The sequence below is a fragment of the Panicum hallii genome, chromosome 2 (genome assembly GCF_002211085.1).
Source record: "Panicum hallii strain FIL2 chromosome 2, PHallii_v3.1, whole genome shotgun sequence".
In the NCBI taxonomy this organism is placed as follows: domain Eukaryota; kingdom Viridiplantae; phylum Streptophyta; class Magnoliopsida; order Poales; family Poaceae; genus Panicum; species Panicum hallii.
The window spans coordinates 37834510-37904991 of NC_038043.1; the positions used below are offsets into that span (position 1 = coordinate 37834510).

Genomic DNA, 70482 nt, shown 5'->3' on the forward strand with positions numbered 1-70482 from the left:
AGATGCAGCTTAATCTTCCTATCGTCACAGCTTATCAACGGTGCTACAAATTTCAAACCTGATGAGAGACTGCAATGAACAATCAGCTTTTTGAATTGGACTCGCCTTAAAGAATTCAATAGAATGAGGCGAGTCCAATTCAAAATGCTGAAAGCTGATTGTTCATTGCAGTCTTTCATCGTGTACAGCATCGGAACATTTGCATCCTTCCAAGCTCATAGCAATCTGGTGGCATCAACAAGGTGCATCAAACAATCAATTAATTTGCTGAGGCAGGAGTCAATTGATCCTGCAAAATATTTGGTGAGACAAACATAGTATGCACACCATGATAAAACCTTTTCTATTGAGAAAAAGATAGATAAGGTCCCCCCTCTGTATTGACATTGGGACCCTACACTTTGCTTTCTCAGGTGATAGGCAAGTATAATGCTGAGTATGCTTGACTGATTGAACTATACACCCTTTTCAGCTAATTTTTTCATGTGAGGATTCTCATTTCCGTACCTATTCTCACGATGTTTTGGAGCTTGTTTGATAAAGACATGTCTCTCTCCACCATTCTCGACATAAACATGCACAAATGGAACATGATATGTAACCGAAAGCTCAAACCTTTCTCAAACCTTGTCAATCACTCATTACATCAAAAGCTAGACCAAGTCAAATGTCAACTTTTGGTCTCTCGGACCATGAAAAATAATAATCAATTGGAAAAATTACAAGCAGATAATTACAGAAGTAAAATAAATCAAACTACAAGCACTTCCAACAAGAGAAACATTATAATGTAATTTGCAGAAATGTTAAAAAAATGCAAATTTATTTACACAATTCTTCATGCCTTGGAAGCCAATTGATATTTCTTCATAGCTGGCTGAGAAACTATTTACATTAAAAATGCTTCGAAACATTTCAATCTCTGCAACAATGTTTGTTAAGTGGGTATGCATCTGACTAGCCTCAGTGTTTAGACTTTGTAGCTGGAGAATAAGAAATATAGATGGCCATAATGCTTTTCCCCTGGTTTGCATGATGCTTGCCTTGAGTCAAGCCATCATCACTTGCGAAAATTGCATCTCTATTATCTCTTTGCTATTATCAAAAGGATTGAATAAATGCCTCTTGGATGGCAACAATTTTTGCACAAACATCTTGCATTGTTGGTCTATCTTTTGGTGATTCCATGGAACACAGGAGGCCAATTTCGACCAATGGTATGATATAGTTGTGCATGTGTAGATTACAAAGAATTTCATCCTCCTTGTTTTGCATTTGGGGGTCTAAAATCTCACTGATTTTATCAGGGAATGCTAGGTCCACATACTTATGAAGGCTGAGGTCATTGCCAAATAGTTTGTCAGTCGGTCGCTTTGCCATGAGCATTTCTAGTAGCAGCACCCCAAAACTATAAACATCACCACCGGTTGAGATTTTGCATCCCATCGCATACTCTGTGAAATAGACGCAATGCACATAAACTGAGCAACTAATAACAAAATAAGAGATAAACTTATAGTCCTTCTAATGGAGGAGATGTGCAACTTACCAGGTGCAATATATCCAATTGTTCCTGAGGCACCAACCAAGCCTTCTGGACTGCTACTAAGACTTGAAGATAGAAACATGGCTGACCCAAAGTCACCAATGCGTGAAGTCATGTCATAGTCCAAAAGAACATTGCTAGGCTTCAAATCACAGTGTATCATTGGCGGTATCAATTGGTTATGCAGATAATGAAGAGCAGAAGCCACATCTGCCACAATACTAATCCTTTGACCTAAACTTAACACCCTCCTTGGGCTACCTTGGTGTTTCCTTGGGTGTATCCACATGTCTAGACTACCATTTGCCATGAACTCATATACAAGAGCTTTGAATTCATTGTTCTCAAAATCTACTGTCGAGCACAAGGTGATTGCTTGAATGAGATTGCGGTGGCGGGTATGTTTTAGCACTTCGCACTCAGTGAAAAAGCTATTGAGTGAACCTTGCTCATCAAGATGAAATACCTTGATGGCAACAAGGTCTGTATCAAACTCAAACCGACCAATGTAGACTGATGCCGTATGACTTGAGCTGATCTTGTTAACTGGAGAGAACCAATTGGTGGCTTTAAGAATGTCTCCATATGACACCTTCTTCATTGTCTCTCTATAGCTTTCAGATGGTTGGTTTGTTCTTCCCTTCATAACAGTAGCACCAACACATAGCAATGATAAAAAAGCGATAGTAACCGGCGGTGCTATTATCAGCAGCATGCGTGCATTGATTTTTCTTTTTGTTGATGATGTGTTGGGGCAGGTCGGCAATGAAAATATGGCAATTCTCTGACATAATGCCATGTTACCTTCCAACATGACTGCATTTGGATTATTTGTGAAGATTCCACTGGTTGGAATTGGTCCTTCTAGTTTGTTGTATGATAGATTAAGATATAAGAGGAAGTGCCCGAAGAATTCTGGAATTTGACCAGATAAGTTATTTCCAGAGAGATCCATCCGTTGTATGAACAACAGGTTTTTGAGAGACTCAGGAATAATCCCACTGAGCATATTTCCTTCCATCTGAAGGGATGACAAGGATAAACACATGCCAAGTGCAAGTGGTATTTCACCATATAACTTGTTGCTTGAAACATTCAATATGACAAGATGGTCCAGTATTCCTATTTCTGGTGGTATCATTCCTGTAAGGTTGTTGTTTGACAAGTCCAACCCCAAAGAAAGTGAATAAATGCTGAGGATTTCACTTGGTATGGATCCATCAAGGTTGTTGACTGATAGATTTAACATAATCAACCTTTGGCACCGTCCTAAACTTGCCGGTATGTTTCCAGACAATAAGTTATCATCCAGGGAGAGCTGGATCAATTGAGGGAGATCACCAATCGTGGATGGGATTTCCCCAGACAACCTGTTCTTAGACAATGACAGGACAACCAAGTTTCCTAATTTCCCAATAGTTGAGGGAATGATTCCTGAAAGCATGTTCTGCTCCATGTTAAGCAGAGTAAGATTCACAAGATTGCCTATCGAAGCTGGTATTGTTCCTGAAATTTGGTTGCCTCTAAAGTTTAGCAGTTCCAAGTTTGTGGAAAGATTGCCGACTGATTTTGGAAGACTTCCGTTCAGGGAATTCCCATCCAGTGCTAAAGTTAACAATCGACTGCAATTTGTCAGGGAGGTTAGAAACGTCCAGTTTTCAGCTTGTAGCATGTTACTTCCTAGAATCAGTCGACTCAAGTTGCTCAAGGATCCTAGAGATGGAATCGAGCCACTTAGCAAATTACTTGAGAGATCAATCACTTGGAGCTTCGACATGTTGGCCAGTGAAGCCGGAACAATTCCGCTTAATGCGTTGCTACTCAAGATCAATGATTCGAGGTTTGGGAGTGAGTGGCCAGTGTTAAGAAGTATTTGTCCCTCAAGCCTATTGGTGCTTAATCGAAGGTATCTGAGTGATGAGATATTGTATATCATGGCTGGGACATTCCCCGAGAATCGGTTGTAACCAAGATCTAGGACGGTTAAGTTCAGGATATGACCCAAGGCTTCTGGAATCGATCCTTCCAAGTTGTTCTCTGCTAGCAGAATGTAATTTAAGGATGAAACGTTTCCTAAAGATGCTGGTATGCTTCCGAAAAGAAAATTTCCAGTAAGATCAAGAAATTGCAGAGTTGTCCTTCTATGGAAATGTGGGATTACCCCAGAAAGAGAATTCAGTCGGAGGTCCACTGTAACAAGATTGGATGAATTATTGAATAGGGTACCTGGGATCTCCCCAGATAGGTTGTTCATTGAGAGTGTCAGCATACGGAGCGATGAAACTTTGGATAAAGAATCAGGAATACCTCCGCTAAGAGCATTTCTTGAAAGATTAACATATCTAAGAGAAGCAGCAGTACCCAATGACAGAGGGATGTTACCTGTAAGCCTGTTATCAGCAAGAATTAGAGTTTGGAGACCCGGCATCGCACCTATCTCCTCAGGTATGCTTCCAGAAAGATCATTGTTTGAAAGGTCTATCCACACTAGAGAGGTAAGGGTCCCCATGCAGCTGGGTAGTTCTCCTTTGAGCTTATCATACCGTAGTTCTAGGGACACCACACGGATTGGGAGGGTGGTGCTGCAGGTGACCCCTCTCCAGCTGCAAAAGTCGAGCGAGTCGCTGCGCCATGATCTGAGGACAAGGCCAGGGTCTGCAGAGATGCTGGATTTGAAGCAAAGGAGGGCTTGCCGGTCAGCCTCGGAACTGTTGCTGGTTTGTGCTGATGAGAAGGTTGCACTGTTGGAGGGCAGAGAAACGAGGACGCCATACAGAAAAAAGAGCAGGTGGCGGGGAGATGGAGATTTGGGTTTAGGATCCATGTGTCTGTTATTCTAATCTCGGGTGCTCTTGCTGTGTGATTCTTTATCAGAGTGTTTTGAGACGTGTGCTCGCGATGCAGAGGAGGAGGAGAAGCTTAATCAGTTGTGCTTGACTCCATCGTGTGCGGTCTCCTTACGGCGATCCAGTCAGTGCCATGCCCCGCGTCAACTACGGGTCATTATTGGTGGGAGAGAGGTCGAAGTCGAAAAAGTGTCGTGTATTTAATTTGGCTTTGGCTGCAACGGTGATACTGGCACTCGCCACGGTACTACAAGCACTTTTGTGTGCTGCCGTTGATAAAACACAAGAATCCTATTTATACGAGGTTAATTGAAACGAGAAAATTGTGAATTTGGAACTCGAATCATTGCGCTTTGTAGTTTTGCCATTCTTAACATTGAGATTGTAAAATTGAAACTCTAGACATGTGCAACTTGATTATACTGCCATTAGATGTATTTTCTCTCTTTTCTATTCTTCTTTTCATGTATTTAGGGTATGAATTGTCCATTTTACCCTTCCTCAATTTTTTTTCACCACCTGACCTTATCCAATCGGTCTCTCTCTCCCTAGCCTCTCTCGCTCGTCCCCATCTGTCTCTTCCCGTTCTTCTCAATCGCCGGTATGCGATGGTTTGGCGGGAGCTTCCGGTTGCAATTGGAGACGTTGAAGCGCTCCCCGCCCGGGCACACGCTGGTCCACCGCACGGGCACCAGCAGCATCCCGCGTTCGTCGAAGCTCGGGCTCTCCAGCCACACGCCGGTGTCGAGCATCCCGGCGATGGTGCCGTGGCCGTACCCGGAACGCACCCACGCGCTGGCGGGGCAGAAGTTGAGCCCCAGGAACCTGTACAAGTAGCAGGATCCAAGGCACCAGCAGCACTCCCACTGTTACAAGTAGCAGGCGCCAAGGCACTCACACGAGAAGCCAAGGTGAGTCCGGCGACCACGTGTCCGTGAGGAGGCATGGTTCTGGTGATGTTGCCAGCACCAGCACCACTCAAGGTGCCACGAGAAGCAGGCGCCAAGGTACTCACAAGACGAGTCGACGCGGAGTCCGGTGACCTCATGTCAGCGAGGAACCATGTTTCTGAGCAAGCAGCACTGATGGAGAAGAGGGGACATGATCGGAGTGCTGCCAATCAGGAGGTGTCTGACAATTCTGAAGGTCGCAGACAAGGAGATGCTTGTAGCGCCGATCGCAGTGCTACTTCTCCCAAAGAAAACAAAAATGCTACTTCGAATTGAAGGATGAGAGGAAGGGTAAAATGGACCATTCACATCCCAAATACATGAAAAGAAAATTAGAAAAGAGAGGAATTACATCTAATGGCAGTATAATCAAGTTGCACATGTTTGGAATCCCAATTTTACGATGTCAATGTTAGGAATGGTAAAACTGGGAAGAGCGATGTTTGGAGTCCCAAATTTGCAATTCTCTCTCTTCTAACGGTATGGGAGCACAAAATCGATCCACTCGGTGGCGCAATTGTGCCTCGTTTCAAGGATTCAGATTGTGGGTAGTGCTGCCTGCAAGGTTTTGTTTGCGGTGCAAGGGTCCCTTCTGCTTCATGTAACCAGGGCTGTAGTTACATGAGTGATTTTAGTTTTGTATGTTTTAGATATGCATCATCAAACCCTCTGATTATTATTACCTTTGTTGACAACCAGGGAAGAACCCTGTGGAGGGTGTCCAGGTCGAGTTTGAAGCCAAGTCAGCTCGAGATGGCACATGGTATGCAGATACTCATACCTCATATACTTCTTCTTGTTCTATGGTCATGTGCTGGTATGTATTTAGGTTGTCATGAAGATGTATTTGATTGCTGATTGATGGCCCAAGTTACTCCATTAACCTATTATCATTGTCTAACATGAGGCCATCCAGATAAAAAGGAAGTAACTAAGGGATCCTTTTTGTTGGAGTTGTAACAAGTGGCACTCAAGTGATATTTTGAATGATGATGTCCCTCATGCAATCTTCTTTTTTTTAAAAAAAACTGTTAGAGTGGAATACGGATAATAGTAAGGAGTACCACCATGGGTCGACAAGTCATCGAGATTATCAACAAACTCGTCGAGCTCGCTATGAAAACTTGCTGCAAGAGACTTCGGCTTCATGACGTCGATGGTGAATTGACAAAAATCGCCTACGCCGTCTGCGACGTAGACCCACGAGCTGAAAACGAACGTCGTGCTCTAGGGGGCATGACACTGGTGAACTTGAACGATGCCATCGAGTTCCCCGGAAGATCTTCGATGCGCATCCCTACCTGGCGCGCCAGCTGTCGGTATTTTACCGCCTGCCCACCGAGGGGTATACCCGAGGTGGTAAGTTTAGGTAGGGTGACGCCGAGATCAGGAACTCGGAGGTGCAAGCAACACAAGGTTTAGACAGATTCGGGCCGCGATGTGCGTAATACCCTACGTCCTGTGTGGTGGTTTGTATTTCCTTGGGTGTTGATGTGTTTTGAGGGGGTCCCTGCCCGCCCTTATATATCCGGGAGGACAGGGTTACATGAATCTTAGTCCGACACTAGCCTAGGAATCGTACTCGAGTACAACTCGAGTAGCTTCCTTCTGTATCGTCTAGTTCTACTTCGCCTGCGAGTAGAGTACAATATAGATAAGGTATAGGACATGTCATATCCCCTATTCCTGTATGAACTATGTTACGTACACAGTCCCGTAGTCCCGGGTCTGACAAGGAGTGCTTGTCTAAATTTTTTGTTACATATGACCTGTTAGTGGCAGCAATGAGGGAACCATAAGGGCATCTCTTGATTTGTTCATTATAAGTTTATGTGTTCTTTCTTTGACTATGAAGTTATTTCTGCTCTGTATCATTGAGATTGTTTAATCTGTTCCAAAAAAAAATGTCTCTAATAAAGACTTGTATTCTTGCATGTGTGACACTCTTTTATGTTGCAGGTATGATGTTGCCGCGTTTCTGTCTCATAGGTTGTTTGAATCAGGGGAACCGGTAAGGATGTCAGTATTTTGTTTGTATATCATTGAAATTTATAGATGGCAAAGGGTCAGACATTTCTATTAGTATTTTTTTCAAAGCTGTATTCTAACACTGGAGCTATATGTGCTTCCATTGTTTTCTTTTTGTCTAAATAGATGATATGCAATAAATTATTTTGTGATAGCATGCTTTAGCATCTTTACTGTCAAAACATTATGATATTGTGGTCTCCTAGATTGCACAAATGAATTTTAAGATATTCTAGTTAAGTTAGGAATTAGTATAGGTGTCTGTAGGCTAATTAGAAGGCGACCTGTGGCAAGCTAACAGTAGTGAGATGGATTCAATCCATACAAAGGATAGGATTATTGCCTTATTGGAAGTTTATAAGAGTCCTGTCCGAGGGATTAGTCAAGTTAGTATTATATCATGGAGTCACTTAGTCAGTACTCAGTAGTAGTAGTTTCTCCTGCTTTCCAATTCGTTAGCAAAAATTCAAAAAATAGGCTTTTGATATGGATGGAGGCGTGCATATGCAGCTTTTCTAAACTATTGTATTGTGTATATTGTTGGACAGTTATACATTGGTGGTATTGCTCACATGCATATTTAGCTTCACTTAATTTTTTGTGCATGTGTTTCAGGAAGTACGGGTTCGTTTTTCTGGATTTGGAGCAGAGGAAGATGAATGGATCAATGTTCGTGAATGTGTGCGACAGCGTTCTCTCCCATGTGAGGCCACTGAATGTGTTGCTGTGCTTCCTGGGGACCTCATTCTTTGCTTTCAGGTGCTGCCATTTTAAACTTTTCTGTTGACATATCACCTATCTGAGCATGTGACAATTTGAAAATTTCTGTGTAGCTAAGTTTCAGTTTTCATTATCAAAGTTCTTGTTCTATAAAGGATTGTGCATTTGGTCTCCTATGTTTGGCGAGCTTTTTGAAAAGAGTTCCTTAGTTGATCTTGTTCTATAAAGGATTGTTGGATTCTTATTCTTCATATAGGCTGATGAGTAATTCTTTTTCTCTTTTGATTTTTTCTTCCAAAACTGTTGATTCTTACTAGGGTTCTGTTTGTAACTGTGTCAAGGGCGTCGAGCCCCCGACTGGCCGGACCACGGCTACGCAGCTCGTAGCCGTCGGCCGTCTTCTCCGGTGAGGGTATTCTCCTCAACCGCAGGCTTAACAGAGAGAGAGAGAGAGATTGGAGATATAATTCTTGCTTAATTGATTGCCAAGCGATTACCAGTATATATGGCCAATGGCCCAACCGAAAAGGGGAAAGCTCACCTTGATTCTAGGAGTTCCCAAATCAACTAACTAATCTAAGTTTCCATCCTTAGCCACTAGAAGCTGACCCGTGCAGCACCTGCCCAGCGCGCTCAGCCGCGCGGCGCACGTCGTGGGCGCGTCCACGCCTGGCATATGTGCGTCCGCACATGACATCTCTCCCCGCCTCGAAGTCCAGCTCGTCCTCGAGCTGAAAGGAAGGGAACCGAGCACGGAGGTCGTCCAGATCCTCCCATGTAGCCGAAGCAGGTGGTTCTCCCTGCCATTCAACGAGCACCTGGCGGACTCCCCGGGCCAGCCGAGCTCGAGTCACCCGGGCAGGCGCAGGCACCACAGCACCGTGCAGGAGCAGAGGCAGCAGCGGTGGAACGGTCGGCGGGGTACCGACAAACTTCTTGAGGACGCCAACATGGAACACATCATGAAGGCGAGCGCCGGGCGGAAGCCGTAGCCGCACAGCCACCTCGTTGATGAGCTCCGCCACCTGGTACGGCCCGACGTATCGGGGCTTGAGCTTCCCTGTTGCCGAGCATGGAAGGGATGCTGCTGCCCGCTGCCGAAGGCGAAGAAGAGCCCAATCGCCAACCTGGAAGGACACCGACCTGTGGTGCTGGTCGTAGACGCGCTTCTGGACTGCCTGTGCCTGTTCAAGTCGATAGCGGATGTCGTCGAGGAAGGCAGCGCGCTCCTCCATCTCCTGGGCGACTGCTGCGATGCGGGTCTCTCCGGGCTCATAGGAGCGGATGGTCGGGGGATCCCGGCCATAGACCACACGAAACGGAGTGTCGCGGAGCGATGACTGATAGGCTGTGTTGTAAGTGTATTCCGCCCATGGCAACCAATGGAGCCACTGCCGGGGGCGGTCGCCGGTGAAACAGCGCGCAAATACATGACGATGACCCGGTTGGCGGCCTCGATCTGACCGTCCGTCTGCGGATGAAAGGCGAACGACATGTAGAGCTTCGTCCCAGTGAGCTGCATGAGCTCTTGCCAGAATGCCGAGGTGAACACTGGATCACGGTCCGAGACAATGGACTGCGGCACGCCATGGAGGGGAACGATGTTGGCGAAGAAGGCGTGAGCGATGGCTTTGGCGGTGTAGGGGTGCGCCAGGGGGATGAAATGGCAGTACTTGCTGAAGCGATCCACGATGGAGAGGATGACCGTCTTGCCTTGCACCTTGGGCAACGCCTCGATGAAGTCGATGCCGATGTCAGCCCACACAGCAGACGGAACCGGCAGTGGCTGCAGCAGACCGGCCGGCCTGAGGTGGTCGGTCTTGTACTGCTGACAGGTGACGCAGGCCTTCATGAAATCCTGCACCAAGCGACGCATGTTGGGAAAATGAAAATCCCGCCGGAGCCTGTGGAGGGTGCGGTGGATGCCCTCGTGGCCGTTGTTGTGGACTGCGGCTAGGATCTCCTGCAGCAGCAGCGACGCCGAGGGAATGTATAGGCAGCCATCAAAGGCGACCATGTCGTCCACCAGCGCCCAGGGAGCGGAGTGGGTGCCCGCCCGGACCTCAGCGTGGACAGCGACCAGGGCCGGATCAGTGGCCTGGGCATGGCGGAGGCGTTCGATGAAGTCAAAGCGGGGCGCCGAAATAGCCATCACCTTCCCTTCGTCAGTGTCGCCATGGGAGAGGGCGTTGCAACGACGTTCGTGGCGCCCGACCTGTACTCCACCGAGAAATCGAAGCCCAGGAGCTTGCCGAACCAATGGTGCTGAGGGATCGTGGCGAGGCGCTGATTGAGGAGGTACTTCAGGCTGTAGTGGTTGGTCTTGATGATGAAGCGCCGCCCCCAGAGATACGGGCGCTAGTGCCATACCGCCTGGACGAGGCCGATGTGCTCGCACTTGTAGGCGGCTAGCGAGCGGTGGCGAGGCGCCACAGGCCTGCTGAAGAAGGAGACCGGATGGCCCTCCTGGACCAGGACCGCGCCGAAGCCGAACGTCGACGCGTCGCACTCGACGGTGAACAGCTTGGCGAAATCGGGCATGGCGAGGACGGGGGCGGACGTGACAGCGGTTTTGAGCGCTGTGAATGCCGCGGTCGCCGCGTCGTCCCAGGAGTAACCCTCCTTCTTGAGTAGGGCCGTCAGTGGTGCAGCGATCACCCCGTAGTTGTGGACGAACTTGCGGTAGTACCCGGCGAGGCCGAGGAAACCGCGCACAGCCCGGGGCAAATGAGGAGCCGGCCAGTCACGGATCGCCTGCACTTTGGTCGGGTCCACGGCCACACCCGCCGTGGATATGACATGGTCGAGGTAGACGACGGAGGAAGCACCAAAAGAGCACTTGGTGCGCTTGACGAAGAGTTGGTGGCGGCGTAGTTCGTCGAGGATGGCACGAAGGTGGCGAAGATGATCAGCCCATGTCGTGCTGTAAATGAAAATATCGTCAAAAAATACCAGGACGAAGCGGCGCAGAAACAGCCGGAGCACGTCGTTCATCAAGGCCTAGAATGTCGCCGGGGTGTTGCACAGCCGGAATGCCATCACCAAGAACTCGTACAGGCCATCATGGGTGCGGAACGCCGTCTTGTGCACGTCCTCCGGGCGCATGCGCACCTGGTGGTACCCGGACCGGAGGTCCAGCTTGGTGAAGAACTTGGCGCCATGGAGCTCATCGAGGAGCTCGTCAACCACCGGGATCGGGAACACATCCTTGACGTTGAGCGCGTTCAGCGCCCGGTAGTCGACGCAGAAGCGCCACGAACCATCGGGCTTCTTGACGAGGAGGACGGGCAATGAGAACGGCGAGTCGCTGCGGCGTACGATTCCTTGATCAATCATGGCGGCACACTGCCACTCCAACTCATCCTTGTGCGCCACGGGGTACCGGTAAGGGCGGATGGCGACCGGCTGGGCGTCGGGCTTGAGAATAATGCGGTGGTAGTGCGCACGCTTGGGGGGCAGACCGACGGGATCTGCGAAGAGCCCCCCAAACGAGAGCAGCAGCGCCTCCAATAGGGGACCGGCCTCTGATGTTGCGCCTAGGGTCGGCACGGAGGGGCTGGCCATGCCGGTCCGGGAGACGGGGCGCCCCTGGCGCTGGAAGGACATGCGCCTGCGACCGAGGTCCCAAACAATGGGCCCCAACTCGTCGAGCCACCGGGTGCTGAGGACAACGTCGTACCCGGCCAGTGGCATGATGAAGAGGTCGGCCGGGAACGAGTCACCGTCGATGAGCAGGGGCGCATCGCGTATGACGTCGGCGCAGGTGACCCACTCGCCATTGGCGACCAAGGCTGTGAGGCGGGTGCGTTGGCGGAGGGGTAGACCGGAGTGCCGCACCGCCTCCTCTGAGATGAAGTTGTGCGTGCTGCTGGAGTCGAGGAGAGCGACGAGGGACGCGGCGCCGAGAGCCACGGCGATCTACATGGTGCTCGCCATGGGAACCCCAGCCACGGCCTGCAGGGAAAAATAGGGCGCCTTGGCGTCATGCTCTGCATCGCCCGCGGCGTCCGCGTCGTCCTCAATCTCCACGCCGTCAAGGAAGAAAATGCGCCGGCAAAACTTGTTATGGCCACGGGTATATTTTTCATTGCAATTAAAACAGAGGCCCAGACGGCGTCGTTCCGCCATCTCAGCCGGGGTGAGGCGCCTTCTGGTTGCCCTCGCCGCGACCCTGCTGGGCGGCCACCAGAGGGGAGGCCCTGCTCCGCGACCCTGCTCCATCAACTCCACTTGGCGCGCCACGCTCATGGCGGCCGCGAGCGTCTCTGGGTTGTGGATGCAGACGGCGTGGCTGAGCGGCGGCAAGAGTCCGCCGGTGAAGAGCTGGACGTGCTGAGCCTCATCAAGACGACCCGCGCGAGGCAGGAGGGCTTGGAAGCGATTGGAGTACTCCTCCACAGTCCCTGTACGCCGGCACTTGGCGAGCTCAAACAGCGGAGCCGAACGGAGGGGAGGCCCAAATCGCAAGGTCAGGAGCTCCTTGAATCGCCCCCACGGCAGCGTGCCCTCGTCCTCCTGGAGTTGGATGTACCAGAGCTGCGCGACGTCCTCCAAATTGTATGAGGCCATCCACACGCGCTCCTCCGCCATGGTGCGCTGTTGGCGAAAGTACGATTCGCACTTGTTGATGAAGAGCATCGGATCGGTCTTTGATAAGACTTGGATTCCCGATCTTCCAAAAGGTTCAGATAACTATCGATTTGGGCAGATTCGAGACACACCGATCCGGCTTCAAATCCAAAGAAATGAACCCTGCAATCTTAGCACCACGAATCCTCTGGTTATCAACCTAGCTGCTGCTTGATTGACCTCGCCAAGAAGGCTTACTCTTGCCTGCGAATTGAAGAACACAAGCAAGTGCACGGAGAAGCAACCAAATCACGGAAAGCAATTGATTCAACTCACGAGTGGGGTTCCACAACCGAAGAACGGCGTCCTGTTCTTGACAGAAATGAACTAAGCAAAACCCAACCCTAGAGGAGGGGGGTGGCGGCTGGATAAGAGGAGTTTGGGGCGGCCAAGACCCCCTGTTCGCAACCCTAGTGGGCCAAGACAAGATACACGGCCCAAAGGACCAAAGACAGTGGCGCAACACTGAGACAGATTCTGGACACCAACTTGTGGAATATTTTCCCATCGACTCCTGATGAATTTGGGCCTTGGACCAGCGCCATTTGAAAGGTTATCTTCTTAGCTTTCCATCCATGTAAAGATCACCCAAATCCGAGTCCATATGTGACCTGGGCGTCCATTTTAGCGCAGACTGCTCCTGGAGCCCAAAAACAGACCCGAGGTCAGTTGGTTTGGGCCTCCCTCTTGACTTGTATGTCCTTGCTGGTCCTCCACGCCTCCAAGCCATTCTCCAAGTATTCCTTGGCCTTCTCCATGGTTCCTAATCACAATATAATCATTCGGTAGCAATCTATTCTCATAATCATATGAAGAGGAGTTTAGGAACGAGCTCACCTCTAGATTCAATTATCGTGCTCGAGCTCTAGTGATTGGACCTTGAACATTCTGTGGAGGATTGTTGTTTATATCCAAAGGAGTGATGTCCTCATCATCCTCCCCCTCTTGAATTGGAGTCGTCCTCGACTCAAGCTCATCTTCTTCTCCCAAGTATGGCTTTAAATCTGAAATGTTAAAGGTGGGACTAACCCCAAACTCGGGAGGCAACTCAAGCTTATATGCATTATCATTTATTTTCTCAATTATTTTGAAAGGACCATCTACCCTGGGCATCAACTTAGACTTTCTCAATTATGGAAATCTATCCTTTCTAAGGTGTAACCAAACTAAATCTCCTGGTTGAAGTTTAATTTCTTGTTTACCTTTACTACCAGTGATTCTATACTTTTCGTTCATCTTCTCAATATTGTGCTTAGTTGTCTCATACATTTGCAAAATAAATTCAGCATGTTTCTTGGCATCACTATGAATCCTCTCGCTAGTAGGTAAAGGCAATATATCAATTGGAGCAAGGGGGTTGAAACCATACACTACCTGAAAAGGACTTACCTTGGTGGTAGAATGTGTTGCCCGATTGTATGCAAACTCCACATGAGGCAAACATTCTTCCCACATCTTCAAATTTTTCTTCAAAACAGCCCTCAACATGGTGCCCAAGGTGCGGTTCACCATCTCTGTTTGTCCATCGGTTTGTGGGTGACATGTTGTAGAGAACAGCAGCTTTGTCCCCAACTTGTTCCACAGAGTGCGCCAAAAGTGACTCAAGAATTTAGCATCGCGATCTGAAACAATAGTTGAAGGCATACCATGCAAATGAACAATCTCTTTGAAGAAGAGGTCAGCAATATGAACAGCATCATCACTCTTATGACATGGTATGAAGTGTGCCATCTTAGAAAAACGATCCACCACCACAAAGATGCTATCCCTCCCCCTCTTAGTTCGAGGCAATCCCAAAACAAAGTCCATCGAAATGTCTGTCCAAGGAATAGAAGGAACGGGAAGAGGCATGTATAAACCATGTGGATTCAAGCGTGACTTAGCTTTTTGACATGTGGTGCAGCGTGCCACGAATCGCTCAATATCTCTTCTCATCTTTGGCCAAAAGAAATGTGAGGCTAAAACATCCTCCGTCTTCTTAGCACCGAAATGTCCCATCAGCCCTCCTCCATGCGCTTCCTGTAACAACAAGTGACGAACGGAACCAACTGGAATGCATAGGCAGTTAGCTCTAAACAATAGCCCATCATTGATCACAAACTTGTTCCATGTACGTCCCTCTCTACAATTCAGCAACACATCTTTAAAATCAGGATCAAGTGCATATTGTTCTTTTATCGATTCAAGTCCAAAAAGACGACAATCAAGTTGGGACAACAGGGTATATCGCCTAGAAAAGGCATCCGCAATCACATTATTCTTCCCTTTCTTGTATTTGATAACATAAGGGAAAGATTCAATCAGCTCTACCCACTTTGCACGACGACGGTTCAGATTATTTTGAGAGCGAAGATACTTAAGCGATTCATGATCGGAATGGATAACAAACTCCTTAGGCCACAAATAATGACGCCACGTTTCTAAAGAACGTACAAGAGCATACAATTCCTTATCATACGTGGAGTAATTTAAAATAGGACCATGCAGTTTTTCACTAAAGTATGCAACGGGTTTACCATCTTGCATTAAAACAGCCCCAATGCCAACTCCGCTAGCATCACATTCAAGCTCAAAAGTCTTACCAAAGTTCGGAAGTTGCAGCAATGGTGCGTGTGTAAGCTTGCCCTTCAAAGCATCAAAGGACTCATCATGTGCCTTTCCCCAATGGAACACCACCCCTTTCTTTGTCAACTCATGCAAGGGGGCTGCAATGGTGCTGAAATCTTTGACGAAACGGCGGTAGAATCCTGCAAGACCAAGAAAACTCCTCACCTGCGTGATGGTTTGGGGAACCGGCCAGCTCTTGATTGCTTCAATTTTTGACTCATCCACCTCAATTCCCTGTGGAGTAACAACATAGCCAAGGAAAGAGACTCGATCCGTGCAAAAGATGCACTTCTCAAGGTTACCAAACAAACAAGCATCACGTAAAGCGTTAAAAACAGCACGTAGGTGATCCATGTGTTCATCCAAAGACTTGCTATAAATCAAGATATCATCAAAGTAAACTACCACAAATCGTCCAATGAAAGCCATCAAAACCTCATTCATTAAGCGCATGAAAGTGCTAGGTGCATTAGTCAAACCGAAAGGCATTACTAACCACTCATACAACCCAAATTTCATTTTAAAAGCTGTTTTCCATTCATCTCCAAGTTTCATTCTAATCTGGTGGTAGCCACTTTGCAAATCAATCTTTGTGAAAATTAGAACCGCACAACTCATCAAGCATATCATCAAGCCTAGGAATAGGATGACGGTACCGAATTGTAATATTATTGATAGCTCTACAATCAACACACATACGCCAAGTACCATCTTTCTTCGGAACTAAAAGCACAGGAACAGCACAAGGACTAAGGCTCTCACGTACATACCCACGGTCCAAAAGTTCTTGGACTTGTCGCTGAATTTCCTTAGTCTCCTCGGGGTTGGTTCGGTAGGCTGCTCGGTTGGGCAAAGTTGCCCCCGGAATCAAGTTGATTTGATGTTCTATTCCTCTCACAGGTGGCAGCCCCGGTGGTACCTCAGCTGGAAAAACATCCTCGTACTCCTGCAAAAGGTTAGTGACAGCAGGAGGTATCAAGCTAGAGATATCATCAAGTGAAAATAAAGCTTGTTTGCAAAGTAAGGCATAGCAAACATCATCTACAGAAATTTCAGCAAAGTCACATTTTGTTGCAAGCATAACTCCACCCTTCAATTTAATGCCCTCGTTCGTAGAATTAGGTGCAGGTTTATCCCTTTTATGTGGAAAAGTAGATTTGGCTATTTGATTTTCAGATTTTGTGTCATTCAAACTAGCAGCTCGCTCTTTCTCAGCTTGTACAATTTCAGCAGGGGTCAAAGGTAGCAAAGTATATTTCTTTCCTTTATGCACAAAGGTGTATTTGTTACTTCTACCATGGTGTGTGGCATCGTTATCATGTTCCCAAGGCCTACCCAACAAAAGTGAACAAGCTTGCATAGGTACCACATCACAATCAACCGAATCTGAATATGACCCAATGGAAAAAGAAACTCTGCAAGTTTGTGTTACCTTAGCCTTTCCCGAATCATTTAGCCACTGAATATGGTATGGATGTCGGTGTGGCCGTGTGGTCAAGCCAAGCTTCTTGATCAACTCAGAACTTATCAAATTATTGCAACTACCTCCATCAATAATGACTCGCACACGTCGGTTGTTGATGACGAAGAAAATCTGAAATAGATTGTGGCGTTGTAGCTGGTCGGGCTGTTGCACTTGTGTGTTGAGCACCCGCTGAACAATGGCGCTCCTATAGGTCGTTGTATCCTCTCCGCCAAGGATCTCTTCTTCACCATCATCATTTTCTTTCTCTTCTTCATCTTCAATGTCAGAGATGCTGATGTAGCCATCCTCTGTAGCAATGTATGCTCGCTGACTTGGGCAGTCCTTCTGCACATGGCCAAGCCCATGGCAACGGTGGCATTGGATGCCAGAGGTGCGCCCCGTTGATGCCATGGACGATGAACTCTTTGCGGGTACCTGCACAGAATTTTTACCTAAATCGGAGGACCGTGTGGGCACTGCAGCAACTCCTGAAGCTGCTGGTCGCTTGCTAGCTGGTGGTGGTGGCATCCGGAAAGTTGCAGACTTGTTCAGCCCCGTTGATGTCGTTGTTCGTGGCGTGTAGGAGGTGGTGGACTTGCCCCTGCCTTGCTGCTCACGTCCCTGCAATTCCTTCTCTGCAAGCATAGCAAACTGAAACAACTGGTTGATAGTGTTAAATTCCTTATAATCAACAATGTCCTGAATCTCACGCCTTAGACCCGAATAAAAACGACAAATAGAATCCTCAGGCCCCTCCACAACACCACAACGCATCACGCCCTTTTGGAGCTCCCCATAGTAATCTTGGACAGATTTCTCTCCTTGCTCTAAGCGCATCAATTCCTTACGCAAGTCTCTATGGTAGGAAGGGGGAACAAAACGATCACGCATAGCTACCTTAAGTTGTTCCCATGTGGTCGGTAAAGCATTTTCTGCAGCTAACCCACTCCACCAAATGATTGCAAAATCCTTAAACTCACTAGAGGCTTGTCGAACTCTATGTCTTTCAGGAACAAGGTGGGCACTAAATTTCTGCTCTACTATCATCTCCCAATCAAGATACCCCTCAGCATCATAATGGCCCGAAAAAGGTGGAACTGTGAACTTTACCTTAGCATAAGGATCATCGGGAGCATGTTGGGCGTGACCTTGATGTCGATGACCTCCCATACCTCTCCTGTTCTCACATAGACGATGTCGTAGCATCGCTGTTCGGGTGGCTGCAGCATCTATGTTTCCATCCTCATCAAAAACAGCATCTTCATTCGAGTTGTTTCCTCCCATATCTTCCTCATTTGGTAGACGATTTTCTAACTCTATAACCTTATCGGTTAAAGTAGATATCCGCCTATCCAACCTCTCTATGCTGCTACCAAGCTTGAGATCAATTAGTGCATCGGTGACAGCCTTCTTGATTGCATCATTCATCCCTCTCTAGGATTCCTCCATGGCAGCTTGAAGTTGAGCTCTACTAACACACTCATTGAAATCTTTGGGAGAGTTTGCCTGTTCATCCCCTGCCATTACAAACACCAACACGGCAGCAAGCAGTGAAGGTTATCCCTAATAAAAGACTACAAGCTGTAGTGGTGCCTCTCAATCATGCAAAATGGCAGCTCCTCCACAAGCACTTGCAAAAGTTCTTACCAATCACAAAACAAGAGTTGGTGCAATCGGCGGCTGGTTCATGATGCTTGTGAGGAGGTGACACCAAGATTGCAAAGGTCCTCTTTCTGTACCGATCTGAAGGAATATGTGGAGCTTGGGAAGGCACAGAGATAAATATATATGTGGCACAAAAGTTAGTAACCGATAGCAATGCTGAATTATAGTCCCAAGTTGTTATTCTTGTTGCTGGTCTAAAGTGTTCCAAGTACCAGAGTTGTGATAACAAGGCAGAGAACAAATATGTTGATCAAAAAGGGCCACCAACAAAGCACAAGACATCACACGCCAACACAGCTCACTATACCCTTCTCCATGTGCTCCTGCAGATGTTGTTCCTCTTTTGCCCTCTTTTTTTTTATTTTTTTGGGCTGTTATTTTTTTTCTCTTTGTTTCTTTTTTTGGATATTTTTTCCTTGATTCAGGAGCATACAAGAAGTAACATAGAAAACTGGAGCTCCAGCAAGTGAAAGACCAAATTTATTCGTGTTTTAAGATACACTCCGAATTGGAGGATAGAAAGGAAATAACGTGCACAAAAAATTGTGATGGCAGCTAGGGTTTGATGCAAAAGGAGGGGAAAACACATAAACTGGACTCTAACACGACCCCAACCAGCAACAAGACTTTGACAAGGACACAAATTCAACACTACGAACTCTGAAACTAACAAATGCAGAGGCTATGGCGCGGAAGGTTCTAGAAAGGGGAAAAAACAGTATGGCTGTGGACTGTAGGTTGAAAAAAAGAACACTCGAACTAGGGGGATTCGATGCGAACCTGACGGTATACCTTTGCTCTGATTACCACATGATAAGATTTGGATTCCCGATCTTCCGAAAGGTTCAGATAACTATCGATTTGGGCAGATTCGAGACACACCGATCCGGCTTCAAATCCAAAGAAATGAACCCTGCAATCTTAGCACCACGAATCCTCTGGTTATCAACCTAGCTGCTGCTCGATTGACCTCGCCAAGAAGGCTTACTCTTGCCTGCGAATCGAAGAACACAAGCAAGTGCACGGAGAAGCAACCAAATCACAGAAAGCAATTGATTCAACTCACGAGTGGGGTTCCACAACCGAAGAACGGCGTCCTGTTCTTGACAGAAATGAACTAAGCAAAACCCAACCCTAGAGGAGGGGGGTGGCGGCTGGATAAGAGGAGTTTGGGGCGGCCAAGACCCCCTGTTCGCAACCCTAGTGGGCCAAGACAAGATACACGGCCCAAAGGACCAAAGACAGTGGCGCAACACTGAGACAGATTCTGGACACCAACTTGTGGAATATTTTCCCATCGACTCCTGATGAATTTGGGCCTGGGACCAGCGCCATTTGAAAGGTTATCTTCTTAGCTTTCCATCCATGTAAAGATCACCCAAATCCGAGTCCATATGTGACCTGGGCGTCCATTTTAGCGCAGACTGCTCCTGGAGCCCAAAAACAGACCCGAGGTCAGTTGGTTTGGGCCTCCCTCTTGACTTGTATGTCCTTGCTGGTCCTCCACGCCTCCAAGCCATTCTCCAAGTATTCCTTGGCCTTCTCCATGGTTCCTAATCACAATATAATCATTCGGTAGCAATCTATTCTCATAATCATATGAAGAGGAGTTTAGGAACGAGCTCACCTCTAGATTCAATTGTCGTGCTCGAGCTCTAGTGATTGGACCTTGAACATTCTGTGGAGGATTGTTGTTTATATCCAAAGGAGTGATGTCCTCATCAGTCTTGCCATCGTAGCGGGGAAAATCCAATTTTTGGAATCTTGGGGGGCGATCAAGATCGCGCGGCCCCTCCGAGCGGCCGCCGGCGCCGTTGTCCGACGACGAGATCGACTTCTCCTTCATAGCCGCCATGTCGGCCATCATGGATTTCATCTCTGTGGTGATGGAGTTCAACCTCTCCACCACATCGGCTATGGTGGGATCGCTCATGGTTGCTGGCTGCGGCGCGGAAGCGGTGGAGGACTGCGGCGATGGTGGAGGGCTAGGGAGGTGGGCGGCGGCTGTGGAAGAATGGGTGGAGCGGGTGGGAGAGGACCGACGTGACCGTGATACCAGGTTGTCAAGGGCGTCGAGCCACCGACTGGCCGGACCGCGGCTACGCAGCTCGTAGCTGTCGGCCGTCTTCTCCGATGAGGGTATTCTCCTCAACCGCAGGCTTAACAGAGAGAGAGAGAGAGAGATTGGAGATATAATTCTTGCTTAATTGATTGTCAAGCGATTACCAGTATATATGGCCAATGGCCCAACCGAAAAGGGGAAAGCTCACCTTGATTCTAGGAGTTCCCAAATCAACTAACTAATCTAAGTTTCCATCCTTAGCCACTAGAAGCTGACCCGTGCAGCACCTGCCCAGCGTGCTCAGCCGCGCGGCGCACGTCGCGGGCGCGTCCATGCCTGGCATATGTGCGTCCGCACATGACAAACTGTGGACAGAAGATTGGTTATATGAAATTAGTTCTGAGAATCTGTCCTTTGCTCCTTCTGATATTATGGCCTGGTATTACTGGTCACATTGTTGCTGCTGTGTCTGATATTTCTCTTGAAAATTGAGCTCCACCAGATTTTAAGCACATAATTAGTTGAAATGGAAATACAATTTCTGCATTGCAGTTATTTGTTATGCGGTCAATAATTTGACTCCTTGAAATGCTTTGTTGTCAACTTTTGATGTAATCACTGAGATACCTTAGCATCAGTGTTTGTTCTACTTCGACTTACAGTTCCAGTTGCTATGTTTTCAGTGATTTTGTTATTGATGCTAGTCCAATGGCTTTGCTGTAATATTTTAGGTTTCTTCTTTTGATCTGATGTTTCATGTTTAGTGTTCTATATTAGCAATACAGATCAGGATGTTGAGTTCTCACGCCATTTGCTTTTGACTTCAGAATTCTTGGTAATCATGTTTGGCACCAAGAAATCTTACTGGAATGTCGCAAGTTTAACCTCAGACCACTGCTTTTGCCATATCTTGTAGATAAACAAAGCATGACATCTGGGTTACTTGGGGTATTTGGATATGCGTTCCATTCATCCCAGGGTTAGCTCATGAGGCCTATGACACTTGGATGCTTGTATACACCTAAGTGCTAGTTAGATAAAGTAATTTACATTTTGTATTTGGTTACTTTTCTATCTGTGTGCGCATGAGGTGAAACCCTAGCCACCTTGTGTAATTAGCAAGGCACTTGGCCTCAAGCAACTGCTGAATGCACCTACACTTCTCCATAGTGTGTCGCCACCATCTTGTAGTGAAGGACCACAACCTTTGGCATTAGATCTGATGATTGCAGCCAGTAAACTTTTTTTCATATTTTTTCTTGATTAAGCTAGTTTTTATGAAACGAAGTATCAAGCGGGTTAAAAAAATTAATCAAATTTGTGAAGGACTGTCAGAAATATCTGCTCCTAACATAGCCATGTGTATATATCATGGTTGTTGGTACACAAACACTGAGGACCATAAATCAGAGACTGAATTTGCATGTAGCCACTGCTAATTGAGAAAGATATGTACTAAAAATGTTTAATGACTATTGTTGAAATGATGATTATTACTTTTTTAGGCATGTTTGGATGTAACATCTTGAAAGAAACCAAAGAAAAGATCCATCTATGTTTCATTTAATTATGTTGTTCTTTGATGCTATCATTTACTGAAGGTTCTGGCTTGCGTTAATACTTGTCTGCTATAATTTTTCAGGAAGGTAAAGAGCAGGCTCTCTATTTTGATGCCCGTGTCCTTGATGCCCAAAGGAGAAGGCATGATGTAAGAGCATGCCGATGTAGATTTCTTGTTCGCTATGATCATGACTCTTCTGAGGTACTTCACCACCCTTGGTACTGTCCATTCATTTGCAGCAACTATTGTAGTGACGCATGTTGCCGAGCTTGTATTTTATTTGGTGTTGATGCCCTGAAACAATTGTTCCCTCAAGGACTGACAAATAATTTTGGAGTAAAGCGTATTAAAGTCACAGTTATTTCAATTATTCCCACTAATTTAGGTTCCTGAACATGCCAAAACAATTCAATCTGTACTCAACCAGTTTAAAAAAAAAACAGCCTGCGGTGGAAGAAACTCCCGAGCATTGAATAAAAAAGAACACCTCTCGCGTAGGCCGAGAAAATCCTCGGACTGGGACCTTCCTTTTGTTCTTCGATGTGGCGGCAAGCGAGGGGATTTTTTAACCGCAGCTTGAAATTCGCTCCCATCAGGAGTCGAACCCAGAACCTAAGGAGTGCTGCTGAGGCCACCTAACCAATCCAGCTAGGCACAACCAGTTTACAAGTTGCAAAAGCAAGTCACTATGTGCTCAGTGCAGTTAGCTTATGCAAACTGGATGTTGATTGCCTCCAGAACCTAATATTGAATTTACTATTTACTGTATTACTCAATATATGCCCATAAGTCAAGCAGCATCCTGTTAGCACAGTTTGGATTCTATTTTATCCTGAACCACCATATTAGAAATGTAAATAAGATACTTTTGATCTTAGGAAATTACCTTGCTGTTTAGTTGATTAAATCTGAAAACCAGGCTGCTGCATTTTAGTGTGTTTTGCATTTTTTATAACACTTCAACTTTATAACACTTCAACTTTATTTTATCCTGAACCACCACTGAGGAAGGTGTGCCGCCGACCAGAAACTGATTACAGGCTTCAGATTCTGCATGCAGCCAGAGCGGCAGCCACCATGGATGCTCACACCCCACCCAAAGAGGTCAAAGTGGAGGCGACATCCAACGAGAAGAGCCCAGCTGAGCAGAAACCCCCGAAGCAGCACAAGATGATGGACGTGAACACCGATGAGGTGTCCATGGTCTCCAGCGTGGAACAAGAAGTGACACCAGGCAAGACTGTAGCCCCCTTGCCGTCAGCAACACCAGAAACCCGCAATTCAACTTCAGACGTCGTGATGAAGGAAGCGGAGGCTTCCTCAGTGGTGGTTGAAGACGATGACGAAGTACAAGTGGTTGAAAAGATGAAAGATGGGGAGTAGTTTTTCTTTTCCGTGCATTGTGTGTTGGATTAATAACTTGATGTTGTCGTACAAACTTGTCTAATTCTAGTAGTATCTATTTAGCTCAGGGCCTATTGTATTTACCATCTAGCGTCTTGGTGGCTTTTTTTTTCCTTTTTTGATAAGACTTCTTGGTGGCTTGAAAGATTGCTGCTTAACAGCTCAAGTGAAGCGTTGACTGTTTCGAAAGGTAAAGTCCGTAGCGCAATGCAAGGAAGTATTGATACACGATATGCTAAACATGCATTACAGCATCGCAGTAAGGTCTGCAAGCAGCGTGCCGCGTGCGCGCATAGTTTTTACCATCTAGTAGGGAAAAGTTCATTTGCAATATCGCGAAATTGGAACGACACAGCTCGCCGCAATAAAGCGGAAATATTAGAAGTCACTAGTGTGTGAGTGGCAATCAAATCATCACCTAAGGCGGAGTATTTTTTTATATTGTTGGAATAATTGTTGCAGCTTAAAAAACGTTCCGTGTTAAAAAAAATTACTTTAAAAAAAATTATCCAAGTGTGATCTTATTTTGAAGATTTCGTCGCAAGAAACATAATGATGCAGTTAGATTTCAATTTGGATATACAATTTTAGAAAATATAATGGTATGACACCTTAACACACGTGTAAGTTCTGGTAGCCCTGCCCCGCGTAATGATACAGGTCACGCGTGCTCGCGGGTGGCATCAGTTCGGAGGGCAGAAGCTCTTTTTGCCCGCTGGCGGCCCACTCGATTGCTTTTTTTCTTGCGGTCCAAAGTTTCGGCCCATATAGTTCTTGTCCTTCTCCCGCTTCATCTCTTCTTCTTTCATTTTTTTCATTCATTCATTTGGAACAATTATTCCAGGAGGCCGAATACTTTTTTATTATGATGGAATAATTATTTCAGATGGCGGAATATTTTTATTATGTCAGCTTCAAAAAAATTGTTCCACATTAAAAAAATATTCCACCAAAAAATCATCCAAATATATTCAAGTGAGATCTTGTTTTGAAGTTTTCATCGCTAGAAACATAGTGATGCGGTCGAATTTAATTTGGATATACAGTTTGAGAATATAACTTTTTTCTTATCTGGTTTCTTCTTGGACCCCTATTATTATTTATGTGATACTTTGACTCCAAGTAACATGTCACTCCTAGCAACCCCCACCTAGCTGCCCCCCTCCCATAGACCATAGCATGGCTGCACAAGCTAAGGGCATGTACAACAGTTTAGACCGTTGTTGTCTATTTGATACACGGACAGCTAAATAGACAGTTAAAACGTACTCTAGTTGGTGTTGTTTTGCAAGGAAGCACGGACCACAGCAGTAGACAACATAGTAGACGGCAACATACTCTTTTCTCATTTAATAATAGCCATGTCAGCTCATTTTGCTTATGTGGATTCATATAGATGGCTGCTATCTAGCTGTTCTACGTGCCCTAAATGGATGGAGGTGATGCTGTAATAATCTTAAGGACCGGGATCTAAAAGGATCACGCTCTAATTTTATTCAATTTTAAGCTAAAAATATATAAGAACCAAGTTAAATTGTGAAGTTGAATTATGAAGTTAAATTGTGAAAATGACACTAGATCTTTATCCGTTACCACCTCTAGATGATTAGATATGGCTTGGGGCTGCCACCACCGTAACCAGGATCGACGGGGGAGGGAAGGGGAGGCGGCGAGGCACGGATAAAGGTGGCGGCGACAGGATTGCTCCCTCCATGAGTCACCACGGAGCGGCTAGAGACGCCAATGGGTCCTCCGGCTATGGACCATCTGATTTTGAGTTCCTCTCCGGCCCAAGAGCCAAGAGCTCCTCCAGCAATGGACCACATGATTGAGTTGCAGAGGAGGTTGTGGCTAAGAACGCATCTAATGTTAAGTTCGGTAGCATCTCAACTGATATATAAAAAATTTATCCAGAAATATAAATTGATAAAGCATGCAAACATCTACCATCATGCAAAGTTTGAGGCTGAACAGAAATTTATACAATGAATCTAATTTAACACTTTGAATATAGTACCTTGTTGCATATGCATGTGTATTGTTTTCTCTAATTTTTGGGGAACATTTTTATTTAAGATTTGAACTTTATTATTTTAAAACGATTATATTAACAAATTGTTTAAGATTTAGCATACTAACAAATTTTGATATTTGAAATACGACACACGTATGCAGAACCAATCTGAAATATAAGTGCTATTGGAATGCCTGTATTTTTCCGGGGGAGATTATAAGTTTGTTTGGTAGGGCTCCGGCTGTGGCTAAAATAGCTCTGGTTGTGGCCCGTTGACCCTTTGGTGGAGCTGAAGCTGTTTTCAAAATATTTGACAAAATAGCTTCTCTTGTATTTTGCAAAACGGATGTGAGACGTGAAATGTCGCATATGCCCGTGAGTATGTGGCTCTGGTTTAAACGGATGAATTGACTACTTTACGTTAGTTTATAATTTGAGTTAATTGAAATTAAAAACATAGTGTTTAAGCAATAATTAATGTTTTGGCATCGTGTATTTCGTTCCGGGGTAAGACAGTCGTTTCACAGCCTCGTGCCCGATCCAATTCCGAGCTCACGGGTGCAAGGAAAAACGTCATCAGTAGTGGCATTTGTCGTAATTGTTTTCAACTTGAGGAGCAGTGGTACTTGGTTGCATGCAGGTTTGAGGAAGGAGCTACTTTTTGGGCTCCATATGTGCAGTGCAAAATCACGGCTCCGAAGGATTTCATTTGTGAAACTGGTTTGCTGAAGCCGCTGACGGAACCGTTGTTGGAGCTCACCAAATGGCCCCTAGCCCCCTACGAGTGAGACGGATTCTTCCGAGCTCTCGCTTGCTGCTGTTCCAGAATAAGAAAAGAATAGTAATAAAAAAAATCTGCGTTCCTTGCGCGCCACGCCTCCGCTGGGCAGGTGACGCCTCGCCTCGTACAGCGGAGCAGACTTGCTGCGTGCTGCCTCCTGGGGAACCGGCGCCGGGGTGGGCCCCACCGGAACTCAGGCTACTTGGAGTCCAAGAAATCCACGGGAGGCCCACGGCGCGGCCGGCTCCGGTGGGTCTAGCGGGATAATCCAGCCCGTCGACCGGGGACGCCAACCGTTCCGATGCAATTGAAGCGGCGGCGCGCGGGGTACGGACGGTCGGTCGGTTCGAGGCTCCCGGGGGTGGTGGGGCCTGCGAACCGTGAGGGTCAAGCACGCAATAGATGCTGCTGCTTCTGCGGCAGGCGTCACGCCAGCCAGCGACGCGCTCACTCCCGTCTCGTGTCGTCTCTAGCGATGGTGGTGTGGACGTGTGGTGCGGTGTGGGCCTCCAGCTTATTCTCTCATGCACCCCACGAGCCGTTGCGTCTCCGCGAGTGGCTCGAGCTGCAACCATTACTGGCTGCTGCTTAGCACTAATCTTTCGTATCCCTTCCCACCACGCTAGTACCACGCTACTCCTCCCGTTTCATTTTTACAAGGTCTATTAGGATTTAATGTCGTATCAAAAGATACGTGAAATACGAATTTAATGATACAATTTTCGAACACCAAATAAATTCAGGCACAACATACATCGTATCTTCAAATCTCAAGTCAAAATGTCTAGACAGTTCCTGTTGCTGGTGATGCGTGCCTGCCTTTACCACCGCCCTGGCACCCCGCCACTAAGGGTGTGTTCGGTTCCCTATCTAATAGCGCCAAACCTCTAAATTTTAGAGGCTCGGAAACGAACGGCGCTCTATTAGACCCCCAGAAAATTTTAGAGCCTCCGAGGGCTCTAACGCCCTCTAATCCGCTCGGCTCGTCTCCCCACGCGCCCCGCCGCGTGCTCCTCCCCCCCGCCGCCCGCGCCCCGCCGCGTGCTTCTCCCCCCCCCCCCGCCGCCCGCGTGCTCCTCCCGCCGCCGCCCCTGCTCTCCCCGCCGCCCGCTCCTCCGCCGCCCGCTCCTCCGCCGCCCCTGCTCCTCCCCCCGCGCCCCGCCGCCCGCTCCTCAGCCGCCGCGGCGCCTCCCCCGCCGCGGCCCCTCCCCCGCCGCCTGCTCCTCCGCGCACCGCCGCCGCCCCGTGCTCCTCCCCCGCCCCGTGCTCCTCCCCCGCACCGCCGCCGCGCCGCCGCCCCTGCTCCTCCCCCCCACTCCCCGCGCCACCGGCCCCCTGCTCCTCCCCGCGCCGCGCCGCCGTCCCCTCTCTCCCCCCCACCCCCCGCGCCGCCGGCCCCCTCTCTCCCCGCGTGCGCTTCCCCCCCGCCGCCGCCCCGCCCCCTGCTCCTCCCCCCCGCCGCGAGCTCCTCCCCCCGCCGCGAGCTCCTCCCCCCGCGTGCTCTTCCCCCCCGCCGCCGCCCCGCCCCCTGCTCCTCACCCCCGCCGCGAGCTCCTCCCCCCGCCGCGTGCTTCTCCCCCGTTTTAGAGCCGTAAACGAACACCCCTCTAATATACATCTAAAATCTTTATACCTCTAATTCAACGGGCTATTTTTTAGACCCCTCTAAGGATTACCGAACACACCCTAAATTTCAAACTAATTAATCACTCTTATCCCTGAGTCAGTCTAGTTATTAGGAAGTGACGTATCTACTGTTATTACTAGATTTGTTTCTAGATATATAGGCAAATTAACTTATAATCATTCAAATTTGACCAAATAATATTTTATTATTATTAAAACTTTGAAAAAAATCATTCTTATATAGAATAAATTAAATCAAGTGAAATAAAACTATTAATAAAGGAGGGTATATTTTCCAAATTAATAAAGGAGAGTATATCTTTTTTTTCAAAAAAATATTTTGACTTTTTACCAGAACTTTGACCAAGTTCAAAGTGTAATACTCATGAGACACATATATTTAATGCAAAATATGAATACTATATATACTTGGGAAAAGAAATTACTTATAATCCACCACACCTACAATTGGATCTATAGTACTCCTAGCAGCAGGTAGATGAATCTGAGGTACATAGGATAGTGTAAGCCCTATGATTTTTCACACCCTGTCCCCGCATATAATTACTCGGTCTGCGCCATCGCCTCACACGTTTTGCCAAACTTGCTCCTCTCCTCATCAACCCTACTCTCCTGGCGGAAGCCCATCATTAAACCCCCGTGCCCTCTCCCCTTCAGCTCCCACCCCTCCCTCTAAGCAAAAATCAAGAGCCCTGAAAATCTCTCCGCTCCTTGCGCAGGGCCCTCCCCGGTCCTATCCGGTCTTTGAATTCCGGGCGGCTCGCCCCTATTCCCGCCGGCTACACCGGTTTCACCCAATCAAACCTTCAGTTGGGCTTTGGAGATCGTCATGGCACCCAAGCTCGTGTAAGTTCCAGTGTGCCACGTCGAATCAACCCCTCTTTCTTTCGTGAGAATCGCTCGCCTGATTGTGTTATTCTGTGCAGTTTGGATCCACCTCTTCGTTTTTTCTAACCTGCCCTGTTTCTTTCTATTTGCGGGAAAGTCTTTTTTTTTCTTTTTCTTTTCTCTTCCTTGGGGGGATTTGGTCGGGCAATCTGGTATGGTTTCATTCTGCTCGGCTTTTCCTTATTTTGGGGAGATTTTCTTGGGGCATTACACGGGGTGCGTAATCTCTTTTTCTTTCCATCCTTGGGGGAAAAAAATAAAGATACCAACTTTGTTGTTTCCTATTTTATTCTCACACGATCTCTTGTCACCCGTTCCCAGTGCTGGTGTTTCTAATGTGAACAGAACCAGCGAGTAGGAGTGAAGGAGCCCTCCCCACTGCACGCCACGGGCATGCCGGTTGATTTATGTCGACTGCTCTACTACCATTCCATGGTTCTGAGCTCCCGTCGTCATCAGCCTTGATTTGCTCGAGCCTTGGCAGAGGGGCGCTAGAGACTGCGGGTTTCGCTTCAGGATCTCACGGTAAGTTTATTTCCCTGCTCGATTGGTTGTCTGACACCAAGATTTCCTGCTCTGTTTTAGTCTAATATAATATGCTCCTAGCTTTGCATATGAGATAAGTTCTATTACTCTTCCATGTAGGCGCCGGTTTAAGATTAGATGATATTCTCTCTCTCTCTAACATTTGGTAGTTCCTTCATCTAAGCTGTTGATGTTGTGCATAGTTAATAATAACTTAACAGTCCTAGCTTCTTGTGTTTGTTTAGTGTCATGATTCAGTTGAAAAATTATTGCCATGATTCAGTTAATAAATTATTGCCATATCATGCAATAATTTTGTGCTTGTTTAGTTTAGTCACATTAATTTTGCACGTGTACCAAAGTTGGAGACAACCAAATTACACTATGTTGGTTGGTCAGATTTCGATGCTTGGGCGGCATTAGGGCATGCGGAGTGTATAAGGTCCAACCGGCCTTAATGGTGGGTACCACGGTGGTATATTAATCTTGTGGTATCTATGTGGCTTTTAGATATCATCGGTCAAATTTCAAAGAGATTTAACCAATAAGAACCATAATTTAACTTATATTATGGATCAAAGATAGTAATATACTTATGAGTTAAATTTGAAGTTGAATTCTTACGAAGTTAACAGTCGCAAAGAAAGACAATTTATTATGTCAAATAAATAGAAAGAACCCTATCGGAACTGAGTTCCGAGTCGAGGATGCAACATGAATTTTTTGCAAAGGACCAAAAGCTGACCTCCCTCAAATCCGAAAGCAAAGATGTTTTAAGATCCTTACCAGAGTAAATAATTCTCAATTTTGACTATCAATACATAAAGTGTTATGCAGACAAAAAATTCAAAGTTTTTGACCATCAATGCATATTGGTCTCAATAATATTAATACTTTAGATTTTGTTTTTCCAGTAGTATTTTCATAGAAATTGCTAGTGAATGTTTCACCTCATAAACCATGCCAAATGCCAAATATAACTTGCATTTCGACCAAATGTTGTATTAAGATTTAAGCAGCATTTTGAGTCAAGAGGACGTCCTCTGCAGTACTTCACCCTGCAGTTAGGTCACTGCCCCCGTGCGTGAGTGGTGGCGCTACTTCCAGCGTGCGTGAGTGGTGGCGCTGCCGTCGCAGAAGGCTCCCCCGCCATCCACCGCCTCCCCGGCTCTAGCGCCGCTCCGGCGCCTCAGCCTCCACCCTCCACTGCCGCCAACGCTAATCTCATCGTATTTTTACTTCCGGCCTGAGCTCCCCCACCACCATCCCCGCCCGGCCGCTATCTCCCGCTGCCCTAGCAGACGGTGTTCCCACCACCCCACCTCGCCGTCGTCTCACCAGCTCCACCGCTGGTTTGGCGACCTCCCTACGACCATCTATAGATCCGTACCTATGGAACCCAGCAACACCAAACCCTAACCACCCTAACCAGGCGGCGGCACAACTACCGGCTGCGGCAGTGATACATGATAGGCATTGATACGCGTGATGAATAGATTTTCCGGGATACCTGTCCCTAGCACGGTGATCGTCAAATACTCGTAGGATGATCTAAGGAAGAACTCGAAGGATAAAAAATAAATTCAAAACCCATCGCCGGCATCATTGGCGCTAGTGCCGGAGGACCCTATCAAGGGCTATGAGCCTATGACCGTTGCGTCTGCTCACACACACGTTTCGCCTCGCAGCGCCCCGTCATCTCCCTCCGCCTCTTCCCACGGAACGGAAGCCATTAAAACCCCTCGCCGTCATCCACTTCCCTCCCCTCCCGGAGAAATCAAGAATCCAAAGCCGTCCCCTGCCTTCCGATCCCATCCGCCGCGCCCTCCGGATCAAAGCTCGGAGCTGCTTCTCCCCCTGATTCGCTCCAATTCCGCCAGCTCCACCTCCCCAGTCATCAGTTCCCCGGTCCGGGCTCCGGAGGTCGCCGTTGCACGCGCTCTCGTGTAAGTGGCGAGTCGAATCGAGATGCGGGTCTTCTTTCCTGAGTCCAGCCGATCAGCCGATTGATTTTGCCCCTGCCTGGGATATCGGGTATTCGGGTTTCGGTTGGTCCTTATTTCTCGCCGCCTCCCCTGTTTCTTGTTCCGGGAAAGATTGCATCTTCCCCCCTTCTCTTTCTTGCGGGATTCGGTCGGGTAATCTATAATTTCCATCTATTTTTCTCTTCTTTTTCGTTTTTCCGGCGATTTTCCTTGTGCGTTACTCCAGTTCCGAGATTTTTCTGTTTCTTTCCCATATGGCCATATCTGTTAGCGGAAAAGATGGAATCTTTGTTTCCCCTTTGGTTCTTATCTCTAATTTCACAGTTCCACTTCTTGGTTGGGATCTGACACATTATTATTATTCATGGTGTTTGTGCGACGAGCAGCAGAAGAGCAGGAGTGCAGTAGCCCTCGCCGCCTCGCGGAACGCGCGCGCTGTTGATTTATGTCGCCTGCCCTGCCGCAGCTCCATGGTTCTGAGCTCCCGTCGCCACCAGCCTCCTCTTGCTCCCTTCTCCTCCAGCCTTGGCTGAGGGGCGCCGGGAGTGCGGGTATTCCAGGGTATCCAGGTAACTTTATTTTCACATGCCTGATTGAGTTACGACTAAGTCGATGAGAATCTTTATTTCCCTGTTGTAGCTCTGCCCTGGTAACGTACTATCAAACACTGTTAATCTTGCGTTTACGTGCCAAAGTTCGAAAGGTTTCTGTAATGTTTCTGTTGACTATATGTGTGTAGGTACTTTCTGTCTTCCATTGCTGCTGTTATATTCGTAGTTCCCTCTATTTAGCAGTCACGTATGCTTGGTTTTTTAATGTAAAGCATCAAAGATTTTTTCTGTTGCCATGACTTAACTGATCACCTGTTCCCATGTTTTTGCAATAATTCACTGCTTGTTCAGTCTAATCAGATTAGTTTTGCTCATCTGACAAATTTAGCGATTACCATGTTGCGGTGCCTGGTCTGATTTCAGTGTTGAGCTGCACAAAACTCTACGTTCTATGTGAACATAATAATATTACCTCATTTGTTTATGCAAAGATGGAGGTTTGCATCAGTTCATATCTGCTGGCTCATGTATTGCAAGAGCTTAATATTCAAGTAGTGTTCGTATTTCAGTGAAACTTTTCTATAGTAATGTATGTTGATTTCAGATTCAGATTTGGGATGAAGTACTCTGGGTTCCTGCATTTAGACCCTTGCCTTTTATTTTCTTGTACGTGAGGCAGTACAAGTTGAAGAATCCCCCAATCACAATCAATCTTGGTAAGTGGTAAGCAGAGGAAATAATACTTAGAACAAATAAAGTGTGAATTAGTATCTGCTATTTCCCATATTTTAACTTGGATGAGCCCTTGTCTTACAATCTTGACTGGTCTAAATGCTCTCAGGTTTGGTTTGGGTCGGTTGAATTTGGCACCCCTCCTCAATTCAAACAGTCATCCTGAATTTGAAATTCTGAAACTTCGGTGAAGAAAACTAATCTCCCTTTGTCCAGTTCAGATCAGAAGTTAAGAGACAATCCTCTTTATAATTTGGTAGATTGGGTACTGCAGTTGTAGACACGTCTTCCTTGGTACGTGGATGCATATTCTCTTTCACATCTTTGCAATTGTATTCTTGTTTTAGCATATTTGATGAAGTCACCAGGCATGTATACAGATTGCTGTTGCTTGGGATCTGGATGTTGCGCTCCAGGAAGATGCCCCCTATGCGGAAGGTCCGCATTTTCTGCTCTGATCCTGATGCAACCGATTCCTCCGGTGATGAAGATGATCAAAACCCAAAGACAGAAAAGAAAATTATAGGAGTGGTGCTAGTTCCAATAAAGAATTGTAAAACCTCAAAACCTCAAAAAACTATCATGCCATCTGGAATGAAGGATCTGGATGGTCCAGAGAAGAAGGTATCATCGAGCAAGTACCGTGGTGTGCGCCTGCGGGAGTCGGGTCGGTGGCAAGCAGAGATTCGCAATCCTTTGACAAAGAAACGGGAGTATAGTTTGCATAACACGGAGGAGGAGGCTGCTGCAGCATATCAGGCAAAATGGAACAAGTTCCGTGCAGAGATGCTAGCCCTGAAAGCTCAGCCGCCCGTGTCAGAACATGCAGCCTTGTCCAGCTTGTCCTTGGTTTCCTGCATTTCTTCATCTGTATCATGCAAGCAGAAGGCACAAAAAGCTCAGAACAGAGAAGGATCATTAATGGAGGTACACTGTGATCCTATAGATGAAAGCTTACGGAATTTCTCCCTCAAACCTTCGGAGATTCCAGAAAATGTCATGCTAAACCTGAAAGATGAGCATCCCGTCAGTGACTCTGTGAGGCCAGCTGATGGACTGCCGCCTGATGATTTCACCAAGCCAGAAGATATGTTCAAAGCCAGTGATTTTATTGGCGCTACATACAAACCTCTGGATGATGACTATATTGGCCTGGCTGACATTAGCCACCTGCCACTTCCAATCAATGACCCAGAGTTCGATCTGGATGCAGAGCTTGATTGGAGTGGGTTTGACTTCACTTCAATGGAGCATGAACTCGAGTTGCTGTGAGGTTCATCGAAGATGCTTTCTAAAGAACTCTGGGTCTTGGTGAAATCATCGCACATTGATGGGTACTTCTATTCAGCGCAATCGTGCTCTTGATGGTGTTTATTGTGCAGGAATCTGCTCTGAGTTGTCTGCAACTCTGAATGCTGCAGTGGCTCCAGATTTCAGTCTGACCGCAGATTAGTGGGTGCATATTGATGGGATCTGTAAACAAGTTGATCTCCAAATTTTGTCGGAAACTGTACAGTTCATAGAGTAACTTGTCTGAGAGTGCTAATATGCAACAAGTTTTCAGCAGTATGTACATATTCTAATTTCAGAGCTGACACTGATTCAGCATCTGTGCATGTCTACATCCTTTTGATATTACATATTCTAATTTCAGAGCTGACACTGATTCAGCATCTGTGCATGTCTACATCCTTTTGATAATCGTCCTAAGAGAAGTTATCCATTCTTTTTTTTTCTTTGTCTTGAGTCTTCTGATATAGAACTGCTGAAATTTGGATTTAAAAAAGGTTTGTATATTGGCATTTTATACATTGAAGTTGTGACAAGAGTTTGCGCATCTGCAACAACATACCCTGGAAGCGTAGTAGTATCTGAAATACAAATTGGAGATCCACTTTCTTCAGAACATTACTTTAAGCTCCAAAAACATTTAGTAAAGCTATTAGGATAACATTATGCATAATTTGCTCCCAATGCAGTTTATATAGTGAATGGATTACATATATGTCTAATGCTACCACACTCTAATTCAAAAAGGTGATGAAGCATAGTTTTCCCTATATGTTTATTGTGTTTCAAAAGTTAGGCACCAAGAACCCAAAAATGGTTCCGAGTGATGCTGCCGCCCTTGCCAGCTTGAGTTCACTAGATGGCACCACACTCGAAGGAGACGTCGCATCCAGGGACGGGGCTGAGCTTGATGGCGTGCTTGACCTTGCTCATGAACACCGGGAGGAAGGACATGGCCTGGCAGATGCAGGCGTTGTCAATGCCCATGAGGCGACGGCAGCAGGCGGTGTCGTAGGGGTCGCGGCCGCCATGCCCGAGGCCGTGCCGCCGCCTGTGGGCGGTGTGCTCCCGCTCCCGCTCGTGGGCGTGGCCGTGGTCATGGTCGTGGTGGTCCGCCTGCACCTCGTAGGACGCCGAGGAGCCGTTGCTGTGCAGCTGCAGCGGCTGCGCCGGGTTGGGGCCGGAGAAGGTGCGCAGGCTGCAGGCCTCGTTGGCCAGGTTGAACTGCGACCGGCAGAACACCTGCGCCTTGGCGCGGTGGCGGCCGCTGCTTTCTGCTGCAATGAAGACGAGCAGCAGGAGGAGGGCCAAGGACGGCGCGTTCAGAGAAGGCAATGGTGATGACGATCTCTTCCTCATGTCCATGGCGGTGATTTTTTCTTCAGAGGTCCAGGAGAAGATGATGGCTTCTCGGCGTGTTTTTGCTTTTCGATCAGAGGAATGGTTTTGGTGGCATTTCTGAGGGGGGGTTTAAGTAGTGGTTCTGAAGGTTGTTTAGGAGGGAATCTGGTGCTTTTTGGTCTCCATTGTTTTATTGGTGGAGGTTAGGATGGGGATCAGATGACAGCATGAGATTGCCGGGGGTTTTGCAGGATGAATACGTTGTAGTGACTTTGCAGGTTGCTCATGCTTCAGCTGTGACCCGTTTGACCTTGACCTGCAATTTTACGCGACATTTTTTCTTCTGTACTGATGCAGATAGTTTTCTTATTATTAGAACAGATGATTTAGTAAAGAAGCAATACATGCATCTAGCAAAACAGGTGGTTTTTGACAGGAGTAACTTTACTGCAAGCCTTTTGTGCCCTTATCTCTCTTACAAGTAAACTAAAAAATAGCTTCTTCTAAGCCATGTACAAAGGTATGCTACTGCTATGCATCTAAAAAACAAAACGACCTATAATTTGGGATAGATGGATTACTTTCTTGTGCAGTTTGCATATCAGTTATCGCATTCATATATACCATATTAAAAATTTGCACTGAATCATATGCAGGAGTTTGGCCGATCATTTTGCTACGATGACCAACAAGAGGGGTCAGAATGCCAAGGGTCAAAAATGTAACACCATGGCTAGGAATTGTTTATTTGCTCCAGGCACCACTTCTTAAAATTTCAAATAATTGGTTGGAGCTAAGGCCCATGATGCAAACGTGCGATCCAAAGCAAGAAATGCTATGAGCTAAACTTTTACGCATCCATTTGTTGGCCATAGTGCGTAGTCTCTGTTTGCTAGAACTCTGAATAGGGTTGTGCACCATTGAAATAGGGAAATTACTTTCTGCGCATATGGGCCAGCAGGGGATAATCGGCCACGCAATGCGTATTGGGCTAGCAGGGCCGCAGGGAAGAATAATGGATTTCTATTCCCTATTGAGCTTCAAGACGCTGCCAGCAGCCACAGCCCACAAGCCCCAAACTGCCAATACCCCACCAAATCGCACGCACGAGCGAAGCGGCGGCGGCGGCGGCCGCAGGCCGAGCACGCGCGCTGCCTGCGCGACGTGAGGGCGAGCGACTGCAGCGAGGCCATGAGGCTGTCGGGCGGTGCGGGGGCAGGGCGCGCCGGCGCGCGGCGGCCGGGCGACGTGAGGATGAGGGGCCGTGTCCCTGGCCGGCTCGGCCTTGTCTGCCTGTGGGAGTTGGGTATCCGGCGGTTCGCCCCTGCGGGCAAGCGGCAACGACATCAAGCGGGTGAGGCGGCGAGCGGCAAGTCGGCAAGGCAGGGCAGCAAGTTCGCAGCAGCAAGGGAAACAAGGTATGCAATGCAATCGTCGTCCCCCTACTAAATTTTCCTCCTGGATTGGCCCCTGCATATGATCCAGGACTGCAGGTGAGCTGTGAGCAAACAGGCGAATCGTCTAATATATATCATTAGTTTTACTTTAGTTAAAGATGGTGTACTATACTATTATAGTTATAGTTTCAACATGTTTCAATTGAGAAAATTGAAAATTTGAAACTCCAAACATCGCGCTTCGCAGCCTTATCGTTGATATCGTAAAATTGGAAATCCAAACATGTGCAACTTGATTATACTGTAATTCCTCTTTTTCCTAATTTTCTTCTTTCATGTATTCCTAGCATCACCGGAACCATGCCTCCTCACGGACACGTGGTCGCCGGACTCGCCTTGGCTTCTCGTGTGAGTGCCTTGGCACCTTCTACTTGTAACAGTGGGAGTGCTGCTGGTGCTTTGGATCCTGCTACTTGTACAGGTGTGAAACGGTGCCTTGCTTCCTGTCATTGTGGGAAACGGTGCCTTGCTTCCTGTCACAGCCACTGGATCACACACTCTTTCTTTCCCGCATCGCAATTTAGTTCTCAATAATGTGCTGGTGTCTCCTCACATTATTAAGAATTTAATTTTTATTCATCATTTTACCACCGACAATAATTGCTCCATTGAGTTTGATCCCTTTGGCCTTTCTGTGAAGGATTTGCAAACCAGGAACGTGATCGCCATGTGCAATAGCTCCGGTGATCTCTACCCGTTCTATGCACCCTCCACCAGCACCTCTGCATTCCTCGCTACACCCACCTCCTTGTGGCATCGCCATCTCGGTCATCTTGGGCGTCAAGCTTTGTACAAACTTATTACCTCCAGTGTCATTTCCTGTAATAAAGATGATGTCAACCACATGTCATGCGTGCCAACTTGGTCGTCATGCACGTTTGCCGTTCAGTTCATCTAGCTCTCGAGCTTCTCATAATTTTGATTTAATACACTGTGATTTATGGACCTCCCCAATTGTTAGTGTGTCGGGCTATAAATATTATTTGGTAATTCTTGATGATTGCTCCCACTACATTTGGACGTTTCCGCTCTGCCTAAAATCCGAGATTTTTTCCACACTTGCAAATTTTTTCACTTATATTCGCACCCAATTCGGCACCACCATCAAGAGCGTCCAGTGCAATAATGGCCGTGAATTTGATAATTCCCAGGCCCGCACGTTCTTTCTCTCCCATGGCATTGCCTTACGCATGTCGTGCCCCTACACTTCTCAGCAAAATGGGAAAGCAGAACGTTCTCTTCGCACCATAAATGACATTCTGCATTCTCTTTTTGTTTCAGGCAAGTCTCCCTCCAGCTTATTGGGTTGAAGCCCTTCACACTGCGACATATCTTGTGAATCGGTTCCCCACTAAAACCCTTGCCTTCTCCACACCATATAGGGCCCTCTTTTCCTCCCAACCCTCCTATGATCATCTTAAAGTCTTTGGGTGTGCCTATTATCCTAACATGTCCTCCACAGCACCTCACAAACTTGCCCCCCGCTCCTCCTTATGTGTTTTTCTCGGCTATTCCTCGGAACACAAAGGCTATCGGTGTCTCGAGCTTGAATCGAACCGCATTCTTATTTCTAGACATGTCGTTTTTGACGAGTCCTTCTTCCCTTTCGCCGACATGTCTACCACTCCCATGGCATCCTCCGCCTTGGATTTTCTCCTTGATGAACATGATCTAACCGCTCCTATTCCTGGAGCAAGACTTGTGCATGCAGGTACACCTCACGTCGCCCATGGGCGTGTAGAGGCACCCACGCCTCCTCCCGCGCAGATGAGCACTAGATTGGGGACCCCCAGTCCCTCTCCCGGGACTTCCGCCACGTCGACCGGCGCTGCTGCCCCTGTGCACCCTGCACATGCTGCTGCTAGTAGCGCCCCTGCCGCCTCGCCGACCGCATCACCGGGTGCTGCTGCCCCCGTGCATCCTGCGCGGGCCGTTGCCAGCAGCACCGCGGCCACCGGTCGCACGGCCGACACTCGCCCGGTCTCCATCACCCCTGTCGCCAATGCGCATCCCATGCGCACTCGCGGCAAAGCCGGCATTGCACAGCCCGTGGATCGCCTCAACCTCCATGCTGTGCCTATGTCGCCACTGCCTCGCTCCGTTCGTGATGCATTGTCAGACCCCAATTGGCGCTCCGCTATGCAAGCTGAGTATGATGCTCTACTTGCCAATGACACCTGGAGTTTAGTAGCACGTCCTCCTGGGGTCAATGTGGTAACTGGCAAGTGGATTTTTTGACACAAACTGCTCGCAGATGGGTCTCTTGATTGCTACAAGGCTCGCTGGGTCCTCCAAGGTTTTACCCAGTGCCCCGGTGTGGATTATGATGAGACTTTCAGTCTAGTTGTCAAGCTTGCGACAGTTTGAGTTGTTCTCTCTTTGGCTCTCTCTCAAGACTGGCCCATTCATCAGCTAGATGTGAAGAATGCATTCTTACATGGCACCCTCACCGAGACAGTGTACTGCATACAACCCTCTGGTTTTGTGGATTCCTCTTGTCAGGATCTTATCTGTCGGCTCAACAAATCTCTATATGGCTTGAAGCAGGCTCCTCGTGCTTGGCATCACAGGTTCGCATCCCATCTTTTTTCCCTTGGATTTGCTGAAACCAAGTCAGATAGTTCACTGTTCATCTATCGCCGAGGGTCAGACACTGCCTATTTGCTGCTGTATGTGGATGATATTGTTCTCACTGCCTCCTCTGCCAAGTTTCTTCAGCATGTGATTGGGGCTCTCCAGCGTGAGTTTGCTATGATGGACATGGGCCAGCTTCACCATTTTTTGGGCATTTCTGTGACACGCTCTGCCAATGGTCTGTTTCTCTCTCAACGACAGTACACTCAAGATATTTTGGAGCGCGCCGGGATGAGCGCGTGCAAGCCGTGCAGCACACCTGTTGATCTCCACTCCAAATTATCTGCAGATGGACCTCCCGTTGATGACGCTACTCAGTACCGCAGCCTGGCAGGTGCTCTACAGTATTTGACTTTCACCCGTCCGGCGATCTCTGACAAGTGGCATCAGAGCCGGTTGCGGGCCGGGGATCGATCGCGGCGAGGTTTCGTCGTTGGAATCGTCATCGCGTGATCGAGTGGGCGATGACGGGCACTCCGCCGTCGTCGCCGAAAGGAGGCGAGAAGAAGACCAGAAAGCTCGAGAGTGTGGGAGCAAGCGGAGCCAAGGGCGGCGATGTCGTGATTCAGCGGGTTGTTCGAGAGGTGCGCGGCGGGACTAGCTACCCCGTCCTCACCAAAACGAACTACACCGACTGGGCACGGCTGATGAAGGTGAAGCTCAGAGCTCGACACCTCTGGCGGGCGATCGAGGTTGGCGACGCTGGTCCGGACGACGACATCGAGGCGCTCGACGTGATCTGCAGCGCCGTGCCACCGGAGTTGGCAACGGCAATCACCGACAAGGACACGGCAAAGGAGGCGTGGGACACCATCAACACGTTGCGCGTCGGTGACGATCGTGTGAGGAAGAACACCGCACAACAACTGCTGCATGAGTTCGAACTCGCCACGTTCAAGGACGGTGAGTCGGTGGAGGACTATGCGCTTCGACTGACCGGCATGCAGGCTTCCCTTGCAACTCTCAGCGAGGTGCTGTTGGAGAGCAAGATCGTGGAGAAGATGCTGCGGAGTGTGCCACCGTGGTTCAAGCAGATCGTGGTCACGATCCGCACGCTCCTCGACACATCCACGCTCTCCATGGCGGACCTGACTGGGCGACTCAAGGCGGCGGAGGAGTTGTTTGAGGGACCGCCGTCTTCGCTGCTCCACGACGGCAAGCTGTACCTCACAGAGGAGGAGTGGAACGCGCGTCGGAGGCAGCGGGAGGCCGAGAACATCTCCAGCGGCGGTGCGGGTGGGAGCTCTGCACGCCGGGAAGGAAGGCGTGGACGCAGAAGAGGCCGCGGCGGCGATTCCGGGTCGTCCTCTTCAACTGGGCCGGCCAAGATCGGGAAGGATCAGTGCCGGCGATGCAGGAAGACTGGCCACTAGGCCCGAGATTGCCCGTCTCGGCCCAAGAACGAGCAGGCCCACGTCATCCAAGATGAGGAGGAGGCCTCGTTGCTTCTGGTGAGGTCAACGCCACTTCTCCCCATCCCCACCGCAGCTCCGTCTCCGCTGCCGCCGGTGGTGGTGGCTCAGCATCGGCGCCGGCTGATCCCTTGGGCGGGAGCCCCAAGGAGGAGCCCGAAGAGGCAGCCACGGCGACTCTCCTAGTTGCAGCATCGACATCACCAGGAGGAGCACGCCCAGATCCACTTCGGGCGGCGGTCGCGCCATCCGGTGCGGCGACGGCGAGGTGGGGCACGGGATCCGGCTCCCAGGTGCGGCTCGTCGAGCACAAGGTGCTCGTGCACCTCAGTGGGGAGGAGAAGAACCGCGACACAACATCGTGGGTGCTCGACACCGGGGCGACGAATCACATGTCGGGCGCTTGGATGGCGTTCGCGGAGTTGGACACGGCGGTGCGCGGGTCCGTGAGCTTCGGAGACAGCTCAGTGGCGAAGATCGAAGGCTGCGGGACAGTGCTGTTCAACTGCAAGAACGGGGAGCACCGCTCGTTCGCCGGCGTCTACTACATTCCCCGCCTCACGTCGAACATCATCAGCATCGGGCAACTGGACGAGGCGGGGTACAAGATCAATATCGACAACGGCGTTCTGACGATCCGTGAGCAGAGCCGGAGGCTGCTAGCACGGGTGCTACGCAGGCCGGACCGGCTGTACGTGCTCGACCTCGATGTTGCACGGCCGGTGTGTCTCGAGGCACGCGGCAAGGAGGATGCTTGGCGATGGCACGCACGGATGGGCCACGTCAACATGAAAGCGCTACGGAAGCTGGCGCGGGAGGAGATGGTTCGCGGCCTGCCATCGATCGAACAGGTGAACAAGCTGTGCGACGCTTGTCTCGCAGGCAAGCAGCGGCGGAACCCGTTCCTGGCGGTGGCGTAGTGCCGGGCCGAGCGCACACTGGAGATAGTGCACGGCGACCTCTACGGGCCCATTTTGCCGGCGACACCGAGCGGCGGCGGGTACTTCCTGCTGCTAGTGGACGACAAGAGCCGTTTCATGTGGCTGTCGGTGATGTCGACTAAGGATCAGGCAGCCGCGGCGATCAAGATGTTCCAGGGACGTGCAGAGGCGGAGTCAGGCCTGAAGCTAGGGGTGCTCCGGACCGATCGGGGTGGTGAATTCACCTCAGTTGAGTTCGTGGAGTATTGTGCAGCTGAAGGGGTGCGACGGCAGCTCACTGCTTCCTACAGCCCGCAGCAAAATGGTGTCGTCGAACGGCGAAACGGCATGGTGGTGGCAATGGCCCAGAGCATGCTCAAGGCGAAGGGGTTGCTGGGCTGGTTTTGGGGTGAGGCGGTGAACACCGTGGTCTACATCCTCAACCGGTGCCCGACCAAGAGTGTGACAGGCATGACGCCGTTCGAAGCTTGGTATGGAAAGAAGCCGGCGGTCCATCACCTGAAGACGTTTGGCTGCCTCGCCTATGTGCGGAACACGACTCCACACCTCAAGAAGCTGGAGGATCGTGGGCGCAAGATGATCTTTGTCGGCTACGAGCGGGGAACCAAGGCGTACAGGGCCTATGATCCTGTCACGGGTCGCGTCCACATCACCAGGGACGTGATCTTCAACGAGGAGGCGCAGTGGGACTGGTCCCATGATGAGGAAGGTGGCACGGCAGCCGGGAACGTTGACGACACCTTCACCGTCGAGTTCACCACAAGGTACGCACCTGGTGAACAAGAGGAGATGTCGGGCGAGGAAGCTGCGACGCCGGGCACGCCCCTTGTTGCGACATCGGCTTGGCGGGATGGACCGAGCGCGTCGCCGCCAGGAACGCCCCCTGCTGCAACAATGACACCTTCAGCCTCGACACCGCCTGTCCACTTCGTGACGCCTCCACCTCTCCAAGGCGATAAACTGGACGCCGACCACGACGACGATGTGCCACTGCGGTTTCGTGAAATGGATGATGTCATGGGGCCGGGATCACTGCCGGGCTATGCCGTTCGTGATCTTGGCGATGGCAGGTTGCTGGCGGTGAGCGTGGAGGAGCCTGCATCCTTGGCACAGTTACAGAAGGAGGTGTGCTGGCGCCGAGTGATGGAGGAGGAGTTGCGGTCGATCGAGGAGAACCGCACGTGGACACTCACTGAGCTTCCACAAGGCCAGCGTGCCATTGGGTTCAAATGGGTGTTCAAGGTGAAGAGTGACGAGCACGGCGCGGTGGTAAGGCACAAGGCGCGGCTCGTTGTGAAGGGGTACGCACAGCGCCACGGCATTGACTACGATGAAGTCTTTGCACCGGTGGCGCGGATGGAGGCAGTGCGGCTGCTCCTGGCCCTAGCTGCTCATGAGGGCTGGGAGGTTCACCATATGGACGTCAAGACAGCGTTCTTGAACGGCGATCTGCAAGAAGTGGTGTTCGTAGAACAGGCACCGGGTTTTGTCCAAGCAGGGCAAGAACACAAGGTATACTGACTACACAAAGCTTTATATGGTTTGCATCAAGCACCTCGCGCCTGGAATCAAAAGCTAGATGATAAGCTGGGTGTTCTTGGGTTCAAGAAATGTCCATCTGAGCATGCAATTTACTGTCGGGGTGTTGGTACTGAGAGGCTGGTAGTGGGGGTCTATGTGGATGATCTAATTATCACAGGGGCTAGCTGCAATAGTATCAAGAAGTTCAAGACACAAATGACAGAAATATTCAAGATGAGTGATCTAGGATTACTCACCTACTATCTGGGCATTGAAGTAAAGCAAGGTGCAGAAGGAATCACTCCGTCTCAAGGAAGCTATGCAGGTAAAATTCTGGAGAAGGCTGGCATGGTGGAGTGCAATGCTTGTGATGTTCCTATGCAAGCAAAGCTGAAATTGAGCAGGGACAGTGATTGCCCTCGAGTTGATGCTATAGAGTATAGAAGCTTGGTGGGAAGTTTGAGATATTTGGTGAATACTCGACCTGATTTCGCCTTCTCAGTTGGGTATGTGAGTAGATTCAGGGAGGAGCCACATGAGGATCATCTAGCAGCAATTAAACATATTCTGAGATATATTGCTGGTACTAGAGATTGGGGACTCAAATTTGCAAGAAAGAAAGGAGATCAACCTGTGCTCCTGGGCTATAGTGATAGTGATCTTGCAGGAGATGTTGATAGTAGAAAAAGCACCTCCGGAATGATCTTCTTTCTTGGGGAAAGTCCCATTAGTTGGCAGTTAACAAAACAAAAGGTTGTAGCATTGTCAGTTGTGAAGCTGAGTATATTGCTGCTGCAACAGCTGCCTGTCAGGGAGTTTGGTTAGCACGGTTGTTATCTGAAATCTTGGATTCACTGGTTAACAAGCCTGTGCTCAAGGTGGACAATAAGTCCACAATCTCTCTCGTGAAGAATCCTGTGCATCATGACCGGAGTAAGCATATAGACACAAGATTTCATCTGATCCGGGAATATGCACAAAATGGGCAGATTGAGGTGAGCTTCATCAGAATTGATGAGCAGTTGGGAGATGTTCTAACAAAGCCCCTTTGCAAGAACAAGTTCCTGAAGCTCTGTACCAAGATTGGCCTTCAAGAGTGTAAGTAGTAATCGTGCACAAGACTTAGGAGGAGATTTGTTGAATAATTCTTGTGCTCAGGTCATTCTGTTAGTTAGTTAGCAGCACATGGCTGGTTGTTAGGCCATGCAGGTTGTAGAGCTCTGACTCGCGCTGAGTTCGCGAAGGAGCGCGTCGTGCGCCACGTTCCAGGCGTTTGGGATGGCACTCGTCAATGAAGAGTGTGGCGTGCATGTCAGGGTCATGGACTCCAGTTGGTTGTTATGTTTTTCCTTTTATATATAAGCAATGATTAGAGGAGGAAATGCTGCTAAATTTTGCGGCACAAACAAGACTGTGTTCATCGTTCCAGTTCACGTGAGTTGTGTGCGTTTTTCTTGAGCTCGCCGGCGTTGCGGGCAGCGACGCCTCTCCGGCGATCTCTAACATAGGTGTGTTTGGTCCTTGGCAAGAGAGGAGACTATTGAACATATATGCAATATCCAAGAGCAGAATGTGAAGGCATGGCTGGCAGTAGTCATCTCCTCTCTGCCGGTAGAGGAGTCAAGAAGAATGATGGTGACATTGTGGGCGCTTTGGCATGCTAGGAGGAAGGCTCTCTACGAAAATATATTCCAAAGCCCGTTATCGACACACAGTTTTGTGGAGAGGTTTATTGCCGATCTGGATCTCTCAAAACCACAACCGGCCAGGCAGAGGATTGCAACTAGTACACCGAGGTGGATTCCTCCTCCAAGCGGGATGTCAAAACTTAATGTTGATGCGGCTCTTTCCAAAAACTCAAGGACAGCCTCATTAGCGGCTGTCGCTAGAGATGGGTCAGGAAGTTTCCTCGGGGCATCGGCAATGGTTATGCAAGGAATCTCTGAGCCGGAAACCATGGAGGTGCTGATGCTCCGGGAAGAGCTGGCACTAGCTAATGATTTAGCACTTAGCTAGGTACGAATGGCAAGTGACTGTGCTAATGCAGTGCGAGGCATGGCAGGCAGCACATCGGGTGTCTATGGCCAGATTATCAAGGAACTCAAGGAAGATGCAGCGGCTTTTCAGATGATGGAGATCGTCCATGAACGGAGGGAAGCAAACTTTGATGCTCATACATGGGCGAGAAGCACGCTCTTCAGCTCCACCGGCCGGCATGTTTGGTTTTTTGATCCGCCTGAAGGCGTTTGTACCTCCTATGTAAACACTTAGTGCGGGGTGTAGAAACCCCCCTCTCAAAAAAAAAATGGAACATGTTTACTATTCATGCCCACTCCATCGTCAGATCCAAGGGCTTACTTTTGGATAATACTAGCAAATACGTCCCTATGTATCTACGGACGAAACATATAAATATATTGATTACATACTATAATATTATAAAAGAAAGTTCTATAAAAATATGATATATATATCTTATAATAGTATTATTTTGTTTTTATTACAACTTTTGGTGTTTCGAACAGCCGGCTAGTAAATCTTGTGATTGCGCGTCCAACCCAGATGGTGAGCAAGAAAGACATGAGCGTTTATACTGGCTCGGGCTGAATATCTCTACGTCCAGTTCGAGCCGCTTATGCTCTTGCACTAGGTTTGCAGCAGGGGTTACAAATGAGCGAGAGAGGCACTGAGCTCCCAAGTCTTTGGTGGAGTGTGCGTGTACGAGTGTGAGTTTGAATGTTTTTTGTCCCCTTGCTGGGGTCTCCCTTCCCCTTTTATAAGCCAAAGGGAGGGAAGTCATTAGAGAGAGAGAGAGAGAGAGAGAGAGATTGCCGGGATCGTGCTGCCTCTCCCCTTCGTGTGGGTCCCATTGGCCCTACAGATGATGATGGAGGCGCTCCCATACCGTGCCCTGATGCGACGTGCGCCGCCCGTTCCAACGGGATGGGCGGCGCGGGTCTGTCTGGCTGCAGGACGGGCGACGTGCGCCCTGCCAAGACGGGTGGCGCGAGCCCCCCGGTGCATTTTACAGCTTGACCCCCAGCCCGGCGGATGGCCGGGGCTTGCCGTAGTTGCCTGTCTTCTCCGGGGGTCAAGTCATCACACGTGCTTACCTACCCTTACGCCAGGGGTATGTCCTCCGGCGTGGCCTGTCATTTCGTGGCGGACGCGCCCGACCCCTCACCCTTGGGGTTGGGCGAGGCGGACGCGGCCGACCCCTCATCGTTTGGGTTGGGTGTGGCGGACGCACCCGATCCTTTACCCTTTGCGTCAGGCGAGGCGGCCGTGTCCTCCTCTAGTGCTTTGTGTCGAGGTGTCGATGCCCCTTTTCCTAGTGGGCCATTCTGCGGCCGTTTAACGGCCCAGCTGGCCCAAGCCGAATACTTTGAGGGAGCTAATCCGTGATCAGCCTCCTAAGGAGCGTTCTTTGGGGGATCCATGATATTTGCCCCTGATAGTAGCCCCCGAGCCTTTGCGCGGCTTGGAGAGTCATGCTAGGGTTTCGCTTTTCCCGGGCAGCGAGCCCCATGCCGGTCCGAACACATTCCCGGCTTGGCGTTTAGGTTGATGTGACTCGAAGGCGACTTATCTTTGTCAGACTCATGTGGGTGCGCGCGAGCGCACCCACTAGGTGAAGCCCCCGAGCCTCTAGGCAAATTAGAGATTCGCGCAAAGGGTTCTGTTGGCATGCTCACCTTAATGTCCTGGTTGATGCGACCGCTCAGGGCATCTCCCTCTTCTTGTCTCACGTGGGTGCACGCGAGCGCACCTAGTGGGTGTAGCCCCCGAGCTTCTTGGCGAATCGGAGATTCGCACGGAGGGTCAGCTAGCGTTTTCGGGGGGTGCCCAGCGTCGACGCCCTGGGTCAGGCGCCCTCCCATCGGGTCTTGTCTCTGACACCCGCCGACTGGGGCTGGTGGCAGCTTTGGTGATCACCGAGTTGCGTGGCGCGCGCTCTCCTATTGCGTCCGTGCTCGCTCGCTTTGGGGCTCATGATGCCTGTTGCTTGCTCCCGTTCTGGTCTGCGCCCGCCTACCCTGTCTTATCTCGTGCCATCCCGTCGGGCCTTCAATTGCTGACGGGGGTTGGGGTAGGTGGACCCCTTCAATGCCGGCCGCTTGGTCTCGTGCCTCTTCGAACCCGCATCGTCACCTTGCCTGGGTGCTAGTTTCCTGGTTGTGGCACCAAGCCCGGGCGGCAAGTCCTCAAAGAATGCATTATAGAGCTAGGCCTCCTAAAGCTCGGGTTCGGCTTGTTCAAGCTGGACCCCGTCCCCCTGTCAGTTGCTATTAGTGGATTGATTGCAAGGAGAGGAGCATGATTAAGGAGAACTCGAGCTTCGAGATCCTCAGCTTCGCCTTCGTGAGGTGGTTTCTTTGGATCAGGTGCTGGTTCCTGCCGAGGGCGGAGGTGGATTCGTCGCCCTTCGTGAAATCGTTCGGTACGTGGTGACTCACCCACAACTCCCTACTTCCTTCCCGTAGGGAGGCGGGGGCGAGTCTTGCCACACCTGCCTTGATTTCGTGCGGGACTGCCGGCTCTGCCCGGCCTCACCGAGCCTCCCTCTTTCTCATCCTCCTCGCTACCATTGCTGGGGTCGCCCAGCGGTTGCTAGGGGGCGTGTCTAGGCAGCATGAGATGTACGCGCCGACCGTCGGCCGCATACGGCTCCTGCAACCAAGACAGCCTCGCTGTCAGGGGATGGACTGTGACGTAGCCGCCCATCTTTGCCCTATGTCAGCTGGAGCAGACCTCGGTCAACCTTCGGCATTACCCTGCGTGGTAATGCTTATGTTTTTTGTATTTGCGCATGGCCCATGGCCGGCCGCCTTCTCCGTTCGAAGTGTGGGTCGTTTTGGTAAATCTAGATTTCATGATTTTGTTATGCGCCCGGAGTGCACCATGTAATCGTTCTCCCTGATTTTGGAATAAAATAAGGATGTTCTTATGTTTGGCTTTGCACCCCAAGGGAGCCCCCGAGTCGACAAAGGGTCAGATGCCGTCTTGGGGTTCTTCCTGCTTGGGAGGTACCCGAAGGATAGGATTTTCCTTTCGGCTTCCGCCGCTACTTCTTATGCGACCACGCATTCGGTCTTCTCTCGAGTCCGACCCCCGAGCCCCGGTGCATTAGCAGGAGACCGGTCGGACGATCGTCTCATCTTGTGTCATCACCCTTCAAGCGTCCTTGTCGTTATGACGGAAAGGCTAAGCCGTGCCGCGTGTTTCTTTGTTAGTTGAAACACGGTGCTCGGTGAGCTGGTAATGGGTCAATCCGAGTGGGTCCCCGGCTCCCGTTCAAGGGGATCCGGCTTGGGTCAGTTGGTGACCGACTCCAAACTCTCGACGGCCGATCTGTATAGCTATTAGGTCCGTTCGACCGGTCCTGACAGCTCGTTGCCTTTCTTTGAAGAAAAACCACGAATCGTGTCCTAGTCAAGACTGGGATGCGGGTCAGGATGCCCGTGACGCTCGCGCGCCTAGGTGCTGGCTGCTAACGGGCCCATCCATCTTCGACCCTTACTTTTGTGGTGCCCTGGGGCAGTTGTGAACCCGTTTGTGGGCCAACCTTCGAACCCTAGGACTTTAGTGGGCCGTCGGGGTGTTTTCAGCCCATATCCCTTCTCGCCGGTGTGGGCCTTTGGCCCCTTTACTGCCGGGCATGTTCTCCGAGGAGTCAGGCCCGAGCGTGGTGATGCACTCCCCCCGATGGGACGGGGCGAAATGACGCGGTGGACGTGGTCATTATGGCGGTCATGGGGGTCGAGGCATCGTTTCGCCTTCTGCTTCCCTCGCCTATAACTAGGGCTCTCGGCCCTTCCGCCGCCTCCACACTCTTTCATCTTCTTGCCTTCCTCATCTCCTCGCCGCTGTCTTGACAAGCCGCCTCCTCCTCTACGCCCCTTTTCCTTCGAGAGCTCCCGACCCCAATTCACCGCCCAGCAATGGTGTCATGGTACCGCTGGGAAGTGAGCCGATCGAGCCTGGGGGGCCTCGTCAAGTGCGGGCTTCTTTGCCCGTGAACTACTGTAGAGGAGTGGCTCTCACTCAGCCACGAGGAGCTGCCGGCGCCGCGAGACAGCAATGTCGTCTCCTTCACACACTTCCACAAGCACGGGTTCAGGATGCCCCCTCATCCCCAACGGGAGCCAGCAGATTGTGGGCTTCATCATGCTGTGCGAGGGATTCATGGGGATCGAGCCTCACTTTGAGCTCTGGAGGTATTTCTTCGCCGTCTCCCTGGTCAACAAAAGGATGGATTGATGGCCCCAATAGGGTGCGCCAGGATCTATCTCCGCGAGCCCCGTGCCCAGGAGTACATGGCCATCACCACCATGAAGTCCAACAAAGGGTGGCACTCGCAGTGGTTCTACATCAAGAACGATGACGCCGCCCGTCTCCCACTCTTCACTAGCCATACGATCACGGCGGCTCCGCCGGCGTGGTCGTGGGGGCCTATGGACAAGGAGAAGGCTCACCCCATTCCTAAGCACCATCACGCACCTGAAGGGCCATGGCCTCTGCGGCGCTGGCATTATCGGGGCTTACCACTCGAGGTGGGTGGGCCACTGATGGCGCGTACGCTCCCGCTATTCGGGATGGTGCCGGGAGTGCAGCTGGAGGGCACGGCGCTCGCCCAAGCCTGGCTCCGGAATTTGGAGATCCAGCACCGCATCCGGGAGGCGCTGGAGGAACCCGACGCGACCTTCCTGGTCGAGGGTCACCCGCCGATGCGGCCCGATACTGGCTTCATCGACCTGATAAGTATCTCCCAACCCCTCATTGTGTTCTACTCTTTTTCTCGACTCTTACCTTTGATTTCACGGGTCGGCACTTGCAGGGTCGGTTCAGCCCTTTCCGCGATTCCTGCACGCTGCTGCAGGAGGATGAAGCCACGCAAGCGGCAAACCGTGCGGCCGACGAGGCACGCAAGAAGAAGAAGAATGCACAAAAGGCCAAGAAGGACGCGCGGGAGCACGTCAAGTTGCAGCGTGGGAAGCACCGGCAAGGATCGGATGAGGAGGCGATGGAGGATGACGACGATGCTGATGAGGAGGAGGACAAGTGAGACAACATACCCTGGGATGAGCTGGCGCGTGATGACGATGCAGCGACATCCGTTCAGCCATCGGTGTCAGCTCAGGGGCCCTCCGGCCCCACGCCTGCCCCGACGCAGCAGGGGGAGGCTGTGTGCATGGAGGCGCTGGAGACGGATCGTGACACCCTGTTAGCGTAGGCACCCTTCAGCTCTGCGCTAGCCCTGACGCAGCAGGGGGAGGTTGCGCGCACAACGACGAAGTCGGGTCGTGATGCCCCGCCTGAGGTTACCGCGCAGGTGGGGGATCCCAAGCGTCAGTGCGCTGTGAAGGCGGAGCTAGGGTCGGGAGGCCCGATCTAGAAACGCCCCCGTATGGTCGTGCCCCGATACGTCAATGATCTCCCCGCTCCTTTGTGGTCCGCAATTCTCCACGAATGGTGTACTAACCACCCTCGGGCCTTTGCCGCAGCGCCGGAGGCCGAGCAGGTACCTTGGTGGTGGCGCCGCGGAAGGTCCTCACGCTGCATCGGCCGCCTCCGGGCGTTGCCAGCGCTCGGTCAGGGGCGAGCGTGAGGGGCGCCGAGGGAGACGCGACGCCTGCGAACCTAGGTCCGTAGCCGGTGGCTGAGGATCCATCTCGGGAAGACGCACCCGTGGGAGGAGTGCAATCGCAGGCGATGCTCATCGAGCATGGGTTGGGCGCGAGCGCGCCTGACTCACTCCCCGAGTTCGAGACGCAGACGGTGCCGCCGCCCCATGAGGCTGATGTGGCCTCCGCGGAACAGGTGGATGAGGAGATGGCGCGGGAGGAGCCGTCGGCGCGTGAGGTCGTGGCGGTCGCCCAGGAGGAGGCCTCGGCCATTGGTGGTGAGGTGGCCGGGGCTGTCTCCACGGACGTGGTGTTGGAGGAGGTGCCTGCTCCCTTAGCGTTGGCGGGAGTGGCCGACCCCGACGATAGCGGGAGGGCCTCGTCATCCTTGGCGCAGATAGGCGAGTTGCCCTGGACCCGCGGGACCCAACTGCGGTGATCCTCACCCTCGGCGATGAGATGGAGGACGCGGAGTGGCAATGCATCTCGGGAGCCTATCTGCCGCGCTGGGCGCGTTGCGCGATGTCGCTGTCCTGAGCTGCCAGGTATGACACGCAACACCCTTGACCCTCACCTCCTTTTCTGGGCATCTCTAACATTTTTCTTTTTCACAATTCCTCATGAATCGCAGCCAGGACCGACGTGCCGAAGAGGCGCGGTGGTGCCGGAGCTGGTAGCGCAGCTTGCTCCGGCCCGCTAGGAAGTTGACGATGCTTGGGCCAAGGCGTCTGCAAATGCCTAGGCATTGGAGTGGCTACGTGGGGAGCAGAATCAGCTGGTTGGTGCCGTGGACGAGCTCCGCGGCGAGCTCGAGTTGGCCGGCCATGAGCGTGACGCCGCCGTGCGCTTGTCCGAGGAGCGGGAGAAGCAGGTGCGGGCCACTCAAGGGAATCTTGCAAGTAAGATCCTTCTCCTATTCCCCTTGGATAGGCAGTTTGTTAGTTGCGGTGTGTTTAATTAATTTTCCTTTTCTTCCTGGCAGGCGCCCAACAGCGAGTGGCGCTTCTTCAGTAGGAGTGCGCCAAGGAAGAGAAGCGAAAGCTTCAAGCCAAGGCAACGACTGGCGATCTAGCTGTGGAAGTTGTTGCTGGGCGGGCAGAGATTGTGCACCTGAATAGCGAGATGAACAAGCTCCAGGACCAAGTGAATGGTAAGACCTTGCTTACCCTAACCGTCCCTTCAAAGTTTCTAGTAGGCCTTTTGACGTTGCTGGTGTGTGTTTGAATAATGCTTGATGAAAAGCTTGGTGAGGAGGTGGTGGCACGCCGACGCCTGGAGGAGCTCGATGAGGCAAACGCCACGCTCCACTAGGAGTCCAGTGAGCATGACACCCTGCGGACCGCCGTCGGGCTGGTCTTGAACGATTTTGAGATGACTTCGGAGCCGGGGACAAGCTCGCTTGTGGTCCAGGTGGTTAATGTCACAGACCGGGCAGGCCGGATGGTGAAGCAGGCGCTGCACCTTGGCGTGTAGCAGTTGTTTGTAATCGCGCGTTCTCATTACATGAACATTGACCTACAGGCGATGAGCCAAAGCTTCGCACTCGGCTACGACGATGCCGAGCTGGACCAGTTCGAGGAAGAGGTGGCCCCCCTCGCGCAGGTCTTGGCTGCAAGCATGGAGGAAGAAATCGTGCTGAAGTAGTTAGGTAGTTAGTTTAATTCTGGCTGTGAACTGGGCCTTGATGCCCGAAGTTATGTAAACAATCTTTTGAACTTATGAATTTTGGCCGGGAGGGCCTTTGGCGAGGAAATTTTGAAGACGTCCGACTATTCCTAACATTGGGGAAATGGGAAAAGAGGTGCGAATGACAGGACTCTGATCACGCTAGTGAGCCGAGGCACCGTAGCCACTGGGGCGTATGGTTTCCTGCAGTCCGACCAACTTTACCCAAAGCGCGCTCCTTCGTCACTTGCATTTTCTTTTTTGCCTCAATCGTAGGAACGGGTTGGGCGTGAGGGATTTTGAGTGGGTATGGCCCTGGTGGTGCCTCCCCGCACGGGCACAAATACGCGCTGCTGAGCTCGGTGCTGTGATGGCGCCAGCCATGACGAGGGTGATATCCTCGGCTCACCGCTGCTTGCTCATCCTTGTGCCCGCGTCTACGGGTGTTGATGGTGTGGCGTGCGTTGCGGTCGGCACCGAGGCATCCCCAAACGAGGGCGTTCGCAGGACCTTCCCCCTCGCGTGGGGCTTTGTGGATGGATACGCCCTTGACACCCTGCCTCGCAGGGGGTGAGGGCTCGCATTTTGCCCACGTCGTCGAGACATCAAGCTCTCAGCCTGTTGTTGTGCCGTGCGCTCGATGAGCGTGCACAACTTTTGGTGAGCGCGCCACCCCTCAGGCGTCGCTTGCTCTGGGAGCCCTTCCAGCAAGGCCGCCGCGGCGGTGATGTTCTGGCTTGCCCGGGCGAATTGCGGGGGACCCTCATCGTCTTCGAGGATCCAGTTTACTCGCGGGTGGCGGCGGCGCGCGCGCCCTCCGTCCCCATGGCGTCCAATCTCTCGCTTGAGTTCGGCACGCTCCTATTCTATCTGGAGGTGCGCCTCCTCAAGCTCCTTCTGCCACTCCCATAGCTGCTTGAGCCGCGTAGGCAGCGGGGCTTGGTTCCTCTCCCTAGCCCCATCGTTAAGGCCGGTTGGGGGAGTTTCCCCACTGTGGGCGTCTTCGACATGCCCTTCGGGACTCTCGCCATGAAACACTCCCGTGAGGGGTGGTGGCTTCCTCCGCTGGAGCTAGAGTCGGAGATTGCCTCTAATTCCCCTGCAAGGAGATCATAGAAGGATTCTCAGATATAGTCCATCATCCCCACGAACTCGCCGTCTGTGGGCTTCAAACCAAAAGGTGCGCGGCGACATGATGTGCGTTCCCCGCCGCATTGCGCAGGCGAAAAGGAAACCTCGTCAGGACGCCCCTGGCCGGGATCTCCGGGGAGAGTGGTTCTCCCCCGAAGAGCTGTGCCGTGATGTTGGCGAGCGAGAGGAGAACAAGGCGCAAGTCCTCCTGGGTCGGTTGGGAACCAAGGAAGATGCGGAGTTGATGCCCGAGTCTCTCGTAGTCGAAATCGAGAGGCGGGCTGTCCCCGGGATCACAATTCTCCAGGGCGTGCAACTGCAGTCATTCGAAGTCCTCAACGATGGGGTCAAGAACGGAGGCGCGAACGGGTTGAGCTGGAACGTGGATCTGCTCTAGTGCCCCCTCCGTGGTAACGATGAAGTCCAGGCTCCCGAAATGCACGAGCACGCCTAGGGCCCATCCTCCGGCGTGATTGGCCATCCGCGGCTTGAAAAGGTTGATGAGATGCGCAAAGGCCCCTACCTATCGCGCTAACTATCGGTGTTTCAAACCGCCGACTAGTAAATCTTGTGATTGCGCGCCTGGCCCAGATGGTGAGCAAGAAAGTCATGAGGGTTTATAATGGTTTGGGTTGAATATCCCTACGTCCAGTTCGAGCTGCTTGTGCTCTTGCACTAGGTTTGCAGTAGGGGTTACAAACGAGCGAGAGAGGGACTGGGCTCCTAAGTCTTTGGTGGAGTGTGCGTGTATGAGTGTGAGTCTAAATGTTTTTTGTCCCCTTGATGGGGGTCTCCCTTCCCCTTTTATAAGTCAAAGGGAGGGAAGTCGTTACAGAGAGAGAGAGAGATCGTCGGGATCGTGCTGCCTCTCCCATTCGTGTGGGCCTCACTGGCCCTGTAGATGATGATGGACGCGCTCCCATAACGCGTGCGCCGCTCGTCCCAATGGGACGGGCGGCGCGGGTTTGTCCAGCCGCAGGACGGGCGACGTGCGCCCAGTCGAGACGGCGGCGCGAGCCCCCGACATGTTTTACAGCTTGATCCCCAGCCCGGCGGACGACCGTGGCTTGCCGTAGTTGCCTGTCTTCTCCGGGGATCAAGTCATCGCACGTCCTTACCTACCCTTACGCTAAGGGTATGTCTTCCGGCTTGGCCAGTCATTTGGTGGGGTCCCTAGGTTCCCCACGGCCTATGGCGGATGTGCCCAACCCTTCACCCTTGGGGTTGGGTGAGGCGGACGCGGCTGACCCCTCATCATTGGGGTCGGGCGAGGTGGACGTGCCTGATCCTTTACCCTTTAGGTCGGGCGAGGCGGCTGTGTCCTCCGCCAACGCTTTGTGTCGAGCTGTCGATGCCCCTTTTCCTGGGGGGCCGTTCTGCGGCCGTTTGACAGCCCCGTTGGCCCAAGCCGAATATTTTGAGGGAGCTAATCCGTAATCAGCCTGTTAAGAAGCGTTCTTTGAGGGATCCATGACATTTATCCGAGACACAACTAAAAGTGTAATAATCTAGTACGTGTTGGTCGAGAACTTTTGTCTTTTCCAGTTTCACTCGCCAAGCGCTAATTCTATATAGTTTGGGACGCTTAGTTCAACATATGGTTTGGTTTTCAATTTCAATTCGATTTTTTTTCATCAGTGGACCCATCACCATTATGGAACCACCAAGATGGACCAAAGTCAATTACGGATTAAAAAACAGTTCTCTCTTTAAAAGTATGTAAAGTTTCTGCATGAGCAGCAGATAAAGCTGCCGGTTGGAGAGAGCTCACGGGGTTGAGGTATTGAGCTACACTATGTGAAAACATGTATATTGGTAACGGGCATAGATGACCTTTGGTAACGGGCAAAGCGCCATTACCGATCTAGCGTTACAAATGAGCGAACAAAGGTAACGGGCAATTGCCTGTTACTGATACCACATGTAGTTACCGGTCACCTTAAATGGCTATTTCTCTGGGCCCACAGGGACCTTTGGTAACGGGCACAGACACGCAGCCCGTTACAGAAACCAAAGAAACGTAACGGTCTTTTGCATGCTGCCCGTTACAAATACATTTTTCCACGTTTCACTCTAGGCCCACTGGTCAAAGGTTGTAACGGCCTTTAAGTAATGCCTGTTACCTTTAAGAAGTATCCGTAACGGTCCGTAAGGTAAGCCCGTTACCTTTGGACCATATCTGTAACGGTTCTTTCACTATGTATCATTCTTTAGTTAACGCCCGTTACTCTCTGATCTCACTATGTATCGTGCTTTAGTTAACGCCCGTTACTCTCTGATCAGTTATTGTAACGTGCTTTAGTTAACGCCCGTTACCTATACGTAGGCCACCCCTACAGTAACCAGGCTTTTTCCTGGCTGCATCCTGATACCAGCCAGGCAGCCACCAGATCATTGGCTGCATCCTGGAACCAGCTAGGATTTGGCAGCCACCAGCAAGTAGACATCACAAACACATTCTCATCGCATATATACACAAGCAAGTAGATATCACGAATATACACAAGATCACATCAAGTTCCTCATCAAACATGCAACAAGTTTCAAGCCCTGAATGCAACAAGTTTCAAGTTTCTGGCTACAATGAACTCACGGTGCATCATAAATAGAAGGCGCTATAGAAGTTGCCCTTTGGGTCGAGGGTCTCCTTAAGAATGAACTCGCACAGCATCTCCCGGACCGGCTTTAGATCTTCTATAGAAACTGTTAGGGCAGCTTTGAAATCCTGCAAAATACAATCATTATGAGAATACAAGTACAAATCAGTTTCTAAAATCAAATGGAGAATATGAGTAGAGACAAGGAATATACTTACAGCAGCCTTTTTCATTATAGGTATGTCACCAACTAGTTTTAGCATATTGAATGCCACATAGAATCCACACAAAAAGGTCCCCGATGGCTGTTGAGCGCACTGCAAGAAGGTACCAAAATGACAAGTTAATGCAGTAACCAAATACGTATGAAGGGACCACAAAAAAACCTCAGTCTTACATTAACATCTATCCTGTGCGTGAGTTTAGATTTGGTTCTTGGCTTTTTCTTATTTGCTTTCATCATTTCTTCCATGTGCGCATCAAAGGCCCTGCATGATCAGCAATGCCGATTAGAAATAGTAAGAGATTAATTTTTCGTGAACAAAACCTACAAGATACTGACCAGTTCACAATATGTCGGACGTCCGTGAACTTTCGACCGGGAAATAGTTTAGCAGAATCTAAATACCAAACCTCTTTGTACTTCATAGAGATGATCACTGTTACCCAGTGGCCACCGGTGTTGTAGGCACCCACCACAGAGTCGTTCTTCATAGCATTTTTAATTGCTTGTGTTACAGTGCTAGGCTGGTGAGAAATCACCGTGGCGGTGACAACCTGTGGGTCCAAAAACCCAACACTGCACTGCATCTCTGCTACATTCTACATCATTTTCCTACAAATAATCCAATTGTTAGCATGCATGAACTTTGTGGTCAAAATTAAAGAAATATATTTTTTGGTTTGAAGGGACTTACAATGTCCACAACCTCAAGAAGCTAACATCCAGAGCACCTAGGGTTATAAGGTCGTACACATCATTGAATGCAATGTTTAACATTAAATCACCATCACCTTGAAAGTAGGCTTGAGCCACCTTTGCTGGAAAGCCAAGTTTATCCTTACTGTGTTCCATGACGTAACCATGCAACCTAGCACAATTTGGTCCAGCAGCCTCTAAATCCGCTTCTGACAACATAGGCACACCAGGCTTGTATTTTGGATTCTGTGTTGTCCAAATAGCATTAACAAGCTCATCTTTAGGCAGAGGTTTCCTGGCCTGCTTCTCCTCCTGCGGTGACTGTTGCTTAGGCGGAGATTGGCTGCGCTCTCCCTCCTTCTATTGTAGAGGCTCCGGTTGTGGCTGATGCTTAGGCGGAGATTGCCTAGGCCTCCTCCTGTCGTCGAGGCTCCTGTTGTGACTCCTGCTTCTCTTGCTGCTGCTGCGTAGTTTTGCTGATCTGCTGCTGTTGGTGCTGAGCCTTCTCTTGCGGATGCTGAGCTACAGTACCTGCATCTGATGCTGTACCCCTGCTACCTGATGCGGTTACAGAGTTGGGCTGTCTCGTCCTGGGTGATATAAGGATCCTGTACTTTGACCATTGGATCCTTGTACCGAGAGCCTCACCTAAGGTTGTTATCTCATCCCCCTACTGGCACAGGCAGACGGAAGTGACTCGTATTGGACCACACATAAGTAGGTTGCACCACTGCATACCTTTCCTGCACCGGTACACAATGGCAAGTCTCTTGATATGGATAGACAGTGGCTACTGCGAGCTCCAAGTTATGCCCGGTGCCATCCAAAAGGCTGCACTTGGTTGGCTTTGTCAGCTTATCTATTGTGCCCAGCATAGATGATCGACTATCACTGTGTTGTACATTCGCTTCATTCTCGACAGCTGGCCCATGCTCTTCCCCGCTGCCACTCACATCTTCTTCCTCACTGACACTCGCATCTTCTTGCTCGCTGCTACCGATGTGTGTTGGTTGGGTAGGACACAGAGCATCCGGTATAACCATGCCTGCTTGTCTTAGCATGTTGATAACTCTGATGGCTGTTTCACCAACTATCTTTTCCTTCTCCGCATCATACCTCTCCTTCATCTTCTTCCTCTTCTTCCTGTACATTCCAGCAAAACTCTTCACCAAACCCTTTACCCCAGCCAACTGAACTAGACACGCCTCGGAACCGACCTTGATGCTCTGGATTCTCAAGTGCCGTGGTGAGGATATCATTCTCCCTAACCCCAGTGAAAGAACCATCGCTTGCCTTAGATGCAAGGTCTTTCACCTTATTTGCTAGCCCCACCACCGCAGGGTTACTGAATGTTATGTCCCCGCTTCCTTCACTAGTGCCTTCACTAGTGGTCATCCTCTTCGCCGCCCTTGCCCGCAGATATGGCCTCGAACGTCCAGGAAATTGGTCCCAAGGGTTCTCTTTTCCTTCTCTAGCTAGCTTTGCATCCTCCTCCTCCCACTCTTTCCTTTAACCATGATAACCTTTTGTTCCCGTCTTTTGCGGCTTATTATGCAATGCTCTCTTATCTTTCATCTCCTGGCTCACTCGCTGAAAAAAAGGAGAATTGGTTTCCTGCACAAACACCTCCCAGTCTTCTGGCTTCAAAAAGCCATGCTTCTCAAAAGGAGACTCCTCTTGCCTCACATAAGTTTTTCTTAAATGGGCCTTGAACTGCTGTTGCAAGGTTGCAATCTCTGACATAGCTACCTTAATTGCCTTGTTGCGAACAGTTTGTTCCAGATTGGCTGGGTACTCTAGCTTTTCCAATAAAGCTTTGAATAGCTATTCCTTCTCAATAGGTGAGAGATCCTCAAGCTTCCTGTTGATTGACACCCTCTCCCGAGCAATGAGGCCACAGACTAATACAAATCTTTCCCTTGCAGCATCTAGGGTAGGCCAAAATTTTTCATCAAGTCCAGTTGCAATCAACTTGTCTTCTGGCCATTTGGTTTGTGTCCTTGACCCGCGGGATCGAGTACTACTCGCAGCAGTCTGCGCTGAGTGAGCCTATGAAGAACGTTCACCGTCGTTGCGTTGTGATGATGCGTTACTGTCACTACAGGAGTTTGTTGTTGTAGGAGACTGCATAGATGATATGTAAGGTTGTCAGTAGAGCAACATAAGCAAGACTGAAAATGTAAACAAAATAGCTAATATTAGACTAGAAATCAGTACAAGTCCTAAATAAAATCAGCATAGACATACATGTCATATTTTACTTTGCATAGAGGTTGGGGATAGGTGCTAACCATTTTGACAGGGTGAAGCAATGCTTATATATCAAAGCAGAAACTAAGTTCCTTCAACTGCTTCCTTGTCCAACTTCAGAAGCAATGAGTTGTGGGTTCCATGTGTACATGCAACAAGAGGATAAAGCAATCGGTTAGTATGATTATCACAGCAAAAAATAATTTACACTCTAAATAAGCTACAAACAATTCCATGGCCTGATGATTGAGTGAACCATGTAGTGCCACCACGCCGGGGATTACAGGGCACAAGCGATACGAAAGAAAATCACCCATGCCCAAACCACTCAGGTGGATTTTGGTTGGCTATGCTTACACGGTTCAACCGATCATTAGGCCATGCTACCATTGACAGCTTGCATACACACATCATGACACGAACAATAAGAATATATATGACAACACAGCATAGGAAAGTCTAGTTATCACTAAATTATAAACCACTGCGATACATTTCGCACTGACTGAATGTGGCCATCAAAATTCATCCATCAAATCCATAGTCCATCAAATAAAAATGAACTATTAAGGCATGCTGAACTAATGCAGGCAATTCCAGGAGAATAATTCTATGTGCATTGACCCTAAACAATAGCAAAGTAGCATATCTCCCTAATCCACCTTGACAGGAAGAGCAGATTGGGTGGCCGAGCAGAGAGAGGGCGTTGGGGGTTCAAGCAGCATTAACCTCTATCGCGAATGGTGGTTGGGAGGGGTTGGATCCATGTCACCTCGTTGCTTGAGGTGGCCGGCTCATCGTCGTGGCCGGAGATGCGGTGGGGCTAGGGCAGGAGAATGACGGCGACGGCGAGCGAGGAGAGTGGCGGCGGCGGGCTAGGGCAGGAGAATGATGGCGACGGCGAGCGAGGAGAGTGGCGGCGGCGGGCTAGGGCAGGAGAATGGCGGCGACGGCGAGCGAGGAGAGTGGCGGCGGCGGGCTAGGGCAGGAGAATGGCGGCGAAGGTGAGCGAGGAGAGTGGCGGCGAAGGCGAGCGTGGAGAGTGGCGGCGGCGGGCTAGGGCAGGAGAATGGCGGCGACGGCGAGCGAGGAGAGTGGCGGCGGCGGGCTAGGGTAGGAGAATGGCGGCGAAGGCGAGCGAGGAGAGTGGCGGCGGCGGGCTAGGGCAGGAGAAGAGCGGCGAAGGGATTAGCCGAATATGTATGTCCCCTGATGACCACTTTGTAACGGGCTTTGAGGGGATGCCCGTTACTGACTATATGACCATTAGTAACGGGCGTTGTCGTAAAGCCCGTTACTGATGTATATTTAGTAACGGGCGTTATGATAACGCCCGTTACTGATGTATATTTAGTAACCGAAGTTGTCGTAACGCCCGTTACTGATGTCAGATACAGAATTCAGCAGACTGCAGCACACTTACTGAACTGAAGCAGAATATGTACAGAATATATATAGTATCTAAGGAAGAATATATATGGTATCTCAGGCAGAATATATAGACATCATATATTACAAAAAGGATTCAAATTCCACCAATACACAACCTATATTACAAAAAGGATTGAATTTCCACCAATACACATCCTACATTACAAAAAGGATTCAGCAGACATCAATCTTGCTTTTTCTTTGATTTCTGTTTTTGGATTTTTTCATGATGGTCGGTTCGCAAGTATGGTGTTTTGTCAGTTGCCAAGAGTCAGGGCATGTATGAAGTGTCAAAGGATGGAATTTCATCAAACTGGTTGTATTCCTACTCCTCAACAACATTGGCAATCCCAACAATCCTTTTTTTTCCAGGCATAACCACACACCAGTTCTTCCTTGCAAGGTCAGGTACATAGAACACTTGCTCAACATCCTTGGTGAAAACAAACGGTTCATCTTTGTAACCAAAGACCCAAAGATCAACACTAACAAACCCATATTTATCCTTGCTCACACCTCTCTTCCCATTGACCCATCTGCACTGAAACAAGGCTACCTTGAAACCTACATAATCAAGCTCCCATATCTCCTCTATTTGACCATAATATGTGGCTGCCTGCATGTCATTGTCGACGGCCCGTACACGCACACCACTGTTTTGATAGACACTCTTGGCATCCTGGGCCATGGTGTAGAACGTGTATCCATTGATATACATTGCTTGGTATGTTGTAACAGTGAATAATGGCCCCACTGCTAGTTTCATTATCAGATTGTTGGTTATAGCTGCGCTGCATCTCTGGACATAATCTTGGGGCCACCAGCTGAAGCATTGCATGTGCTTCTTTGCAACCCAAGCCTCACTACGGGTAGGGTTTTCTTCACGTAATTGTTGGTTGTGCTCATTGGCAAATGGTGTAATCAGGTCAATCTGTTGTATCACGGTGAAATGAGCCTTGTTGAAGGCATCTGGATCCGGAGTGATTGACTTTTTCCCCATGGTCCCAACACCTGCAAGCCTACCTTCATGCCGTGAATGAGGCACACCAATGGGGTTTTGGGGGTCCATATAACCCATGGCCCACTCCACTGCTTCGATGGTCCCATAGCCACCAACCATGGTTCCCTCCGGAAATGACCGGTTATGTACCAATGATTTGAGGAATCCAAAGTACCTCTCATATGGAAACATCTGATGAAGGTAAGATGGGCCAAGGAACCAGATCTCCCTCACGAGGTGTGCTGTTAGATGGATCATGAGATCAAAGAATGTTGGTGGGAAGGTAGCTTCAAGCATGCATAGGGTCTCGAAATGCCTCCTCTCTAACTTCAATAGTTCTTCCTCATCAATCACCTTCTATTCTATTGCATTGAAGAATAAACACAAGCTCGTGACCGCGTCGCGAACCTATACTGTCTTGATACCTCTAAGTGCAACAGGAAGAAGAGCTATCATCAACACATGGCAATCATGAGATTTCATCAAGTTGAAATTCATTTTCTTGTCCTTCACCAACACTAGCCTCTTGAAGTTCGATGAGTAGCCTGAAGGTACTTTCAAACCATGCAAAAACTTACAGAATTCTTTTCTCTTTGTCTTTGACAAGGTGGTTGCAGCGACGGGAAGGTCCGTCCCCATGTCTGTTTCCTCTGCATAGAGCTCCGGCCTAATGCCCATATCTTTAAGATCCTCCCTTGCATTTTTATGATCTTTTCCTTTCAACTTCTGTTGCAGCAATGTTCCACAAATGCTTTCACACACATTCTTCTTGACGTGCATGTTGTCAATCGAATGACGCACATCCAACAGCTCCCAATACTCTAGCTCCCATAGAATTGATTTCTTGTTCCAAATTCCTTTCCCATCTTCTTCTTCTTCACCATCTCGTTTCTTTCTTTTGCCAAGGATTTTTTCAGTCATTTTGGGTAACTCCTCGATAGTTTTGATGTCCTTGACTTGCAAGAGGACCAGATCTCCAGTCACATGCAAAGGCGCCGCTCGATTCTCCTTTTCCCCATTAAACTGACAATCCATGTCCCGGTAGGGATGTTTCTTGCTGAGGAAACGACGGTGCCCCATAAATGCGAATTTCTTTGAATTTCTTAGCCACAATGAGTAAGTTTCTTCCAAGCAGTGTGGGCAAGCTGCACCTTTACTTTTACTCTGGCCGGAGAGGTTGCGATGAGCCGGGTTGTCGTTGATGGTGGTGAACAACATGGCGTGCAATGTGAACTCCTCACGCCCGAACTCATCCCAAACCTCCTTCACACCAGGCTTCCAAAGTGTCTTCAAGTCATCAACTAGTGGCCTCAAGTAGACATCAATACGGTCGCCAGGTTGCTTTGGCCCAGAGACCAATATTGTCAGCATCATGTATTTCCGTTTCTTGCATAGCCAGGGTGGAAGGTTGCACATTGACAGCACGACAGGCCAGGTGCTATGTGTTGAACTCTGGTTACAGAATGGGTTAACGCCATCTGTGCTCATAGCGAACCGAAGGTTTCTGCAATCATCAGCAAACCACATAAAGTGGGAATCAATGTTACCCCATTGTGCTACATCTGCGGGGTGCCTAAGCTTGTCATTTTCCTTCTTTCGGCCTTCCTTATGCCAACGCAAGAGTTGGGCCTCCTTTCTTATGGCGAACCATCTTTTCAACCGGGGAATGACGGGAAAATACCATGCCACCCTCACAGGACCCCCTCTGTTAACCTTCTTCTTGCCTCTGATCTCTACGGGCATGTTCCCATCATCAGCATTATCATCTCCACCTTCTTTCTTCCTCTTGTACCGATCACACCCACACTTAGGGCACTTGTCAAGGTCTACATAATCTCCACAGAACAATACACAACTGTTCTTGCATGCATGAATTTTTTTAACCTCTATTCCCAGAGGACAGATTATCTTCTTTGCCTCATAGACAGACTCGGCTACTTGGTTTCCCTCAGGTAGCATGTCTCTAAGCAGATCCAATAGTTGTTTGAAATTTTTGTTGCTCCAACCATGATCTGCCTTAAGCTGCAGAAGTTTTAGATCCCAGAAAGGCGAGAGTACTTCTGGCAACCAGGATAGAGGGGTTTCTTTGAATCTTCAATTAACTGCTTCAGCCTCGCTAATTCAGAAGTTGTGTACACTCCTTGAAACTCAACATCCCGCACCATTTGATGAACATTGTGCACACGTTGCAACACGTCACCATCATCGAAGCCCGTAACTTCTTGATCAGTCATATCATCAGGCCTCATCACAAAGGGTGGGAATGGTTCATTTTCCTCAAAAACTCCACCTTGATCAAGGGCTTCGTCATGGCATCGCGCTGCCCCTTCATTAAGGCCTTGAGCATGGTGTCGCGCTTCACCTTCATTTAGGCATCCTGCTTCGACTTCATTAAGGCCTTCCTCACCATGTTTGTTCCAACACGTGTAATTTTTTGTGAAACCACGTGTGATCAAATGATGAAAAATGTTGTCCCGTTGTCCGAACTTCTTCTGGCTGAGACAATCTATACAGGGGCAATACATTGCCTGAACACCACGGTTTCTCATATCCGCCTCTGCTTGACCTAGAAAACCATTGACCCCGGTTATGAAATTGTCCCAATCTCGGGGCTGTCTGTACATCCAAGCCCGATCAGCAGCCGCCATCTACAAGTTCAATGAACAAGGGCAATTTCCATACATCAAATGAGCATAATTCATCACCAAAACCGATGAGTAAGAGGATTAGGACAGCAAATTTCAATAAAAGGGGGCAATTTCCACCTTGAGGAGGACTGTCTACGAGACGAGCGCGCCTGAGGAAGAAGGGCTGCTGCTTTGGAGGACGGCGATGGCGCGGAGGACACCGCAGTCGACGTCCGCCGGCACCTTTGGTGACGCCGGTGCAGAGGCAGCAGCAGCAGGACACGTCCAGCAGCAGCGCCGCCGCGCTGCAGCTTGACAGCAGTGGAGGAGAGCGCGGCCGAGGAGGCGCCGGTCGCGGCGACGGCGCGGGAGGACGCCCGCCGGCTGCTGCGCCAGTGACTTCGGTAATGGGCATCAACGGACACAAGTAACACCGCTCTATCAGTAACAGGCATCAAATGATCATCGGTAACGCGCGTTAGTACAAGTGACAGTTAGGTACGATCACTGCCCTACCTGTAACGGTCCTTAAACGACCGTTACCGATACGACAGTGATCAGTAACGGACATTAAGAGACTGTTACCGATAGTACAATTTTCGTAACGGACGCACTTTAACGACCGTTACAACATTTTAATGTAACGGGCCTTTAATACGCCCGTTACCAGTAGTCCTCATTGGTAATGGGCGTTGTGGTGGCCAGTTCGGGGTCAAGCCTGCCGCGCTTATGGGTAATGGGTGCCAAACAACAACTGTTACAGATGTTGCGACTTGTAACGGGCCATAAGGGTCCGTTACAAATGTTGCGTGACTGATTTGAGGTTTTCACGTGGTGCTAGACACATGTCGTGCCCTGGTAGGTATAGGTGGCTTTTGGATTTGAAACATTTTTACTACTAAACTAAGATCTCATTTTTGAATCCGTTTAAACTATTATATTTCTAAGAATTATGTAACACAATCAGACCCAATATAAATATGTTGTGCTATATTTTAAAAGTCAACATTCTAGATGAACTATCTCAACATTTTAGGTATGCTATTTCAACATTTTCATATCAAATGTTGAACTGCAATATTATGAAAATATGAAACTTAATTTGAAGAAATAATTAATATAGTATTTAAAATATGGGAAAATTCATCATATATGCACATGTAGCTACTCCCACTCATGATGTATTTGACCTAATAAATTGATCATCTATAATGATATATGCGTTGGATACGTAACCATATATAAAGTATGTGGACGTACTTATTTTTATATACTAGTACTAAAAAGTATAATTATAATATATTTAAAAAATAAAGATATTTTTAAAAATTTTCATATATCCTTTTGAAGTATTTTAGAATTAGTATATTAATATAATCAAAGTGATAAATGAGTATATGGATATATGCACCATGGTATACTAATAATGAGAGTAGCTACGTGAGAGTGTAGGTAAAATCCATTCTTAAAATATTAACTATATTAATTTAACATTTTAAATATATTAGATTGTCAAAATTTAAGCAAATATAACGAATAGATACACATATTTGCAAAAGAAAAATGAAAGCGCACCTACAGGTTAGTTACTGACTTATTCCGCTGCTGGGTGCTGCAGTGTTGTCCCTTTTCCTGCAAGCATGCATGCATGCATGCATAGCATAGGCCATGGGCAGCGGACAATGGTGCGGTTTGTGGGGCGTGGTGGGTCGTGCGACGTCGCATCGCAACTTTGCAAGTAAAAAAAAGGAACATCTCTATCTCTATGGAGGAAGGGTCACTGTTTTTTCTCCTTCGTTCGTTTGGATACCCCTGGATTTTGGACATCCAAAATCTAGAATCCACGCATGCTCCAAACGGGACAAGATTCAGCTTAGGGTTTTGCAACCAGGATTCTAGATTCTGGAAATCCTGGAAGCTGGATTGGGGAGCATCTGGCAGCTATTGGATAGAGAAATTACCCTATCAAGACACTCCCCTCTTACCCTTTCGGTAAGACCATTACAAGCTAAAGTTTATAATTAATTAGTCAAGATCAGAGCCATGTAGTATTGTGGTTGGTTTTTCTGGGTAGTTTTCCATGTTCCAATTAACAATGATCTTAAAAGCTATTACCAAAAAGTATTTCAGAACATGAAGTTAAACAAGTGCAGCGTAATTTTTAGGTTATCCAACCAAAGTCTAAATAAGAACAACTAGCTACGACATAAATATAACAATCCAGGTTTAATCAAGAAAGTTCAAAAAAACTAGGCACATCTTTAGTTTGGGATCCATCATATTATAGATACATGCATGCATATAAAGTAAATATATGTATTTAGAAAGTTATTAGGACCGAAGTATGATCAAGGACCACTTGCCTTCGTCAAAGTACTACTGCTGCTTAGGAACGTCTTCAAAGCCTTGCTCTTGCGGATCCTCGAACTGCGCACCGTCTATCATAACACACAAGTACATACAAACAAACAAGTATAATAAATAAGAAACAGTATACCAAACAATATAAATAGAGCAAAACAATATCATAAAGCTACTATATACGTCGCAAAGTTAAAACGGAGAAGTTATGGCTGAAACATGATTCTCGGGGCTGATTTGTAGATTTGAAAGTAGAAGGTCTCCGAACAAAGAAACCGAGGGCTAAAACATAATTAAACCTTAAACCTAGCGTTTAGATTGAAAAACAGAGGGGATAGGGACGGCGGGTTCTATTTTAGAAAAAGACAGGGGCTAAAATAGAAGAAAAAATTTATTCGTGAATACTTTTGAACTGCCATGGACTACGGGTTGATTTCGATAGAACTCAGGGGCTAAAGTGCAAAAGATCCTAGGGTTGACCGGTATCAGGTTATTTGACCCCGGTCTAGATCTAATCTAGACCGTCAGATCCGGATCAAACGGCTGCGCGAGGCTGGGGCGGCGCTGGCGCCGGCGCCGGCGACGACGGCATACGGCGGCAGGCGGCGGCGGACTCCCCGGACTTGGCCGAAAACAGCCGTCCAGGCTCAGTTTCGATCGCAGGCTGCACGGGAAGAACGCGGGCACTACGGGAAACACATCTAGGGGCTCGGGTTGGCGAGACGGGGGCCGTAGAGGGGCGCACGGCGGCGGCACGCGGCACGGTGGCAACAGCGAGCAATCGTGCATGCGGTAAAGCGGGGAAGAGGGGGAAAATAGTCCAGTGATGCTCCTTACCGCAACGCGGAGCTCCTGGGTACTTGCTCGACAATGGAAAGCGGCGGAGCGGCAGCGCATCGGGCGGTCGAGGTGCGGCGTCGACGAGCTTGCGTGGCTAGGGTTTGCGAGGTGAGGCGGCAGCTGCGGGTTTTGCGGGATGGAGGGCGCGGGGCGGCGGCTTTATAGGGTGGCCGAGGGGCCTCGACGTGCGGGCCTGGGGCGGCGCGTGGGCGGAGACGAGGCTCGTGCCGTGGTGAGCCTAGCGCGAGGTCGGGGATGACCCCGACGACCGGGGCCCGCCTGGTAGCGAGAGAGAAAGGAGAGGAGAGAGGGGGCGTCGGGTGGGCCGTTGGGCCAGGGAAGGAGGGCGAAGCAGGCTGGGCCGGCTGGGCCGCGCGGGGAGAGAAAAGAAAAAAAGAAAAGGAGAGAGGGGAAAAAGAAAGAGAGAGTGGGCCGGGCCAAAAGAGAAAAGGAGGGAGAAAAAGAAATGCATTTGAATTTAAATTTGAAATTTAAATACACATGGAAGGCAAGCAATAAAACAATGCAATACGGCATCAAATGCACAAGACCTATATTTTCTTATATTTCTTTTTATAGTTAAGTAAATTACTGTTAATTCATGGTAAATGATCTAAAATCAAAATAATTTGAATCAAAACCTTATGGATCCTGAAAAGAATCTAGCAAAATTTATTTAGGTTCCTAATTTGAAAATTGGGGTGTAACAAACCTACGCCCCTTAAAAGGAATCTCATCCTCAAGATTCGGCTGGGCTAGCAAATAGTTGGAGAAATTCCGCCTGTAACACGTCCTCTTGTTCCCATGTAGCCTCATCTTCTGCATGGTGACTCCATTGAACCTTATACATCCGAATCCTCTTACTCCGGGTGATTCTCTCCAATGTGTCCAGAATTTTGACTGGATACTCTATGTAAGTCAAATCATTCTGCACATTCAACTCCTCTAGTGGCAACTGTTCGTCCGGTACCCTCAAGCACTTTTTCAACTGTGACATGTGGAACACGTTGTGCACATCTGACAATCGGGCAGGTAGCTCTAGCTGGTAAGCTACCTCGCCTTTCCGCTCTAGGATCCTGAACGGGCCAATGTAACAAGGTGACAACTTCCCTTTGACCTTGAATCTGCGCAAACCTCTGATAGGTGACACTTTCAGATACACAAATTCTCCTTCTTCAAAAGTCAACTCCCATCGTCGAGTATCTACGTAACTTTTCTTCCTCGACTGAGCCACTTTCAAATTCTCACGGACAACCTATACCTGTCGTTTGGCCTCTCTAATGATCTCAGGCCTGAACAATTGGCTTTCACCTGTCTCACTCCAATAAAATGGAGTTCTGCACTTCCTGCCATACAATGTCTCAAACGGTTCCATCTTCAGACTGTCCTGATAACTGTTGTTGTAAGAGAACTCTGCAAACGGTAAACTCTTATCCCAGCTACCTCCATGTTTTAGGGCACAAGCCCTAATCATATCCTCTAATACCTGGTTTGTCCTTTCTGTCTGCCCATCAGTCTGCGGATGATAAGCAGAGCTGAAATTCAACTTCGTGTCCATTGACTCATGCAACTTCTGCCAAAATCAAGATGTGAACTGAGTACCTCTATCTGACACTATCTTCTTAGATACCCCATGCAAACACACAATTCGGGAGATATATAATTCTGCTAATCGTGCCCCTGTGTATGTAGTTTTCACCGGAATGAAGTGAGCTACTTTGGTCAAACGATCCACTATGACCCATATAGAATCATAACCATCTCGTATGCGTGGCAACCCCACGATGATATCCATACCAATTTCTTCCCATTTCCATTTTGGAACCTTCAATGGCTATAACAAACCGGCTGGTCTCTCATGTTCTGCCTTGACTCTCTAACACATGTCACACAGAGCCACATGAGCTGCAACATCGTGCTTCATGCCATACCACCAATATCTCTCCTTCAAATCCTGATACATCTTGGTACTGCCAGGATGGATAGAATAAGCCGAGTCATGAGCTTCGTGCAGAATTTTCTCACGAAGGTGATCCACATCGGGCCCACATATCCTCTTTCGGGACCACACAGTTCCATGTTCATCTTCAGTGAAGTTAGGTGCCTTGCCTGCTTCTATCATCTCCTTTATCTCCTGAATCTTAGGATCCTCAAGCTGACCCTTTCGCATCTCTTGTTCGAGAGTCGGCTCCACTTCCATAGTAATTTCTTCCATATGAGCAACGAACTCAAGGTTGAGTTGTTCAAACTCTTTATACAATTCCCGAGGTATCTGGCTAGCCATTGTCGTGTTCACATAGCTCTTGCGACTCAAGGCATCGGTAACCACATTTGCGTTCCCTGGATGATAGTATATCTCCAAGTCATACTCCTTTATGAGCTCTAACCACCGTCGTTGTCTTAGGTTGAGGTCATTCTGCGTGAAAATGTACTTCAGACTCTTGTGGTCGGTGTATATTTGATATCTGTGACCCAACAAATAGTGCCTCCATATTTTCAAAGCATGTACCACCGCTGCTAACTCCAGATCATGTGTGGGATAGTTCTGCTCATGTTTCCTCAACTGATGAGCTGCATATGCAATCACGTGCCCCTCTTTTGCATCAATACACTACCAAGACCTTATTTAGAAGCATCATAGTAGATATCGAAACCCTTGTGAATATCAGGCATAACCAATACTGGTGCAGTAGTCAACCTTTTTCTCAACTCATCAAAGCTATTCTAACATGCCTCTGACCATATAAACTTATTTTCTTTCTCTAGTAGTAATGTAAGGGGTTTCACTATCTTGGAGAAGCCTTCTATAAACCTCCTGTAATATCCTGCGAGTC

At 49.2% G+C, this 70482-nt stretch overlaps 4 protein-coding genes and 1 long non-coding RNA gene across 5 annotated transcripts; 2 read left to right on the forward strand and 3 right to left on the reverse strand.

Annotated features, from left to right (window-relative positions):
- Positions 1-691: 691 nt before the first annotated feature.
- On the reverse strand, positions 692-4460 carry LOC112879757 (probable LRR receptor-like serine/threonine-protein kinase At3g47570). The gene is made up of 2 exons (XM_025944136.1): positions 1550-4460; positions 692-1454 (listed from the first exon to the last, which is right to left on the reverse strand). The coding sequence occupies exons 1-2, from the start codon at positions 4368-4370 to the stop codon at positions 1102-1104; spliced, it is 3174 nt and encodes a 1057-aa protein (XP_025799921.1). The 5' UTR covers positions 4371-4460; the 3' UTR covers positions 692-1101.
- A 1017-nt stretch (positions 4461-5477) lies between these two features.
- On the forward strand, positions 5478-23462 carry LOC112880993 (protein SAWADEE HOMEODOMAIN HOMOLOG 2-like). The gene is made up of 6 exons (XM_025945713.1): positions 5478-5538; positions 6042-6105; positions 7302-7353; positions 7986-8129; positions 22161-22285; positions 23075-23462. The coding sequence occupies exons 1-6, from the start codon at positions 5478-5480 to the stop codon at positions 23460-23462; spliced, it is 834 nt and encodes a 277-aa protein (XP_025801498.1).
- A 7542-nt stretch (positions 23463-31004) lies between these two features.
- LOC112883526 lies at positions 31005-34222 on the forward strand. Its single transcript, XR_003226861.1, has 5 exons — positions 31005-31284; positions 31710-31892; positions 32479-32590; positions 32716-32900; positions 32987-34222. It is a non-coding gene; the product is annotated as an uncharacterized LOC112883526 (long non-coding RNA).
- Positions 34223-34642: 420 nt separating this feature from the next.
- On the reverse strand, positions 34643-35726 carry LOC112882986. The gene has a single exon (XM_025948186.1). It carries the CDS (start codon positions 35259-35261, stop codon positions 34752-34754), a length of 510 nt encoding a protein of 169 aa, XP_025803971.1. The 5' UTR covers positions 35262-35726; the 3' UTR covers positions 34643-34751.
- Positions 35727-56111: 20385 nt separating this feature from the next.
- On the reverse strand, positions 56112-60335 carry LOC112879398. The gene is made up of 6 exons (XM_025943638.1): positions 59431-60335; positions 57138-59263; positions 56783-57055; positions 56618-56708; positions 56439-56537; positions 56112-56348 (listed from the first exon to the last, which is right to left on the reverse strand). Exons 3-6 carry the CDS (start codon positions 57028-57030, stop codon positions 56223-56225), a joined length of 564 nt encoding a protein of 187 aa, XP_025799423.1. The 5' UTR covers positions 57031-57055; positions 57138-59263; positions 59431-60335; the 3' UTR covers positions 56112-56222.
- Positions 60336-70482: the final 10147 nt, after the last annotated feature.

What these genes read in the sequence shown, in the direction of transcription:
- LOC112879757 (XM_025944136.1), bottom strand. Translation starts at nt 4,370, where the DNA reads ATGGATCCTAAACCCAAATCTCCATCTCCCCGCCACCTGCTCTTTTTT. An exon ending in AATTGGATATATTGCACCTG is followed by an intron (nt 1,455 to 1,549) that starts GTAAGTTGCACA and finishes TCTATTTCACAG; the next exon opens with AGTATGCGATGGGATGCAAA.
- LOC112880993 (XM_025945713.1), top strand. Translation starts at nt 5,478, where the DNA reads ATGGAGAAGAGGGGACATGATCGGAGTGCTGCCAATCAGGAGGTGTCT. An exon ending in ACCTCATTCTTTGCTTTCAG is followed by an intron (nt 8,130 to 22,160) that starts GTGCTGCCATTT and finishes ATAATTTTTCAG; the next exon opens with GAAGGTAAAGAGCAGGCTCT. An exon ending in CATGACTCTTCTGAGGTACT is followed by an intron (nt 22,286 to 23,074) that starts TCACCACCCTTG and finishes ATTTTATCCTGA; the next exon opens with ACCACCACTGAGGAAGGTGT.
- LOC112882986 (XM_025948186.1), bottom strand. Translation starts at nt 35,261, where the DNA reads ATGGACATGAGGAAGAGATCGTCATCACCATTGCCTTCTCTGAACGCG.
- LOC112879398 (XM_025943638.1), bottom strand. Translation starts at nt 57,030, where the DNA reads ATGCAGTGCAGTGTTGGGTTTTTGGACCCACAGGTTGTCACCGCCACG. An exon ending in GTCCGACATATTGTGAACTG is followed by an intron (nt 56,709 to 56,782) that starts GTCAGTATCTTG and finishes CTGATCATGCAG; the next exon opens with GGCCTTTGATGCGCACATGG. An exon ending in CGCACAGGATAGATGTTAAT is followed by an intron (nt 56,538 to 56,617) that starts GTAAGACTGAGG and finishes ACCTTCTTGCAG; the next exon opens with TGCGCTCAACAGCCATCGGG.